Here is a 60705-nt window from a genome sequence, read left to right as displayed (position 1 = left end):
TGAGATCATCGTTTTCTCTTCTGGAATAAATAGACTTATCTGTTACCTGTATGTTTCTAGCCACAGAAATATGAGACAGTTTTTGTCAGTTTTCAGACCATTCATGAGATCATCGTTTTCGCTTCTGGAATAAATACTTATCTGTTACCTGTATGTTTCTAGCCACAGAAATATGAGACAGTTTTTGTCAGTTTTCAGACCATTCATGAGATCATCGTTTTCTCTTCTGGAATAAATACTTATCTGTTGCCTGTATGTTTCTAGCCACAGAAATATTTGACAGTTTTTGTTAGTTTTCAGATCGTTCATGAGATCATTTTCTCTTTTGGAAGGAATAATTTGTTACCCGTTACTTGTATGTTTCTAGCCACAGAAATAAGAGCCAGTTTTGAGATCAATGATCAGATCATTTTCTCTTTTGGAAGAAAGAGACTTCAGCAGAAATCGGCTTGTTAGTTGTTACATGTATGTTTGTAACCACAAAAAATGTTGCTCTGAGCTTCGATGTTTACACATTGTTATTGTTTTAGTAAAGTACATTTTGACAGCATACCTTAGTTTGTTGGGTGATGTTTATTTTCATACAAATATGATTTTGGTGCCGATGTGGCTAACATTCAGTCTAAATCTTATTTAGAACAAAGTGTTTCCTATAGATTTTTATCGAATCTCAAGTTAAAATTTATTTATATAACGCAGGGGTGTCCAAAGTGGGTCCTGGAGGGCCGCAGTCCTGCATGTTTTCCATGTCTCCCTGCTTCAACACAGCTGATTGCAGTGAGGCTCGTTATCTGGCTTTCTGCTGGACTTGGCCATGAATCACCATGAGATTCAGGTGTGTTGAAGCAGGGAGACATGGAAAACATGCAGGACTGCGGCCCTCCAGGACCCACTTTGGACACCCCTGATATAGCGCTTTTCACAGATCATCTGTTACAATGTGCTTCGCAGTGTAAAAATCACAAAGAGATCAAAGACAGTACTTAAAAACAAGGAGATTAGAAATCATATAGACAGTATGTGTCATGGTTGGTGTGCCGTTAGCAGGGCCGTTTCTAGCTTCATGGGGGCCCTAGGCAAGATGTTGGTTGGGGGCCCCTATTTTGTCAGACTGTAATGAAGAAATTTCTAACCCTTTAGATGGTCTCCTAAGCCTAGGCTACAGTTAAAATCAAAAAATCAAATGTCTTAAGAGTTGAGCCACTCAGGCAAGTTAAACCAATAAAACTATAATACAAGGAAAACCATCCTCTATGTGTCAATAAATAAAACAGATTGAGAATTTATTTTTAAAAAAGTTTACTTTAAATAAGAAAACATAACAAATCAACATGTATTTTAAAGTGCAACAATCAAAACAAACAACCGCTTAAAATAATACTTAACACTACAGTGTCACACTCAGCACAACAGCTAATAACACACTATTCACAGTAACAGTCACAGTGTATTGCGTTCAAAATGTCTACTTCCTAGCTTTCTGCCATCTTCTTTTCTGGGGAACGTAAAAACAGAACTGATCTGAAATGGCCCTCTGCCTACTATATCACTTCTGAATGAATCAGAGAAAACTGATGGCCACTGGCAGGTCAGCTGGATCAAAAACAGACAGCTGACCATGTAAATGTGCAGCTGATGCTTCCTGGGCAGAAAGAGGTTCTGAGGTAAGTGATGGTTCTGGAGCTTTCTGGACAGAAGGAGGTTTGGAGGCACTTGATGGCCCTGAGGCTTCCTGGTCAGGATGTTCAGACGATCTCTCAGGCTCGATGTCTGGAGCTCCAAAATATTTTAGAATTGCTCCTGCAAAGACAAAGCTCATTAGGTTATCAAGCAAAAAATAGATCCTGAGTACATATTCTATTTTATTATTACAGTGTTGTTGCAGTAATACAGAAAATTAAAATTAATCAGTTTTTATATTAAACATTGTGATGTACAGTGTCCCTTAAAAGTTTGTAGGGGAGAGTGGGGTAAGTCGTGCCAATTTTTACTTAAAGTGCCTTTTACACAAGGGGATAACAGGAATGCCTGCAACTAAAATATGTTCATATAGTTTAGGATGTTGTGCATCCCTGGGAGCAGTCACTTTGGATCTTAAATAAACTGTGTGAGAAATATAGCTTTGGAAAAAAAAAGTGATTTTGTGGCACAACTTACCCCAAGTGCGGGGTATATTGTGCCATTAGTCAGAATACACTGGGGTAAACTGTGCCACTGATAACTGAAGTAAAAAAGATGATTTTAAATATAAATAAAAATTTAGTGTTTTGTAATGTTTTTGTATTTTTCATATGGACCAACTGTGTATGAAATAAAGTTTATATAAAAATGATAATGCTAGATAAAAACAAGACAAATTCAATACAAAAGTACTTGTTTAATGCTTATTTAAAGTTTTAACATAATCAAAGGCCAATTTGCTTCAACAAGGCCCAGTGCCACATGAACACAAGCTAAGAACAAACTAAAAAATCAAAAATGAGCAGCTGACTGCATCTGAATATCTTCACAGATTCGACCTACTACTGGACATTCCACTTGTCAATGCTGCAGTGGAATACGAACTTGCGCTCCCTTCTGGCTCTATCACCACACTTTCATGGTGTGGGAAATTTTTTGAGCACATCACCTCGAGGGATGACTCCTTCAAAATTCTCTCTAAATGTGAAGATGGACTTTCCATCAACAGGCCTCATAACTTTGCTTCAGAAACTTTGAAAAGTTGGAGCCCTGTCTGTCTTCCTTTTGTATCTGTGTGACATGATGGATTTAGATCTGAAATTAAGAATGACACATAGTTTTAGTGATCAAATGGAAGAATAAGAAGTACAATAACAGTAAAATACAAAAAAGTAATATATAGTAAATAATCATAAGTTAGGTTAAAGCTCGTGTCCGGAGTTTTGAACGAGAGAGGTTTTTTTTAATCCAACGTCTGGAGGCTCCGCCCTCCCTCTGCTTTCATGAGCGACCAAGCCACGCCCCTTTAAATGTGCACGCTATTATCTGTCAGGTGAAAATGAGAGCCTCCGAGTCCTACAGCATCCTCCATGTTGAGCTTTTTACGGTGGATATTCAGCAGACAGTGGATATATCCGAGGTAAGCGCGGCGGCTGCTGCGGAGCTAATGCTACGTTCACACTGGACGCGTTGCAGGCGTCACGGGCGTCACTGACGCCTCAAAGCTGAAGTGAGTAAAGTGTGGAATTCGACGCATGTTCAAATTACACACGAAGCTTGCAACGCTCGCGACGCGCGGCAGCTCACTGGCGGGAGTGGGAGGAGCTTGTGTCCTGTCTTCATGTTGACAATGGCGGGATCAGTGCATAAATCACTTTAGCTCTAAACTCTTCAAATGTATAACTTTGTCGGGTTTTTTTTTTAAATTAGCCGACAAAGTGGTCGTTTAGAGCCCGATTGTGTCGTTTGTTTTTCCGAATGCCAACTGTTTATGATTTTGTTCGGATGAAATGTGAGCCAGCCGCAGTGAGCGGCTCCAGCAGGAGGAGTCAGAGCAGGAGAGAAGCAGAGCACACACGAACCCTGGACCCGCCACGGGGCCCCCCGCCCGGCACGGCGCGCAGCGCTGTTCCCCCGACCCAACAGCCCAGCCTCCAGGCCCGGTCGGGCTTTGGCGGCGGGCGACGCGCATCACACCTTCGGCCGCCCCCGCCTCTCCGACCGGCTTCCCGGCGACCCGCAGCAGGACCGAGACGCGCGGTCTCACCCAGCGGTCCTACGGAGCGAGCCCGCCAGCGAGCCTCCGCCTCGGAGCGGGCCCGCTCCGGGCGTCGCACCGAGGCGGCCCCCCGGTGCGGCGCGTCACCCCAGCGGCGGGCCCGCCGGCGAGCCTCCGCCTCTCCCGGGCCCAGTTTGACGAGCTTCTGGCCCGCGTCAGCGCTCAGAGCGCTCGTCTGTGATTGGATGACGCTCGGCGTTGACGCTTCCAAAGTTCAATTTTCCCAACTTCAGGCGTTGACGCCTTCAACGCGTGACGCGCATGGCGCGCGTCGGCAACGCTCAGAAAGCGACGCTCGAAAAGCGCCTGATGCGCGTTGGGTGCGTTGAAGCTCGTCCACCGTAGACTTTGAATGTAAAAGCGACGCCCGTGACGCCTGCAACGCGTCCGGTGTGAACGTAGCATAACTCTCCTCTGCTGGGCGAGCGGCCGTGCTCTCTGGCTGTTTCACACTTTGATTGACAGCACGAGAATGCGGAAGCTCAAAGTCTATTGGCTGACGCTGACCGGCGCTTTTTCGGATAACATGGGAGTCTATGAGACGAAGGCGGGGCTCATAAATACATTTTTATATTTCTTTATGCTAATATTATATTGTAGTATCGAACCAGACTGACACATTTAAGCTCTGTTGAAAAATGATACATACACTGGAAACGAACGGAAACTCCGGACACGAGCTTGAAGTTGTGCCAGTGGCACAACTTAACCCAGGTCCTTTGGCACAAATTACCCCAGGCCCACCATTTTGAAAAAAAATGCATCCCCCAGCTGTTCTGAGCTAGCATCATGTTAACTGTATAGACTCATAATGTAGTTTACTAAATCAATAAAACATGTGTGAAATGTTTTCACAGTTTTCTATAATTGTTCAAACACAGCAATCAAAAAACCTTAACCATGGAAATTTTACTTTGGAGGGCAAAAAAATGTTTTTTGAACTTAAATGTGCTTACCTCTCAAGCCATGTGTCTCCCTTTTTTGCAAGATGAGCGGAATGGACGCCTCTTCAAAAATATGTGGTCACATGACCAAAAACTACTATGGTTTTCTAAATAATAGGGGCGGCACTACTTGCCCCTTGGCACAAATTACCCCGCTCTCCCCTACCCAGTTACAAAGTTACCACTTTTAAGTTTACTGCATTAGTTTAGTTCACCAATTGTACTAAATTAATAAAACTAAGACAAATGAACCACTGCCATAACAGTCTAAAATAAGAATAAAACACCATGCCTAATATTTATACAACACTGAAGACACACATTACTTGTATTTGTTTTTATTGGTTTAATATTGTTTTACTTTTTTTGTTTTAAATTATGTAGTTATTTTTATTCATATACTTGAAGTTTTTTTGGAGCGCACTTTGGTCACTGTATGTAAAGGGCTCTATTAAATAAATGCTGATTGATTGAGCGATTAAAAAACAAACCTTTGAAATAGTTCTTTAAATTAAAAACAAAAAAGTGGCACCGTTTTAATTAGAGCCCAATACAATACACACTAAACTTAGTAAATTAATTCTAACTAATCATAAAATAAAGTGTAAAATATGTGAGAGACAACTTCCCCTGAACAATGACAGAGCAGACTACTACAACAACATGTCCTCGCTCCTTATAATCTGAATAAACGGGTCTACGGGCTGGATGACTTACCTTTATCCTTTGAACTTTTTTCTTCCTCAGTCTTCTTTTTCTTCCGTTTTTCCGCGCCGCTGGGATAATTTCTTTTTGATGCCATTATGGTTTGTTTTGTTAATGACGGGTCATCGCACCTGTCGGTGGGCCGCTACATGACGTCACTTGCTGTGTGACAGAGCGGTTCAGCAAACAAATGCCACAAAAGCACCAGCCACAGCTTATCATTGCAGTTTATTTCATTTATATCCAATCCAATGTTCATGTTTAAGCATGTAAGAGGTGTAATAAACACAAGAGCTAGCTACAGATAAAAACAGGACATTTCAATTAGCCTCAGAAGAGGTTGAACATGCAGCTTTGGGGCCCCCTGGTGGCTTGGGGGCCCTAGGCATTCGCCTAGTTGGCCTATAGGAAGAAACGGCCCTGGCCGTTAGACCCAAATGCAGAGAGACAGAAGCAGGATTGACGGTTGAACAGGTTTATTCAGTGCAGGAAACCACACGTGACGAGGTCCAGGCGAGACCATGGCAAGGTCGTGGCATGAAGAGACAAGGCGAGAAAAGACAAAACAAGGCAAGACGAGACAAAAACCTCCTCTCTGCTTGGCAGAGCAGCCGAATCCCTCTGCAGCAGCAAGGGAATCTGGTAAGGGTAACGATCCAACAAGGAGCAGGTGGCAGGGGGCGGTTTGTATAGGCAGGCAGAGTGGCAGTTCCCAGGTGAATGCAATCAGCAGGACCCAGGGAGACTGCCTGCCTGACCAGGGTCCTGATAGTATGTGTTACTGCCAAGACAGCGCTGACCGGGGATCTAGAATGCCTTCTGAAACAGATGCGTTTTGAAGAGTTTCTTGAAAAACTTGAAGGACTGACCATTAGTTAAGCTATCATCCTTCAGTTGTTTTGGTTTCTATTGAATAAGTTAAATAATAAGTTAGTGCATTTCTTTAGCTGTTAAGAGCTACTCAGGAGCAGTGTTGCGACTGAATTTGAGGGTTGAATATTCTCATAACTCAAACATAGCAAAAATACATGCTACAATTACTTTTATAGACTTTTGTCCCCAAAGGAAATTGAGGCACCTAAAAGTGACTTTTATGAGTTTGTGTATCTGTGTACATTTGACGTCCTCAAAATGGACATTAAAATTATTTGTCCCCAATCTCAAGGTAAAAATTCAAGTTGGACAAAAGTTGTTTTAAACTAAAATCCCAGGTGATTTTCATCATCTGGGGATTCCCGGTGATACATCCCACTAGCTGGCATCTCTCTAAACCATTCAGAAAGTGGTGTTCCCGAAAGTAGGGTGTTTTGAAGTGCGCCCCCAAAGAGGACATAAAGCAGTATGTGTGTGTGTGTGTGTGTGTGTGTGTGTGTGTGTGTGTGTGTGTGTGTGTGTGTAGGGAGAGAAAGAGAGATAGGGGTACTAACTCATTCTGGAGTAATCAGTCAGCTGTCACATACCAATTGAGGTGCCACCTTGTGGTTAAATAAAAACAGTGATGCAGGTCACAGACTTTATTGAAGTTAAATTATTGAGGGCATCACACAAACACAAACTATATACAATTAAGAAATGCAAATGCAACATCAAAACATCGCAAATTCTGGTTTCATCCATTTTACATCAGATGGATTCTTCAGTTTTGATGGTTGGTGGCAAAAACTTAAATAAACTTATCCATCTCTAGTGACTTTGCTCTTCTTGATTCAATGCTGAGGACACCCAGGTTGCTCAGTCTGTCATCAGTCATTGTTGTGCGCAAATGGGTTTTGATGAGTTTCAGAGCAGAGAAGCTCCGCTCACATGCTGCACTGCTCACTGGGAGGGCTATGGCGATCCGTAACAGATGGAAAAGCTCCTGAAAAACGTCTTTATGAGGTTCAAGGAAGTCTGCAAGTTCAACAATACTAGACAAATTCGGCATGCCACTTTGTTGTTTCCTTTGCAAAAGCCTTCTTGTTTGGTGGAGTTCATGACCCAGATCTTCAGAATCACTTGCATAAATTTCTCCCAAGCGAAAGACTGCTGCCTCTTGACGAAAAGTTTTGCTTTTGGGGTCCAGAGCTTGTATTCCTCTCATGATGTCACAATTGTCTTTTGAGAAGCATCTGTCTAACTCTCCAAGTATGGTGTCCACAATAGGGTAGAAGATTGTTCTCCTAAAGGCATCCTTGTCTGCATCCTTGTCTCCCTCCATGCATTTGCGCTGACCCCATGTAGAGGTTATGACAAACCCACCAAGTCTGGAACTAACTGTTTGAGACCTCTTTTTCTCTGTACTTTGAATGGCTATACTGCACCCTGTGGCAGTTTCTACAATGCTTCCCCACAGATTGTCAACAAATGTCTCACTTCTGCACTCCTGAAGAGAGTCTTTGAGTGCATTGACTAAATCCACTGCCATGGCAAGGTCAAGTAAAGGAGACTGGAGCATGTCAGACAGGACTTTTGCATCCCCAAGGAGCCTTCGAAAAGTTGCAAGAAGACTGATGAAGCTTAAGTCTAGCTGAGTCAGCAAACCTCGAGCATCTACAGATCTTTCCCCACTATTTTCAGTTGTAATGTCATGCAGAACACGAAGCACAGCAGGTAATCGGTCCATTAGATTTCTGCAGGCCAGGTATCTACATGCCCATCTAGTGTCACTTAGCTTCTGTAACTCCCGTGGTGGACCTTCATACATTTCCTTTTGCACATCTTGCCATTTATGATGAACATATGATCCAGACATGTACACATACAGTTTCTGCAACAGTGCAAAAAAGCAGTCAGCCTCTGGGACTGCCTTCACAGTGTCAACAAGCACCAAGCTTAGACAATGTGCATTGCAGTGTACGTAAACTGCATGTTTGGCGTCACTCTTTATTCTGGCTGCCACTCCAGAGTGTCTTCCACTCATAACGGACGTGCCATCATAGCCTTGTCCAACAAGATTAGATCTGTACTCAAGTCCATATCTCTCCAGGCAGTGGATGATTTTGTCCTTGAGTCCCTCTGCATCTAATCGCGTGGCTTGTTGAAAGTCGAGAAAACTTTCGTGCACTGCCCCGTTATAATAGTACCGAAGTACCAGTGAGAGCTGCTCCTTTTTTTCAGGTCTTTGGTTTCATCAGCAATAACAGAGAAAACTTCACTTTCCTTCACTTCCTGAATGATCTCCTCACGAACCATGTTTGCTAAGCAATCCAAGATTTCATTTTGTATCACACTGCTTGTGTACTTTGCATTCTGCTTTCCTTTCATTTTTTTCTCTACCACTGGGTCATGCTTTGCAATCATTTGTAATATTTCTAAGAAGTTCCCTCTGTTTGCTGCCTCCTCTGTTTCACGGTGACCTCGTTGTGCAATGTTTTGTGTTGCAGTCAAAAGGAGTACTTCAGCCACTGTTCCATTATATTTTCGATTCTCTTGTACTTTCCGGTTATATGCTTCATTAAGGACATCACGTATGGAAGTATCTGTTAGGGCTGCCTTCTTGTGCTCACCCCATGCAAACATGGCATTGACATGACCCTCTGACTTTTCATGTCCTTTAAATCCACCATCTTTAAACATTGCCTTTTTCCAATGAGAGAATCCCAGAGATGATGTAAATGCAGATGCCTGGGTGTTTGGCAAAGAAAAATGTCTGCATGCAAAACAGTATGAAGAGTTTTGACTTTGTGAGTACTCAAGCCATGGGTATAGTTTGTACCACTCGCTTTTGAAGGACCTCTTCCTGTCGCCTTGCATGGTTTGCAGGAAAACGCTGAGATGAGGCTGTGTAGGACCTGCTGCTCTGGACTGTGAAATGTCTGTAAAATATAAAGAATCATGATGAGGACTTACTTCAGTTTTTACTAGGTTTTATTCAAAATGGCAAGTTGCAAAGTCAATATGTGATCCGTATTCCAATGTTACTGAAATAGAAGGAAGTCATAATGGTCTGTGAACTGAAAGATAAAATGTCACAACATACCGTGAGGTCCAGGTGGAGCAGCGTGTACAACATTAGGAGGTTCTCTGTCATCATTGTCACCTCTTGACTTGCTAGTACCTGAAGCAGTAAAACCAGTAACCATTACACACATAGACTGAATGTGGAAAACTTAGTGTCACATATTTCCCTTGATTTAGTATTGAGATTTTTTATGTTTAGGTCTGGGGTTTTCTACAACTAATATACACAATTAGACAATCTTTTTTTTTTTTTTTTTTTTTTTTTACAGTAAATTCACTCAAGTATGCGAGAGTACACAACAACTTAAAGTAACATGTTCATCAATGACCTCTGAACCTGACATACCATGCTGAGTAGCTGGAGTTCCACACAACGCTGGTTCACAGTCACTCTCCTCCTCCTGTAAGTGTGGCAGGTCAACTGTGGGAATACAAGGATAGTTTAAAGTGACAGACAGACAGACAGACACACACACACACACACACACACACACACACACACACACACACACACACACGCATAATACAAATCTTATGACCTATGACCTACCATGCTGGTCTGGGGGAGTGGACTGCTCATCCTCACTGTCACTGGGTTTTTGGCTTGTGTGGGCCTTTTCACTGCTGCTAGTAGATGCTGTGGCTGACTCTGACTCTTTCCTTCTTTTAAGGAAGAAGCTCTGAATATCTTTGCTTCTCTTCATATTCTTTTAATATCCCTGGAGGAAATGAAATTCAATCAGTCATTCATGCAACCAATCAATCATTTCATCAACCGGTCATTCAATTCACTTCTAAGTATAGCTATAACTACAATACCAAAGTGTCAACAGTCTTTAAAATTATATTTTTTATTCATAACAGCACAATAAACACACATTGGATCTCTAACATTTGTGGCATTTGAATGCAAGTTGATCTGCCTATTGTAAAAAATATGTGAGCTGTGAAAATGAGGCAAGTCCTTAATCCCTAAGAGAAAAAAAAATCTCTTAACAGCATTTAAAACACAGCAAATACAGTGCTGGCATGGAAAAAAGTGCTGAGACAACCCTTTAAGCCCGAGCGCCCCCAAATTGGGGGCCTGGCAGCAAACATTTCAGAGATTGTCTAATAATGTGCATTATTTCTGACAGAATGTCATGATGTTTACCATCAAATTAATCAGCAGAACCTGAGCGAACCGAATATATCAGCCATTATTACACACCCCAAACACAGCTCAAACACCAACTTAATGAATTATGAACCATATTCGTGACCGTGTCAACCCACTCGCCGAATTATCCATTCTGGCGCTATGAAACATGATACAATTCACACAAACAGCCTCTCAGATGAGAGCTGAGACTCTGCTAGTTACAACCATGCCACTCAAAGCCGTCTAAAACCACAGAATCCGCCTGAAAATGCCACTAAAACAGCCAACAGCAAGATCGCGTTTTCAAACTGCGGTATAAAAATCACCACTTACCTTCACTTCTGGCCATTTAAACTCCAAGTTGTGTGTTTATCATCCAGCGGGATCGCTGAGCACAGCCACCTAGCCCCCTCTGACGTCAATCGGGGCGTAAAAATGAGCCCTAGTTCGCCTCAAGGAGCTCTGTGATTGGTCAGCGCCATACATGTTATTCTTCGCCATGACGGTGTTTTGCTTGTTCTGATTGGCTAACAGAGCTGTCAATCTCATGTCAGTGACCCCCGCTGCATTCTATTGGCTCAGACGGATCTAACGACGGGGTGTCTGTATTCATGAAGCCGCTACGGAGGGAGCGCCTGTATAACAGAAGGTGCGTTCACGATGGCAAAGCCAGAGGTAGGCGGAGCTAGACGAAGCAGACGGCGCAGCCGTGGGGCGGAGTTAAGGCCTCAGTATACTCCCCCGTCGCCGCTACGTCGTTCCTACGACGTAGACGTCGTAGACGTCGTAGCCCTACGACGGGCTACGTCGGGGCTTGACGTGCGCCTCCCGAAAATTGTGACTTCGCGTCGTTTCGACGCGTGGTGACGTGAACGTCAAGGGCTGTGATTGGTCCGCTTTCGCGTTGTTTATAGAATAAAGTAGAACTCACCCGGAAAACTTTTCTGGACCGAACAGTGCTTCGGGAGAAATTTAGATCCAAATTTGAGCGGCGCACATCGCTATACTGTTAGCAGTGTTAGCACTGTTAGCAGACGGGGCTATGTGTATAGCCGCTCCTCAAACGGCTTTAATCGTCCAAAAGCTCATTAGTTTCACCAATATTTCATCACAGTCCGCTCATGCCTCTCCTCCACGACAGCCCGGTGTCGCCAGATATGTCATATATGCAGATATATGTTCGGTAAATGCACGCGTGTCTAGATACGTATGTCTAGAAATCTATGTCCATAGATCTATGTCTAGGTAAAGCCGGAGCTACGGAAGCCGCATTGTTGTTGTGACTGCTAGCGGCTTGGCAGAGGAGGGTGTTCCCTTGACGCAGGAGCAAGATATGTTCAGTAGCGGCATAGGGTTGCCGGCGTAGGAACGCCGTGGCGGCGACGGAGGAGTATACTGAGGCCTTTATCAATCAGCCTCCAACTCGGACAAAGCTATGTTCTCCATGTTCGTGGCAAAGGCAAAGGTGACGAAAAAGTAACGGAGCAACACAAAGACAGAATCCACAGATCAGAGGCCTGTTCTACTGTGGGGCCAACAACATATGATCGTTAATCACATTGGTAAAAAGCACAAATAGTAATAAAACAAATGATAAAATAACCAGCCCTCACCTTTAGTAAAGCTGGAGTCTCCACTTTTTTTTTTTTTTTTTTTTTTAATTTTGAATAGCGCAACACTTCATATTGATTTGACCAAGCCAGTGGAGTTTGCTGTTGTTTTTTAAGCACAAAATAGACTGAAAACTTTATTTATTAATTTTTTGGACTGAGGGGGCGAGGCAGTCTGCCCCCCTTGATGCCTGGTGGCACTTGCAGCAGCAGGCAGGCTTCACATGACAGAAGCCAAAACGTAATTTAAAATGATTTTGTTTTTCTAAAATTGTATTTATTTCAGTTAACTGAATATGAATTAACACAATGTGACACACAAAAGAAATTATGAATTCTTTTGTTTTTAATAAGAAAAACAAAATTACCCCTCTGACAGCCAGAGGGGGCAAGGAGGCACAGGCGGGGGGGGGGGGGGGGGGGGGGGGCATTGCCACCCCGGACGCCGGGCCTGTAAACACCCCCCACGGTGGAAGTCATGAGAAACACCAACATGGAGAACATAGGGTTGTCCGACTTGGAGGCAGACTTATAACTCCGCCCCACGGCTGACGCCGTCTACTTCGTCTTGCTCCGTCTACCTCTGGCTTTGCCATCGTGAACGCACCTAATATTTTAACAACAAACAAGGACCCGCATCACACTTGGGGCTCTAACTTCGCAGACTGCGCCGAATCCGCCCGCTGTCAGCGGAGCGCAAAGTGCGCCGTCGGCGGATAAAGTCAGTGGGGCGTGTCCAGAAAATTGTCCTAATTTCGTGAACCAGGCGCAGTCACGCCTCCATCCCGCCCACTGGCGCAGGTGGCATAAGAGGGAGGAGAGAAAGTGGGTTTAACCCAGCTGAGAGTAATTTGACCAATCAAATGAACACCTCTCCTTTTTTTCAAATGCACTGCAGCCAAGGACACTGCTTTATTAACATGATGAAATGCATTTTATTTCCTGGCCTCAATACTAAACCATAGTGAAGCAACAATGTATATGAAGGTATTTTAAAATAAATAATCTCTTGAAGAGCTTGGGGAGCCAGACAAATGAAATAACAATGCAGACACATTTACAGGCTAATACTTCTTTCAGAGCGCCGATCGGCTCCGCCGAGGTCTTTACATACAGTGCGCGCTTTTACGCACGGCACTATTTATTCACAAAGAAAGACAAGGCAAACTGACAGGTGCATGGCTGCAGCAAAAGCAGATGCAAGATCAATAAAACACTCTAAGAGCCTGCCCAAGACTGTCCAAACCGTGTTTTGGTCCGATGGTGTGAAATAACTTCTGACATCGTGTGGGTTTCCTCCTCAAAATCACAGGTAGAAATCATGATTCACCTGCATGCATATACAGCCGTGCGGGATCCACATAGTTTCCGCGCCTGCAATATGTTCATTTTATTTTTTTAATCAGCTCAATCAACTGAATGAAGCCGCTGTCATTGCGTGGAGTGTGTTGGTCAGCTAGTGACAAACGGACTGATTCTCCATATGAAGGATTTTCTTTAAGCCGGTTCAAAATGACCTGAGAGATCTTCCAGCACAAAATAGAGACTGTTCATGCACGAATGAGGCGACGCAAAGCGGAGAGTCCCTCATTTTCGACTCATTCATGATGACAGAGTTGGTGTCACAGCTCTGTAGAGACAGCGTATCCTGCTCTGGGCCCGGCCCAATTGTACATTGACCCACATGAAACCATTTTTGCGTGTGGTTTGTTTTACTTTTGTCTTTTCTTTCTTTCTTTCTCTTTTTTTTTTGTGTTTTTTTTTTTTTTTTTTTGTTGTTGGTTCTTTGCCTGTGGAAGATCGACAGCGGTCGAAACCTAGCACGAAAATAAGATAAATAAACAAAATATTAAGTCAAGAGGATCAGCAAACCTTTTAATGCCTCATGTCTGCTTTATCAATGCCTCAAATCAGGTTTCAAAATTTATTTAACTTTTTACAGTGCGCATTTGCGCAGCGTTACCTCTCACTGATACTCCGCGCACTTATGTCCCTGATAAACACGCACACACACACCAACACACATAAAAAAGTTGTATTATTAACCGTCAATAATAATCAAAAGCATATTAAAATTAGTAAAATAAGTCTCCCCGGCTGCGCACCAGGACGGACACCTTCCCACACGGTACCGTCCTGACTCTGCTCATTTGATTCTGGGACTACAGGCTTGACAGGACAAAGGTTTTTATTTAGAAAATATGTTTGTTCTAAAATTAATTTTTGGAAACGAAAAATACATGGTTTGCTGTGCTTTGATGGAGAATATAATATTTTACCTGAATCTGTAATTGGCACCTCTGGAGATGCTGCAGTGCTCCTGCTGTCAACTACAGTGTTCACTGTTGTTTTTAATTTTAATACATTAGTTGTTTTTTTTTACACCATTTTATGTTATAATTATTTAGTTGTAAACTGACAGTAATTCTCTATACCTGGAGGTGACGCGTGAGCGCTTCCATGCGCCACTGCAGGTTCTGCGCTGGACTGTACAGCAGCCGGAGGTCGATCGGGTATTTTTGGGGCAGCAGGATTAAATTTGTTTCACTGTTTGGCGTCTCCGCCATCCAATTCCCCCTCACTGACCTCCTGCATCATTGCTAAAGCTTCTTCCACCTTATATCTGTTATTTATGCTTGTTTTTATTGTCTTTCTTTTTGTCTCTTTATTTTTGGCCGTCTGTCTGATTGTCTGCTGTCAGAGCTAGCTCCCTGTTCAGATGCGCGCATGAACCAAAACAAATCAATAGCAGAAGAAAAAAAAAGCCCCGTGAAGTGCGTCTTTTTTTATCAGCAGTCTGTGAGACCACTGTTGGCCTTTGGAGGTATAAATGCTTTGTAATATTATTTGTGTCATTGTTAGGACCTTATTTGCTTCAGAAAAACATACAAGACACATATTTAGGAAAAGTCAAAGAATTAGAGGACAGGGAAATTATTTTTCACAGATTTATTTGAATTCCAAAAACCCAAACGGTCTGTCAGAGCATTTTGGCTGTTCTAGTGCTAAAGAAGATAATAAAAACAATTATGTGCTTCATGAGTGATTCTGTGTATCTTTCATGACACTGACAAGCTGTCAGTGTCATCAGATCCTCCGCTCCCCAGCCTGCTCACACCTTCTGCACTAAACTCTCACTGCGCCCAGCTGATTCTGTCGACCCCTCCCCCTGGTGCGCCGCCACGCCCATCTCGGCGCAATGAGCGGACCGGCCAGAAACCCTCTTCTGCGCCTGTCGAAAATAGGAATGCGCTGCCTCCGCCGGTGATCATTGCCAAGTTGCGCCGTCAAATTAGAGCCTTTGGTCTCAGCCCAGTGCTGGCAGGTATGTTGAAGAGTCTTTATCATGAAGGGAGTGGAACCTGACTGACCAGTCAGACTGAAACCACTTTAGTGCTGATTGAGAAATATAGAGAGGAACCCACTGAATGATTCACTTCACCTCCTTCATTCTCTACATTTACACACATTTTTATTGAATGAATGATTGTTTGAACTAGAACATTCCAGCAGACATTTTACTTTGTGCCTGCCAGTTGCTGCTGACACCAATCATGGTGAGTTCTCTCTCTACATTTCCTCCCCCCCTCCCTTCAGAGCAGCAGTGGGTGGAGCCACATGGTGACTCAGCAGGTGGAGACTCTCCACTGGAGAGCAGATAAATGAGTGTGACTTCTCCAGAAGTGAAGCAGAGGGAAAGAGAGGCTGGACGTCTGCTCAGGATTTCTACTGCTGTGAGTAGAAACTAATGCTAACACTCCAATCAAACAGCTGAGGGAGCTTGATGAGGACAGGACACACTGAGGGACATTACAAGAAACACAGCAGCTACTTTACTGACTTACTGCTTCCTTTGTGTCCACAGTAGCTAGCATTAGCTAACAGCTGAGTTTTCACATCTCTGTGGATTCAAACAGGAAGTCCACTGATGGGATTATTAGTTGATTAATCTGTAGCATTTAGATGTAAAAGACTCTCCTTTTCTCTTATTGTCTCCATATAAAACCCATCTGGAACATGACTGACATTTAAAAGAAAGAAAACGTGGCTCATGAAGTTTATATCAGATGTTCTATTCTGACAAAACTATATCTTTGGCTGAATTCATTACATTTATTGATGTATAATATATTCAACCACTTATTAGTTTTATTGAAACTTTTCTGAGAGATGTGTTACTTTATAATTTTTTTCTTTGTTGCTGATTTTACTATTTTAGCTACTTTTTGTGAAGTTTATTCCATCTTAACTATTTTAACTTTAGTTAAAGTAGTTGCTGCCATTTTTATTTTTTTAGATATCTTAATTTTTTTTGCAGCTCTTTTGGGAAAATTTGGGAAAATGTGACTCTTTTGGCTTTATGTCATTTCACTGTAATTTTCAGCTGTACGTCATACTGAAAATCCTTTAATTTTCTCAAAAGTGGGCCTTATAATCCAGTATTCCTGATGTCTGGAGCTCATGGCCACCGTAGTCAGGAGCCTGGCGGTGTGGTGTGTACCACAGCCACCAGATGGCGCTAGTGCAAGAGACGCAAGCTGCTGAAAAGCCCCAAAGAAGAAGAAGGAGCCCAGAATGACACCTGTTAATGTCGTCTAGCGTGAGTGGCTGGGAGGGAGCAGGGGGCGGGACCAGGAAGTGTGTGTGTCAGAGGAGGGGGGGGAGCAGTCTGTCAGCTGTGTCTTCTTCAGGTTGGATTGTTGATTTGCTGTAATGTTGCCATGGTTACAGCCTCAGTCAGTTCTGAAGCTTCATAAAGCAGCATTAAAGGGGCTGTATCATGCAAAATTCACTTTTTGTATGTTTCAACCTTGCTATAAAGTTATTTACTCATCAAAAACACCCACAAAGCGGGTTTTTCCTTCGTGCCTGTGTGTTTGAGCTTTTCTTGCTTTCCTCCTGCTCAGAGAGGCAGCCCCTCCCCACCCGTGAAAACTGTCTGTTCCAGTGACGTCACTAGCAGCAGAGCTCCCCTGACCCCGCCCCTCTCCCTGACCCCGCCTCTCTTCCCCTGACCCCGCCCCTCCTCCCCTGACACCGCCCCTCTCCCCTGACCCTGCAGGCCCTCGGTCGTGAAACGGACGTTGCCGCTTTTTGTTTTCCAATTTTTTTGGGTGAATTCCGGTGGCTAAACCGGAAGTGACGACATCACTGCGCGTAGCGGAGATTACGCAGATAAACTTTAACCATCGTCTGAAAGCAACAATCAAGCAAGAGCAAGAGTCTGAAGAGTCTGAAGGGTCTGGAGGGTCTGAAGGGTCTGCGCTTGGTGAGTTTCTCACAGGAAAAGACGTTTTCACGTGTCTTTGTGTGTAGAGAAGAGAGACAGATATGATACTATATGTCAAACCGAAAGATTTATGGCCCCCCAATAAACCCCTCCCCTTGCCATTTGTCCACCATGTGTCCAGCGTATGTCCACTGCGCATTTGTCCCCCCCCCCCCCACTTCCTTCCGTCTGAGGTCTTTTGAAGTTTTTACGACAGGTTAGGTGTTGACACATCTGAAGGGATGAGTAGGAGCCAGACAGACGGTTAGAGGGGGGTGAATTTATATTGTACTTAGAGATGGCGGAGAAACATGTCATAAAGATGCAGCTGGAATCTCTCATCAGCGAAACTCCTGTCACGATTTTTAATGAATTTTCAATGTTGGGCACTACGCCGAAAAAGAGCGTTATATACCTTTACCAGACTCAGATGCCCCCGGAAGGATCGTTACATGAGGAATGGTCTCTATCCTCATACGGCGTTGGAGGTAGCTGGGGATTTTTCTTCAAATATGACATTGGCGAACTCTGTCTTTATCAGTTGGACGGCAATGAGAAATTTGGGCCTTTTTCATCTCAGACAGCTGTCTCATCGAATGATTGGGGTGTTCTGATGATGCTGCTTGACAGGTATCACAGCTGGTGCACGAGGGATAAAGATTCAGGAGACTGTGCCCGCTTAACACAGTCTCCTGATTCACAAATTGATCAGCGAAAGATGAGATTCTGTGCTGTATGGCAGACTAAAACAGTGGCATGCGGTCGGTGGTTTTTCCGTGCGAGCATGCAATCGACAAACGACGAATGGCCGACAGATAGTTTTGTTTTGGAAACCTTTAACAGTGAGTGCGGAGTATACAGAAAGATTCTTGACTTACCATTTGATGCAATGGTAGAGAAGATGAAAGAAAATGGTGGAAAAATAACCACTCTGTTTCACAACTCACGTGATTGGAGAGACGTGGTTAGCGTGAGAAGAACACTTGCGTTTTAAACCATGCCTTCTGCCTCGTACATGTCGTCGAGGACTATTTATTGAGAGGTGGGAGAAGTTGTGGCGTCAGTACATCTGTTATTTTTTTCTTCCTCGACATATAAAAAGGAGCTCTCTCTCGACTTCAGCCATGCAGAAGTACAGCAATAGGAGATTTTCTGCCGGGTTCAAGCGTCCTCATCCGGGGTACCCTGATCTGCTGAGTGAGGACTCTCTGCCTTTATTTTCTGAAACCCTCAGCCAGGAAGAAGAACAAGAAGACTTTCAAGCGTTTTCTCCATCGTTGTTATCATGCTCTCAGGACTCGAATATCTCTGCGTACGGACCATCCTCTGTCCTGAACGAGGATGAGCTGACGTGCGACTGTCCTCATGCCCTCAGCCACGAGGAAGCTGTTTCATCATCATCATCATCATCTTCGTTGTCTCCCTGTTCTCACCCGACAACCGGCTTCAACAACGAGGAGCTGGCCTGCAATTGTGATTTTGAAACTCTTCATCAGCGCAGTCTGGTGCAGGCGGGCAAGGCCGCTCCTGTGCAAGCGGAGGAGGGGGAGGAGGAGGCTGCCCCGGTCTTGGTCAAACCCGGGGGAGGTGCAGGGCCTCCATCGCCAAGTGCTGGAGAATCTGGAGAGGATGATGTCGACGGCTGGATCTCAGCTGGTCTGATCGGTACAGTGAAACTGGGTTTGCTTCACCTGCTGAACCTGGTGATAGGCAGATACCAGAAGGAGACCTGTTACGGGTGCAGAACCAATCACCCCAGTCAGAAGCATCATCCGTGTCTTGATGTTGAGACAGATGGCTATTTTTCGGAGCATTACGATCGGTTGATGGCCAGACTTTTCACACCCAAGCTGATCCCATCCATACAAAAGCTGTTGATTCTCAGGAAAATCCGTTCCGACGAGGAGAGAATCAGAGCGATCGTGGAAACCCTGATCTTTGAGCTCAAATCTGTTCGGAGAGTGGCAGAGCTGATCTGCGACTTTTACGACTCAACTCTCTGCTGTGAGTGACTGCTGGAAGAGTGAGTGAAAAACAAGAAGAAGAAGAAAAAAGAAGGAGGAGGAAAGATGGGGAATTTGTTAAGTCAAACTATAGAGCTAGATGATGTTATTTCTCAGTTGAAGAGACTTCTAACCAATGTTATCTGTAAGAGAGTCCTGGGTTGTGCATACAGTATGATTACCGATGCTGAAATTCAACGCATGGAAAAAATTCATGCTCAAGTCCGGTCGTGTCGGGGAGATGCAGCATGGTGGGTTATGGTGCAAAACACTATAACGAGTGCTTCCGAATCCAGTCTGTCCTCTGTACTTGAGAAAATTGTACACGAATTGTCTAAAGATTCTCTTTCTACAACTAAGTACCATATAATATCTTTGTACACGCTGTTTGTCGATGCCGTCTCACTATCCATTCAATGCGGGCTCGGTCTCAGTCCTTCAGATGAAGTGGACAGACTTCATTCTGCTTTGCAGATGAATTTGGATTGTTCTATTCTACGTAATGTGTTGGTGATGATACAACCGTATTATTACTAGTCAGTAGCGATTGATTTCACTCTTGTAGAAGTATTTCTGATTAAACTATGCCTCGAATAATAAAAATACTATTTAAAAATACTGAAGTCTTCCCCCTCCGTCTGTCTGACTGTTTGATCATTTACGACCCTACTGTAAGGGTGTGAGTGTTTGAAGCTCGCTACCGCTGCAGATTCTGGATAGAAAACAAGACCTCACCATACAGAGACGCATAGGATGTGCTTGATTTAAGGAAGTAGAAGGAAGTCACATCCGAGTGAGATGTCTGGGTGCGAGGATGGGAGCGGGGTGGGTTCTGATCTGAGGAAGTCAGGCATCCTCCATAGGTGAAGAAAAAAGAAGGGATCATAAAACGGGGGTAATCTAGTTCAAAAGGTCTACTTCAAAGCTTTTATCAGATAGCATACGAGCAGGGGACGTCTGAGAGTAGATTATGGGAACAGCATTGAAAGTTGTCTTATGAACATTTCTGATAGAAATTTAAAAAAAAAAAAAGTTTATATAGCTCAGATACAATATTTATATGCTATTCTTAGATGAAAATTGATTGTGAGCAGGTCAAAACTATGATACCTTTGCCCGAAGGACAAAAATAAGATCTTTAAGTTTTCGTCCTCTACTTTTCTTTTCCACTATTTCAACAGTCACATTCAGGAAGACGTTACAAAGTACCACAACCCCATAAAAAATCTTTTATTCCTCCTGAACAAAAGAAAAATAAGACAGAGAGTTCTACATATTTATTTCATCAGCTATTGTTCTCTCAACATCTCTTCACCCAGTGAGCATGCGTCTTATTATGTTTGTGTAATTGTATTTTATCGGTGGATCCTATCAAAGAAGAATTTCTATCACCACCATGGAATAAGTCTATCTTTCTTCTATCTTCTATTGTTTGATCCGTGATCAGTTTCTCACAAAGAGTAAAGCCGGTCTAATTTTAATTCGTACGAGTCTGATCAAATGTTAAAGGGTGAGTTTAAAAACAACAAGAGTTTAAAAAAAAAAAAAAAAAACAGCTATCAGATCAAGAAGAAGAAAAAAGAAAAAAGATTTGATGAACTCTGAAAATGCGGTGGTTTAAAGAATCTTTGGGCTTCTCTTCACACCCTACTACACTTCCCCTCAGAAAGAATATTCACTTCCTCCATGACCCAACCTCTCTCACACCTCATGCAGATCCTGTGATCTTATTGGATGGATCAAAAGCCATAAAAACCATCAAAAACAAATGCAAAATAGCTAGCTAGCTCGGATATAAGTGACAGTCACTTCAGCTTGCAACAGGCAGAGTGAGGAAGGAGAGAGAGGAAGAAGATCACTGCTTGAGAAAAAAACCAAACACCCCGTCAATAACACCGCAAGATGGCCGGTAGGACGAATGGACTGGAAAATTATTTTCTCTTTGAAAAAGTGTGAGAGCGAGAAAACAAAGTGCATTTAATATATTTTTCTAGACAAAACTAATTTCTTCGGTGAATCATCATCATCCACAGAGGCGACGACCCATTCTCGATGTAAGTACCATGGTTTTTAAATTTCATGTTATTTGACCAAACAAAAAGGATTTCTTTTTTGAAACAAGTTTTACCCCTGTTTTTAACTAAGTTTTTTTTTTTTTTTAAGTTGAAGAAGAAGAAGAGGAAGACTTTAACCTGACCCGGGATGATTTTGGTAAACTGTTAAATCAATCCTGTATTTAATTGAGAATAATCGTCTATGGGATCACGCGAGGTTTGTTTTGTTCTGTTTTTACAATTGACAGATGAGCTGGATAGGCTCGATAATCAGACTCGGAATCTGACCTCAACGGCCAGTGAAGTCCCAGGACCTTCAAACACAGGCCATCAGAATCTGACAAGAAATAGGTCAATTATCACGGATTCTCTAGAAGAGTTATCCTCTCTCCGTACCAGGGGTAATTTTTTTTTTGTTTTTAAATCTTCAGAGATCTCAAGACATTATGGAGGTCTCACTATCTCTGTTTTATTTAAATTTCCAGTTTTTCCTCCGAATCGAGAAGACACTCCGGGGACTTCTGGTTCTGCAGTAAGAGCTCGCTTTTCCCGGGGTAGGTTTACCTGATCTGATTCATATCTGGTTGTACATATGAGTATATATATATATATATATATATATATATATATATATATATATATGTATATATATATGATTATTTTTTTTAAAGTAATTATCTGATGTCTCCTAGCTCTGAGCCGTTTCGACGACATTGATCACACTCAAGTCTCGGGAGACCTCAACAACGTCTGTACTTCCGGTAAGTCTTTTTTTTTTTTTTAAAGCTTATTAAGTTTGTTTAAAATAAAAAATAAAACTTATGACGATCGTCTTCATATTAAAGATCTCCTGTTTGCACCTGGTCGAGTAGAAACCGCTATCAATACAAGCGAGGTGGTCGATCTCACTGGTAAGATGTTTTTAAAATATTGATGTTGGGATAAAATAATAATGTCATGCATGTATGTAACCTTGTCTTAAATTATTCCTGTATTTTAAGGGCCTACGCAGACCGATCCTCCTACTACAATCCAGGAGCTCAGAGGCATGTATTTTATTCTTTCTATATTCCTTGTTTATTTATTTACTCAGTCTTAAATGATCCGTTGATTAATTTTATTTATTTGTTTATTTATTTATTTTTTCAGCTCTCGTTCCAAGAACACCACCTACACCGATCGCTGATCACGACCCTGAAACTGTGTCTGAGCCTGAGGCTGATCCTGGACATGACAGCGAGACTGACGATGATCTGAGGGGTAGGTTTTACGACTGAGATGTGGAGAAAAACTTTATATTTATAACATGTATTGTATGTATTCAATTTTTTTTTTCTTTTCATTTAAAGGCCCGGCTGAGGTACCACCACCACCACATCAGGATGGTGCGGACATCCATTATGTGAATGGTAAGTACTTTATTTTGTTCTCACTAAGTGTTCTGTACATAATTGGAAAATATATATGCTATACATGACTTTTTTCTCTATCCTCATTTTTTTTTTTAGATTTTTTTGTTCGAGATACGGAGTTGGGAGAAGACCGGACTCTTCTCGGCATCGTTAGAAATGCTGCTTTCGACCCGGCGCTTCGGAAGGCCAAAGCAGTTGCTGCCGACGTTCTGAACTGGAGCTTCATGCGCGGTGGGATAGCATATCTTCAGTACGGTGATCTGCAACAGCTCATGGATGAGCGCTTAGAGCAAGCCTTGTCCTGTTAAAAAAAAAAAAAAAAAAAAAAAAAAAACACCCTGAAGCAGTAAAGCACGACATTCCAAAATAAATTATTGAAAATCCCCGAGCAGTGTGATTTCAGAAAATTAAAACCCCATGGCGCGCATTTTAGACTTAAACTTTCTGTTAGAGTGCTTGGTTAGAGATCCTGAATCATTCATAATAAACGATGTGAATTTATCACCGAGTGCATTTCAATCTGGGTCTGGTTACCATTCCGATTCGTCAGCATCATACCCCAGTGTCAGTCATGAACCTCCTCCTCCTCTTCCTCCTCCTCCTCCTCCTCCTCCTCCCCTCCTCCTCCTCCTCCCTCCTCCTCCTCCTCCTCCTCTTCCTCCTCCACCTCCTCTTCCTCTTCCTCTTCCTCCTCCTCCTCCTCCTCCTCCCAGTCTACCCCACTCAGAACCATCTTGCTCCAATTCAGATTTGCAAAATGATGCTTCAGCATCAAGAATTTTGCGTGATCGATTTAATAATGTTGAGATAAGACAGACGTTAAACCTTCCAGATACACAGAATGTACCAGATCTAGCAGAGTTTTACGAGAATGTTATGAGAGTCATCAAACATCTTGCAGAGAGAACCAGGTCGGAATCTAACCGTAATGACCTGGTTCAATTGGAAATTGTCGGTGAGAATGTGCAAGAGCACGTTTCTTTCACTGTTGACCAGCATGGTGATAACATTCTCCCCACATTTGAAAACTTACTCGATCAAATGGTTCAGTCAAATACAGATGTTGCTGCTGACGCAGGACTGGAATACGTTGTACAGGTTGTACGTGACTCGTGAGGCCGAGTTAAAAGAAAATTAGAATGCACTCTTGAACATGAGGTGTTACAGCGTAAGAGGCGTCACCTCTACATCGTCTGTAATAGGACCGATAAGCTCTGTTTCTCCATTTGTCTGGCACATTTAACAGATCCCAAATTAAATGATTCACAGGCTGAAGAAAGAGGAAGTTGGTTACAGCATCAGGCAGGCTTGACCAGTCAGACTGAAGTCTCCTTCACTGACGTCCCTAAATTTGAGGAGCTCTTATAACGGAAAATAGTCATATTCATGAGAAATCGTGAAAATAGAGCCCTCTCGAAATTTGAGACAGCTTTCAGTGACCGATCTCGCCCAATTTTCTTGTACTTAGCTGAAAACCACTTCTCGGGGATTAAAAACCTCAAAGGGTTCCTTGGTGTCCGATATGTTTGCAGTTTCTGTTTTCAAGGATACAATAACCCTCATACACACAGCTGTGGTGGTTACTGTCCTGTATGTAATGACCCTGACTGTAAACAGAGGGTGTGGAGCCCTGTGACCTGTGATCGTTGTAACAGAACCTGTCGTTCGTCAGAGTGTTTCGACAAGCATAACGAGCTGAGAGAGAGAATCCGTGGTGAGACGTATGCTAGTAACTGCGATATTTACAAGAAATGTCTTAAATGTAACTCTACATACAAGAAAAGATTGACCGGGGAGAACAGAGAGCATGTGTGTATAAAGAGACGGTGTAAAACTTGTGGTGAGAGCCTCGCAGATGAGTCAGAAACCGCTGGTAATCAGGATCGTCACCTCTGTTACATGCAGCCTTTAAACGTAGACGAGAAACACTCGGAGAAGTTGATTTTTTATGACTTTGAGACATTTGTTGATCAGACAGGTGTGCATAGACCATATCTGGTCTGTACAAAAACCTTGAGCGGTGTTGACTGCGTGGAAAAATTCATCGCTCATTTCAGAAAACCTCGCTACAAAGACTCGATCTTCATTGCGCATAATTCGAAAGGATTCGATAGCTACCTGATTGTTAACACCATGGTTAAATTAGGTATTGAACCCTCTCTTATTATGATGGGTGGTAAAATTCTGAAGCTCAGTGAGTCGGACTATAACCTAAAATTCATCGACTCTCTCTCTTTCCTCAGCATGCGTCTCTCTGATATGCCGAAAGCAATGGGGTTCGAGGATCAGTCGAAAGGCTTTTTCCCTCACAAGTTCAGCTCCGCAGGGAGTCTGAAATACACGGGACCGTACCCCCCACCTACTGATTATGGTTTTGAGCGTATGTCGTGCCCCGAACAGGTGAAATTTCAGGGGTGGTATGATTCGGTCTCTCGCGGTGTATTCGACTTTGAGAAGGAAGCTTTGTTTTACTGCAAAAACGATGTCCAGATTCTCTTTGAAGGGTGCGTTAGATTCAGAAATCAGTTTCTGAATGAGACAAAAGTTGACCCGTTCAGTCGGATAACTATATCCTCAGCCTGTATGAAAGTTTTTCTCACAAACTTTCTACGTCCTCGCACACTCGCCATTCCTCCTCCTGATGATTACCGTCGTCAGGTCAAAAGTTACTCTCACGCTTCTATCCAGTGGTTGGAATATGTGTCACACAGCCGGGGTGTTTTCATCCAGCATGCTCTAAACAGAGGCGAGACGCAAATAGGTCCTTACTTTGTTGACGGGTTTGCAACAATCGATGATGTGGAATGGGTTTTTGAGTTCCAGGGTTGTTTTTTCCACGGCTGTCCGATTTGTTTTCAGCCGCATGAAACATGCCCTCTGACTGGGAAGCCCTTTGAAGAGCTGTACACAGCTTCAGAGGAAAAATTACATCGGCTGAGATCCGTCTACGGTCTACAGACCTGTGTGATCTGGGAACACGAGTGGCTGGAGATGAAAAAATCAGATCCGCGAGTAGGCGAGTTTCTGAAGGAATTTGACCCTCCCGAACCTCTCTCCCCCAGACAGGCTCTGTACGGAGGCCGTACGAGTGCGCTGCGGCTGTGGTACACAGCGGGTGCTGGCGAATCTGTGCATTACGTGGATGTAACTTCATTATATCCGTACGTAAACAGCAGTTGCGCTTATCCTTTAGGCCATCCCACCGTAATTCATAAAGATTTTGACGACCCTCAAAACTACTTTGGGTTAATTCGAGCCGTCGTCAACCCCCCGCAGGGTCTCTCCCACCCGGTGTTACCTTACAAATCTTCCAGAGGTAAACTGCTGTTCACTCTCTGTCGCACCTGTGCTGAGATAAATAACCAAATGACCTTATGCAATCATGATGAAAACGCCTGTGCATTGACGGGGGTGTGGGTCACTCCCGAATTCAACAAAGCTCTGGAGCTCGGGTACAAAGTTGCAAAAATCATCGAAGTTTGGCACTTTAGCAAGCGTAGCGACTCTGTTTTTGTAGGATACGTGCACACTTTTCTGAAGGGGAAACAGGAAGCGTCAGGCTACCCGGCAGATGCGGTGGATCAGGAAAGCAGGGACAGATACATACAGCAGTACAAACTGGAACAAGGCATTCAGCTCGATGCGGACAGAATCCGGTTTAACCCGGCACTTCGCTCTGTCTGCAAACTGGCTCTGACCTGCTTCTGGGGAAAGATGGCAGAGAGGCCTAATCTAAAACAGACCTCGATCGTGTCTGATCCTGCACAGTTCTTCAGTTATCTGTTTTCAGGAAAGTATCAGATCAAGTACTTTTCTTTTCTGAACAACGACGCTGCTTTGGTTCAGTGGAATTACAACGAGAGGTGTGTTGTTCCACCCGGGAGAACCTATAATGTATTTGTCGCTGCTTTCACCACAGCTTACGGACGCTTGAAGCTTTACAGTTATCTGGAGAGATTGCAGGAGAAGGTGCTCTATACAGACACTGACAGCATAGTTTACCTCCTGAAGGATGGTGACACGCCTCTTGAGTTGGGTAATTATCTGGGGGATTTAACGGATGAACTCTCGGGTGACACCATTTCTGAATTTGTGGCGGCAGGTCCCAAGACTTATGCGTATCAGACAAAAAATGCTAAAAAGGTGGTGATGAGAGTGAAAGGGATTACTCAGACTCGAGACTTTTCTGACAAAGTCAGCTTTGACAGCGCGAGGGAGCTGGTGGAGGGCTATCTCAGAATCCAAAGGAGTGATTCGATTGACATTCCTCAGCAAAACATCATCAGAGACAAAAGGGGGTTTCTGCTGAAAAATTCTTCATTCACAAAAAAGCTTCGCATCGTTTACGACAAACGGAAGCTCTCCCATGATGGCACTTCGGTACCGTTCGGTTATTAGTAAATAACCTGATCTCGTTGCTGTTGTTGATGATTTTTTTTTTTTTTTTTTTTTTTTTTAATGAAATGTCAGACTTTACCGCGATGGAGGAAATTGATTTTGATCCTAGATTTTGTGCGCCTTTTTCATGTTTAATCGCAGGCCCGAGCGGCTCTGGGAAGTCATTTTTTGTAAAAAGTGTTTTGCAGGATTGTGAAAATGTAATGGACCGAAAACCGGATAATATTGTTTGGATTTATACTTCGTTTCAACCTTTGTATGCCGAGCTGCAGAAGACCAATAAAAACATAACGTTTGTGAAAGGATTGCCTGAATCATTCGAAGATGAGACCCTGTTTCCTCCTGATAAGCAACATCTGGTGGTACTAGATGATGTGGTTTTCCAGGCTTCAGATCATCCTGATGCGGATTTTTACTCAGTACAGACACCACAAACAGATGTCCGTATTCATGCTGACACAAAATGTGTTTCATCAGGGTAAATACTCACGTACAATCAGTCTTAATTCAAACTATTTTGTCTTATTCAAGAACCCGCGTGACAAGCTTCGGATGAAAACATTAGCTCATCAGATCTTTCCATCACAAAAAGCGTTTTTCCTGGCGAGTTTTGACGATGCTACAAAGGACCCTCAGGGGTATTTAATCGTCGACATGACACACAGCTGTCCAGAACAGTACAGACTTAGGACGGGTGTACTGCCTAACCAGTGGCCTGCGGTTTATATTCCAAAAAACAAATAAGACGACATGTCAGCACGATTAAAAAGGAACGCTCTCTTTCTGAAAGCTCTGTATTATGCCACGCCTAAGAAGCGGAAGGATATTTTAAAGGACTGTCCGGCGGATCTCCTTCAGTCTTTGGCCGAAATCGCTCTCGATCTGTTAAAAGGGAACATTCCTCTCTCTAGCTGTCAATTTAAAAAACTCCAGAGACATAAAAACTTGCTCAGACAACTGGCTGATAGAAAGATCAGTCTAAAGCGGAAACGTAGTGTTTTGCAAACAGGTGGTTTTCTTCTACCTCTACTAACAACAGCCATTCCTCTCCTGGGAAACTTGATAGGAGGCTTGATCAATAAACACAATTGAAAATGCAGAAAATGTATCTCGTGTCACCTCATCAACTAAACCGCCTGATTCACACAGCTTCAACCGCGTCTGATGCAAATGCATCTCCCGGCAGCAGCAGCAGCATGCGGCAGAATGCGGAACAAGACTTGGATTTCAAAATGAGGCAAATATTACAAGAAAGAGGACTTGGCGCCTCTGAAAAAATGAAAAAGTACAATACTCTGTTGCAGCGTTACCTTAACCTGGTCAGACAGGGAGAAAATGAACTCCATTCTCTGACTCTAACGCTGCTTCCTGAGGAGGGATCTGACAGACAAGCTAAGGAGCTGAAAAGATCAGAAGAGGAGGAGGAGGAGAAGCGAGAGGGAATGCAGGAGATATTAACAAACCTACCTACCCGTGATCGCAAAAATGCAGAATATGTTTTAAATAAGTTATCGGAGACCGACAGCGGCTGGAGTTCCAGAGGAGAGTTTATCTATAGAGGTAAACCGTTAAAGGGTTCTCATGTGATTGATCTGGTGAAAAACTTAACAGCTGCGTATAAGAAACCCCCAAAGTCACAGCCAAGAGGGTGGAAGCTGTTTCTTGAGACATTATCTGAGCTGAATGTCCCTGAGAGCGCGGTGTCTAACCCTTTCGCTCGTGAGCACTTTAGAGTTCTCAAAAACCAGACGCATACAGACTATGATGACATGCTATCTTCACAATCCTCACCGAGTACCGAGATGAGAAAGAAGAAGAAGAAGAAAAAGTCTATGAAGAGAAATATTCCGTGGATCGACTTCACACCGTGATTTAAATAACACCACTACCAGAGTTTTTTTTTTTCTTTTTGTCTTTTAGAATTTTATTGACGTGAATAAAGTAAAAATGAATGAGATACAGAGTCTGATTATTTTTTTTCACAAAAGCAAAACAATACATTTCATATTTTATAACAATCTCTAAACATTTGTAACGTACATGCGAGTTGATGTGGAGAAGACGGAGAAGCAGTGATGCATCATTGAAATTTCATAACAAACTTTCTCACCAAAACATCATTATGTATCACACTGTTTGTGTAGCGAGCTAGCACTTGTTTGTAAGACAAACCACTAGCTCTATGACACAGGTAAAAGACACAGTGATGCCCGCAGACGGTAGACAGCTCGTGTTGGAGTTGACGGTTGTGATAAATGATGTTTCTCGTCCCACCATAATTTTCCAGAAAACGAAGGATGCTTTTCGGATAATAATGGTTGTCAGGACTTAATCCGAAGAAGTCGAAATAGGTGGAAACCCCTCCTTCTTCCAGCGTGATTGCTAACCAGTGTTCACCGGGTAGATAGTGAGGGTGGGTGTTTACGATATAATACGCTGGTAGCTTTGACGGGTGATGGTTCTGTAATTCATCCGAAGCCCAGACACCGCAGAACGTGTCACCCAACAGATGGTTCATGAGTATTTCCAGTTCAGCCGTGTTCATCCTTTTATTCAGTAATAATCCACCAGCACCTGTCGTTTCGAATTGATCTCGAGGATAGTATCGTACGCTGCGTAAACCACCAGAGTCGCTGTATGCGGTAAGGGGACCCTGAATCTCATCTCCAGTCTTAAAGTCCCACTTGAAATGGGGTTCAGAGCTTCCACGTCCTCGTCAGGGTTTAGATTAAAAACAAATAAGCTATAGCCGTTTTCAAAATCGTCCCTGTCGATGCATAGAGGTAAATCTTTCAGGTGTCTCCCGGTGGCGGTGTACAGATTGTAAACTCTCTGACCGAAATGCTTTGGTCAAATCGTGGCTGGAAAGTGATCTGTCTCCCGTCCTGACAGAGAGCTAGATATTCCACATCGCAATGTTGAAAATCGAATGGGCACATGTCCCTCCGCCCAGTAAATGCGTTATGGTTGACCAACCCTAGAACCACGTATTTAGGCATCGTGCCTAGGAAAAGATTCTCCTGATTGCATACTCTCGAGTTTTGTGGAATCGAGTAAGTTTTCACATTGATTCTGGATATCGGGTAGAGCGCGTTACCTTTCATCAGGGCCGCTGCATGTCCCAGACGCACTGCTGGGGAGACTGTGACCTTTTTCACAAACAGAGAGGTGCCTAGTATTTTTAATTTGAAATCAGAATTGTTCGGAGCCATTAAACAGAACGCATCACTGCCTCTGGTCAGCTTGATCTGTATGTCTACGCTGTTTAATAACAGCCGTTCGCAAAAGAAAATGTCGGCGTGTAGAGGGCCCATCACGTGAAACTCGCTAGAAGCTGTACTAAATTTCGCCCTCTCGACCAGACCTCTGTTGGGACCGTCAGCTCCGATGTTGATAGAATTCATAGCCCTAGAAGTATCTTTGTAAAAGAGACCTGCTGTGAACTGGCTTTTCAGAGATGCGTCTGAAAAGTTCAGCAGGGTTTCGATGATGGCTCTGTACGGATGAGTAGCGCTGGATTGAGAAATGAGTCTGTCACCCAGGGTCACATCCACCTGTGAGAAGATGGTGTTGACGGGGTAGTTAATCACCCCGACACCCACACCCCGAGCCAGATTTGTCCCGTCCCCGTTAACAATCTGCAATCGTAGATGAAGGAGGGTGTTGGCGAGATCCAAATCCCCATCGCCAGGGATAAAAAATTCAACGGGACCACCATCTGTCAGCGCAGATATTGGCATAACCTCCAGATACTGACTCTGCTCGATAGAAAACTGTAGCCGGAGCACCGAATAAGTCCAGCTCTGACATGGTGCATTCTTGTGATTTTGTATGCAAAAGAGCCATGGTTAGGAGAATATGTCGTTGGACCTCCTTCTCTTTGGAGCTCTTCTCTGCACTGATTTCTTGCTCCCTTTTGTCTTCCGCTTTTTATGCGTTGCTAAACGACGCCCCGGCAGTCGTTTTCCAGGTCTGCGTGCCAGAAGCATGAGTCCCGATCCTGCCTGATCCTCTGCCTCCGGTTCCTGGTTCTGAGTCACGCGTCTCACGACGTGTCCGACAACATCAGAAGCAATGTTTTTCGCCGCCGATTTTAAATGAGGCCTCGCAATGGCGAATCCTCTCTTGAACAGAGGTGTACAAAACGAAATAATTTTGAAAACATAGACCCTATCCCTCTACCGTACATCATAGGGGCTCCATTAAATCCTGGTAAATCTCCTCCCACCTGATTTTCATAATAATTCACAAACCTGTAAATGTCAGGTTTAGAGTATAACCGTGTCATTTTTTTTTTTTTTTTTCCCTTGATACAGTTTTATAATAAAAAAAAATCAGAGCAACACCTCACAACGAACAGTTACCCTCGTAGGATGTCTGGTACTGAGCGATATCTTTGCGGGTTGAAGAGTTATATAGACTGGTTTTCAGGTTGTGGGTCTGAAGTGAAGCGTAACAATAGATTTACCAAAGCTGAAGTTTGCTGGTTTGTTCTGATCCGTTTTTATCTGGACCTCGATATTTTCAATATGCTGCTTGGCCACTGGTAAATAATAGGCGAGGTTGAAGAGCTGTGTGACAAACTCTCCGAATGTACCCTGGATCTCAACGCTTCTCAAAAGCGGAGCGTAAACGTCCCCTACCAACTGCGGGCGAACCACATCGCTGTAACAGTAAAGATGATAAAAACCAGCCCTTAAATCTACGGGATAGGGAGCTGTCTTCTCCTCAAAATTGAACCATTCTCCGGCTTTGAGTCCGATCATGTACGCCAAAGGTGGGTAGAAACATACATGGATTTTACCACTTGCCAGGAAATCAAATTTCTTTAGGTTGTGATTAAATACGGGAACAATATCGACATAGACTTTTTTAAATTGGGCTTCCAGCTCCAACTTTAATGGGTGTACGCTGTTGAAATGTCCTCCCTGAAAATAATGACGAGAAACTTTGCTCTCTGTCCCAGGTTCTCGAGGCTTCCGCCTCCAGTCAAAGTAAGCCTTCTCATGAGGTACGTTATACCATGTGTGTGGATAGGAAATCTCTGTTAAAGCGACCTCCCATTCTCCTATTAAGTCAATGTGTTGTGCTAAATCTACACGGAAACTGTCACTCTTATTATCTTTGAAAACTTCCAAGCTTGCGTTGGAGGGTAGAGTGATGTAAAACCCCTTATCCCTCGAACCGTACATGATGGAATGATGGTCTGTGTAAGCGGTTGAGGTTTTTATATATCTTTTAAATCTGCGGCCTTCACCCAGCTGTTGAATTTTTCAGGCCAGTTTTTCCACCGCACCAAGACCTGCTTTTCCCCTCTCTCGGTACGTTTATTCCGAATTTCTTCTACGTGATATGTCCTGTCTCCAGCCATATCCACTTTCTGAAGCTCCTGCTCATAGAATGAACCTTCAATCACTTCGCCGTCATAATCTTCGAGTTTATATACCGTCGGAGTACGTGGAATGCATTCTGACACCGTAAAAACTTCGTCCGTGAAACTCTGTTCGTATTTTTTATCGAAGACCCCTCGCAACTTGGATATTCTGACAACATCGCCCACCTTAAATCCTACCTTTAATTTTTGTTTGCTCTTGTCTGGTGGTGTCGGCGTACCGTACAAATTGTGAAACAAACGGCGGGTATTTTCCTTAGTCACATCAACCGGACGCATTTTTATACTGCTGTGGTAAGTGTTATTATAGCTTTTTACTAAGTCTGGTAGGACTTCCACGTACCGTCTAGTGTTCTTAGCAGTGAAATATCTCCACATTCTGGTCTTTAACGTTCGGTTAAATCTTTCAACCACGGAGGCTTTTAGATCACTGGCTGTGGCAAAATGTATGATGTTGTGTTTCCTCATCAGAATCTTGAAACTTTTATTGAAAAATTCTCTTCCTGCATCAGTCTGTAGTTTTTCAGGCGTCTTGCTCTCGCGAAAGACGGATTCAAAGGCAGACACCACCTCAGCCGCAGTCTTCATTCTCAAAGCTCGCACGTACGCTAATTTCGAAAACACATCGATGACTGTGAGTAAATAACTATACCCATCATTTTCATCCGCTAATGCGCGCATATCGCAAAGGTCTGCCTGAAATTGTTTGAGAGGTCTTGTGACAAAAACTCTGTTCCTTGGAAAATGTACCCTAGCCGGTTTATGCAGAGTATAGGTGTCTTGAGATGATAAAAAGTCTTTCACATCTTCCACCCTAACTTTCTTTCCAGTCTCATCTTGAACCGCTTTATGAAGCCGCTCTACCCCACCGAAACTACCAGGATGACTCGGCTTGTAATATAACCTCTTCATGACACGTTTCTCCGCCATCTCTAAGTACAATATAAATTCACCCCCCTCTAACCGTCTGTCTGGCTCCTACTCATCCCTTCAGATGTGTCAACACCTAACCCGTCGTAAAAACTTCAAAAGACCTCAGACGGAAGGAAGTGGGGGGGGGGGGGGACAAATGCGCAGTGGACATACGCTGGACAAATGGTGGACAAATGGCAAGAGGAGGGGTTTATTGGGGGGCCATAAATCTTTCGGTTTGACATATAGTATCATATCTGTCTCTCTTAGAGAAGCTAGAGCTAAAGGGCTAAAGCTAACCCTTAGAGAAGCTAACGCATGAAGTGTTTGTTTTGAAGCGCTGATTGGTTGAAGTAGCTGTCAGTCAAAGTCCACAGGGGGAGAGACGGGATTTTCAGTGAAACGGAGCGTTTTCTCTTCCGGGTTTCAGAATTAGCCCCAGAAAATCTTTTATTTCATAAAAAATGACTTTTCCTTAGCGCCAAAAATAAACTATTACCATGTTAATGGCTATACTAGGGTTTGGACTGGCTATAAAATCATGATACAGCCCCTTTAAACACTGTTATGTAAGAGAGAATATTCTTTGACCTGTCCCGCTGTAAGATCAGTCAGTAAACTTCAGTTTCATAGAAAAGAGCGTTGTGGATTTAGCTTCAAGCTCATCACACTCACTACATGCTAATTAAACTATATACAAACCTACAGCAACTGTCAGGATCCAGGTTGAATACTTTCACATATTTAATGGGAAACCTTCAAAAATACTGTCTGTATTAAAAACTAATCATGATGGAGACAAAGTTCATGTTACTTTATGTTGATGATTCCTTCATTTCTGGAGCCAGGTTCACCTTTAGACCAAACACTGCTGTTCCAGCTCCCAATCTCACTAAAAGACTGTTTTTCAAGTGTTTCAGAAACAGTTTCAAGTGAAATACGGAGTTTTGTGAAAACATCAGACAATCAGGAAAAACAATGTTTTTAAATTCCATCCATCCATCTTGTGAGCCACTGTTTCCTGTTGAGGGTGGAGGGTGTTGGAGCCAGTCCCAGATAAAGGTATGGGGAAGTTGTTCATCCTCCTGACTATTAAAAGTGGTTTGTTCCATCGGGGTGGGGCTGCTGTGAGTGGAAGGCAGCAACCCTACCATAGATCCTCCCTCTTGGTGTCAGCCCAGTGCTGGCAGGTATGTTGAAGAGTCTTTATCATGAAGGGAGTGGAACCTGACTGAGCAGTCTGACTGAAACCACTTTAGTGCTGATTGAGAAATATAGAGAGGAACCCACTGAATGATTCACTTCACCTCCTTCATTCTCTACATTTACACACATTTTCACTGATTGGATGATGACATGATTGAACTAGAACACTCCAGAGGACATTTTACTTTGTGCCTGCCGGCTGCTGCTGACAGTAATCAGTGTGTGTGGGAGTGTGTGAGTTGTCTTTCTACATTTCCTTCCCCCCTCCCTTCAGAGCAGCAGTGGGTGGAGCCACACGGTGACTCAGCAGGTGGAGAGCAGACAAACTGATGTGAATTCTTCAGATTTCTATCTCTGTTTTGAGTGTTTACATTTTAGCTGAAGCAGCCAAAAAACTACCGATGTCCAAAGTGAGAACACAGACTAGAACTTTACTCATAAAATTAAATAGAATTACATTTTCAATAAAGCACTTTGAACTCAAATTCTTGTACAAACAGCCCTGAACTACACAGTATATATAATTTACAAATGAAGTTTACTATTATTATCTCTGTATCAACAGGGTAATGAACTGTGTGGAGGAGTGCTGTGAGGAGTATTTTGTCTTTTTGGTTTTTAGTTTAGCTTGTTAGATGAAAATATTCTATCTTTCAGCATTTCACTGTATTTAACCGATTTCTGTTCATTTTTTTTCTATTTGAAATTTCATGGCAATGTAAAGGTTAGTTTTTGATGATACTTGTTATTTTATTGAAATAATGTCACTAAAATGTTCACAGGTTCAACTGACTGTTACTTTCCCTTTTCTTCACGTCTTTTACAAAGCTTGTGAATCACGGTTTGTGCCTTGAAGCTGCCAACAGTTTTGCTAATCCTAATCTGATAAGTGACCAGAGAATATAAGACAAAATGATAATGGTGTTGAAAGTAAGTGAAAAACAACAATGACTTTGAAAATGTGCTGAGCCAATAATCCCTCTTCTACCCTCTGGGTCATCTGTGGGTCCATCCAGCATCCAGGTCTGCTTCATGAAGGCTCGTCTTCTCCTGTGGAGCTCGCTCTCCTTTCCCCATCTCTCTTTTAGGACTTCCTGCATCAGTCGGAAGTTTAATGTCTTCATGAATTTATTGTAACGACCCTGGAGGTCGCCATGACTCGTCGCATGCCGCGGGGCATCCTGGAAGGCACTGTCATGGACTTTAGGGACCGTCTTCTGTGATTATGTGTGTTTAAGTGACTTTCTTTTATTATTGGTTGCATGTGTTAGTTTAGATCTTCTGTTTGAATGTCCATTATAAGTTCATTTATGTTATTTGTGTGTCGTTTCGAATTATGTTCCAGTCAATGATCTCCTCATGCCTTCATGTAATGAGACCAATATCGGCAATATTGGCATCTGTCATCCACTAACATGCAGCTGTTAGCTTCTCCCATCCACTAACACATAGCTGTTAGCATCTGTCATCCACTAACATGGAGTTGTTCGCATGTCCCATCCACTAACATGTAACTGTTAGCATCAGCCATCCACTAACACGGAGCTGTTAGCTTCTCCAATCTGCTTTTAAGAGTCACTGAATGAAGGCACTGAGTGTCAGAGTTTGATTGACAGCTGCTGTCAGCTGTGTAACTGCACTGTATGCCCATATATGGTCATTTCAGTTAGAGTGGAGAGAGGAGAAAATAAAAGCCTCTGTTTGGGAAACAACTGCTCCTTGTTCCATTCCTGTTTGGCAAAATTGAAAAAAAAAATCACGTTTGATAGGAAATTTAGTTGTCTTTCAGTTGGTGAGGCTTTCAGAGCAGTCAGACTTTTAGTTTGGACTGTAGAGGCCTCAGTTTGTGAGAAGAACAAGATTTCCCCCCATCCGGCTCCATTATAACTGAGAGCAAAAAGAAAATGCAGAGCGCACACCTTTTCATTCCTGTGAAAATGTACATATATCATGATATTTTCCCCACTTATGTTATATCATCTTGTTCGGGAGGACCTGCTGAGGCTTCACGTGTGCTCAGTTTGTTGATAGGAGTCATGTTTTAGCCACACTCGACGCTTGTTTGAGGTGCTGAAAAAAGGCAAATTTTTTCCTTTTTTCCCCATTATATGATGAGGGCAGGAGCAAGGCAGGATTTCAGACTTCCAAATTTGAACGTTAATAAAATCCACACTGTAAGACTTTTGACAAAGTTGTTCACAACTTTTGTAGAGAAATTTGTCCTCTATCATGTCGCGTGACTCTTATGTCTGTATGACAAACGGTCTCGGAGGAAATAATTTTTTCGTGAGGACTGATATTGAGCAAAATTTTACTTTGAAAGGGAAATTGTAGACTTCCTGTTGGATTTAGGTCAGGGGTGTCAGCACGTGAAATGTAGATCTCGATAAGACAAACTCGTGAGTTTTGGTTTATTCTCTCTGTGACATTCCTGTGGGCCGTAGCAACTGTTTTAGTCCTTTTTTGGGCTATAGGTGGAGCTAGAGAGCCAATGGTGTTCATTTTTTGGATTTTATCAAATTTTTCGCCAGTCATGATGTGCGTGCCAAATTTGGTAAGTTGTCGTGCATGTTTAGGGGGTCAAATTTGGGGTCAAAAACGCGGGACGCGTAGTAATATCCAAGATAAGAAAAAGAAACGGACGAAGAACAATAGAGACCTTGCCGTCCAGGCTCGGTCCCTAATTATTTCAAAGTGTGTTGAAAGTGTCAGTGTGAAAGCGTAATGTTAGTATTGTTGGCTCCATCGATGTTGAGAGATCATGGACAAGCCAGGGCGAAGTTCTGAAGGAACTGAGATGGCGAGTCAGGACGTCCCCCTTCTCATCCTCGCTGGTAGTGTCCAACGGAAGGGACAGGCCCATACACTTAGCAACAACTTGGCTAAAGGAGTTGCTGGCAGGAGCCCCAACGTGAGAACCAACCGTCTTCGGGGCTCTACCACGGATTTTTCTGTAGGGGGAGTCTCCCTTAGTCTTTGTCACTCCCATGATGACCACAATGCAGTGGTGCTATTTTACCCATAGCTGGGGGTTGCAACATGCAGACAGGGGGAGACAGGAATCAAACCAACAACCTCTCCATTGTAGGATGACTGCTCTCCCCACAGACGCCCCAATGTTATTATCCTTGCTGTATATTTACAAAAAGTGCAATTTGTGGAAGTACATTTTCAATATACGACTGACAGCATGAATAAACTGAGAATACAAAAAAGTCCACTTTAGTTTCACCAGGGAAGCAGAAGTTGAAGCTTGACATTCCAGCTGAACGACGGCTGGAAGGTGAAGTGAAGCTGCTGGATTTCCTGAATGAAATCAAGCTGTGACGTCCTCTCCCTTCTCTCCACACTGAGTCACTGCCTCCTCCTCTTTCACAGATCTCACAGCTGAGGGATCACTGACGTCTCTGAGCTGCAGGGGGCAGCAGCTCACCAGCAGAACCAGGGCAGACCAGCGTTCACAGGAGCAGGAAACCAGAGGAGGGTTGGGCTTCAAAGCTGCTGAGCAGGAAGAGAAACTCTTCAAACACTGGCTGTTGTTGAGAGGAGGAAATGGCTCAGGGAGGAGCTCAGCTGGATCCACTGAAGTTCTCTTGTTCCATCTGTCTGGATCCCCTGAAGGATCCGGTGACGGTTCCCTGTGGACACAGCTACTGCAGCAACTGTATTAAAAGACACTGGGATGAAGAGCAAAACAAGGGAATCTACAGCTGTCCTCTGTGTGGGGACAAGTCCTGGAGGAGGCCTGACCTGAAGAAAAACATTGTGTTAGCAGAGTTAGTGGAGGATCTGAAGAAGACTGGACTCCAAGCTGCTGCAGCTGATCTCTGCTCTGCTGGACCTGAAGATGTGGCCTGTGATGTTTGCTCTGGGAGGAAGCTGAAATCCGTCAAGTCCTGTCTGGTCTGTGTGGCCTCTTACTGTGAGGAACACCTCCAAGGTCACTACGAAGCAGCTCCATTGAAGAAACACCAGCTGGTGGAGCCCTCCAAGAAGCTCCAGGAGAAGATCTGCTTGCTTCACGATGAGGTGAAGAAGATTTTCTGTCGCACTGATCAGCAGTGTATCTGTTCCCTCTGCACCATGGAGCAACACAGAGGCCATGAAACAGTCCCAGCTGCAGCAGAAAGGAGCCAGAAGCAGAAGGAGCTGGAGGGGAGTCGACTAAACATCCAGCAGAGAATCCAGGAGCGAGAGAAAGACGTGAAGCTGCTTCAGCAGCAGATGGAGGCCATCAATGTCTCTGCTGATGAAGCAGTGGAGCACAGCGAGGAGAGCTTCACCCAGATGATCCGTCTCCTCCAGAAAAGAAGCCGTGAGGTTAAGCGGCAGCTCAGATCCCAGCAGCAAACTGCAGTGAGTGGACTCAAAGAGCTTGAGGAGAAGCTGCAGCAGGAGATCGCTGAGCTGAAGAGGAAAGACGTCCAGCTGGAGCAGCTGGCACACACAGAGGACCACACCCAGTTTCTCCACAGCTACACCTCAGTGTCAGCACTCAGTGAGCCCACACACTCCTCCAGCATCCAGACTGCTCCTCTCAGATACTTTGAGGATGTGGCAGCAGCTGTGTCAGAGAGCAGAGACAAACTCCAGGACATCCTGAGAGAGACTGAAGAGGAGCTGCTACTGCTCCAACCACAGCCAGAGAGCAGGGGATTCTTCTTACAATATTCACAGCAGATCACTCTGGATCCAAACTCTGTGAACAGAAAGCTGAAATTATCTGATGGAGACAGAAAAGTAACTTTTACAGAGGAAGTTCAGCCTTATTCTGATCATCCAGACAGATTCACTGTATATCTTCAGGTTCTGAGCAGAGAGAGTCTGACTGGACGTAGTTACTGGGAGGTGGAGAGGAGAGGAGACGTTATTGTAGCAGTCACATACAAGAACATCAGCAGAGCAGGGAGCGGAAGGAAATGTGGATTTGGATTTAATGACAAATCTTGGGCTTTATATTGTGACATATTTGGCGGTTTTAGTTTTTATTACAACAAAAACAGAACTCCCGTCTCAGGTCCTCAGTCCTCCAGAGTGGGAGTGTACCTGGATCACAGAGCAGGTATTCTGTCTTTCTACAGCGTCTCTGAAACAATGACTCTCCTCCACAGAGTCCAGACCTCCTTCACTCAGCTGCTACACGCTGGAGTTTTTCTTTATGGTTCTGGATCCTCAGCAGAGTTCCTGAAACCTGAGTAGAGGACTCCATCAGATCTCCTTGTGTGGTTTTCTAAAGGAGCCTCCACATTTTCTGAGCTGAGACATTGATGAGATTTCTGACAGGAAGAAGATTGAAACCAACAGATGGTCGGCCGTCTTCTCAGAGACTTTCTACATGGACAAAAGGATGTGAGACGAGTGTGGAGAGACAGAAAATAGATGAGTTAGTGGAGAAAAACATGGCGGCTGCAACCATCAGCCCCTTCACTGATTCCTCAACTGATGCTTTTCTAATAGTTGGACTCATTTTTCAAGCTTCTCAAACAGGAAGTTCTTCTTCATGGACCACAGGAAGCTGCAGCTTTTCACACTTTGGGGGATTTGAAGTGGAAATTATGAGCTTTCACATGTTTGGATTGATCAGTCTTTCTTTTTTCATGATTCTTTTCTGACATTTGTACGGAGCCCCGGACATGACATAGTAAAAAAAAAAAAAATTTAATTCTGGCCACGAATTACTAATTCGTTCCCTCGAATTAATAAATCATGTGCACGAATTACTAATTCGTTCCCTCGAAATAATTAAATCGTGCGCACGAATTACTAATTCGTTCCCACGAATTAGTTATATCATTCATATACTGGACAGTTCAGTAAAGTTGGCAGCATATTGACAGATATGGACTTTCAGTCTCAATAACTCTTTAACAAAATGTCAGTAACATACAATGAGCGCCTGCATCCCATCGTTGTGAGGTGGAGGATATGCTACAAGTTCATTTTTATTAAAAATATCTGTCTATCAAGCAGCAGAAACAATATTGATTTCAATCAGCACCCGGTAGTGCTGCGGGCTTCAGGGACCGTCTACAATTTACAAGACGCAGCAACAGTGAAGACAAATAGCTAAAAAAAAAACAAAAACAAAAAAAAAACAACTACTAAAACAACAACAACAAAAAAAACGTAATACCACCACTGGGATTTACTACAGTGTCACCATAATCGCTACAACCTTCATTTGTCTCCTATCAAATTTATTCGATAAGGTATTTGTCTTCACTGTTGCGGCGTCTCGTGGGAACGAATTAGTAATTCGTGCGCACGATTTAATTATTTCGAGGGAACGAATTAGTATTTCGTGCACACGATTTATTAATTCGTGGGAACGAATTAGTAATTCGTGGCCACAATTTAATATTTTTTTTACCATGTCATGTCCGGGGCTCCGTACATTTGATCCTTCAGAGTGAAGATTTGTGGATTTTCTTGAACAGTGAACTGATTGTTTTGGCTTTTTGGATCTTCATCTGTCACCAAGTGGCAGGAAGTTTGATTCTTTTAGCTGGAAATGACTCCAGTCGACAACAACAGTCAACAATTTACATTCAACTCTTTTAAGAACATTTTTAAAAAGTTGTTGCTTCAAATGTTGTTTGTGTAACACCAAGAGAAACCAAGTCACTCAGCATGGAACCTTTAATAAAATACATTCAATCATCATTCTAGTCACACACACACACACACACACACACACACACACACACACACACACACACACACACACACACACAGAAACAACCACACACACACAAATCAAAAACAACCTAGCCGAACAAAAGCTAAGCTAGCTGGTTCAACACAGGTAAGCTAGGTCGCTAACAAAGTTGACCTAATTGGCTAACACAAGTTAAGCTAGCTGGTTAAACAGGTAAGCTCGGTCGCTAACACAAGTTAAGCTAGTTGGTTAAACACAGGTAAGCTGGGTTGCTACCAAAATTTAAGCAAGTCGCTAACAAAGTTAAGCTAGTTGGTTAGACACAGGTAAGCTCGGTTGCTAACAAAGTTAAGCTAGTCGCTAACAAAGTTGAGCTAGTTGGTTAAACACAGGTACGCTAGGTCGCTAACAAAGTTAAGTTAGTTGCTAACAAAAGTTAAGCTAGCTGGTTAAACCATAGACAGTAAATAAATAATGGACATACCTTTCATCACGTCACCCATAGAGTTCTCAACCACCATTCTGAAGACTAAAAGCGAGTCCAGCAGGACGTCTCCACATTGAATATTTGAAATCGGATGTAAATGTGATTGGTCCAGCGCATTACGTGACCGCATCACATGGAGAGAGGAGGTGCTGTGATAGGGCTATTTATGCAAAACTTTAACTCGTAATATAAAATCAACAGATGATTTATGTGAAAATCAGAGTCTGGTGAAGCCAGCACGGTTATAGAAACTAGTAATAGAGACCAAAACATGTTCTGAAACCAGGCGCTTTATATGTTTATTTGCACTCTGAAAAACGGTATTTTTGAATGGGTTCCAATGAGACCGGGGCTCTTTTTGAAACCAGCATCATCGCCCCCTGCTGGAATTTGTCCGGAATTACAGCTTTTTTGCACTTCCGCATTGTGTTCATGATTTATGAGCGGAGGTTGGCGCCTGGGTTAAACACAGGTAAGCTAGGTGGCTAACAAAAGTCAAGCTAGCTGGTTAAACACAGGTAAGTTAGGTGGCACCAGCGGTAGCGCCCTTCCCATAGTGCTTTTGGGCAGCTGCTGAGGAGGTGTTCCAGGGATCCCCGTCCTGGACACTGGGGACAGGATGGTGTTTCTGTTCTTCCCCAGACATGGAGGTGACCTGGGCTCGGTAGGACTTCATACACAGCCTGGACTCAGAATGGGGTGTTATGAAGGTCTGCTCTCCAGAGGGTGGACCAGGTGACCTTCCGTTACAGAACGTTCTCCCACCTCGTCCACGCTCCCTGCTGCCCCATTCCCACCATCCTGCTGGTTGGTTCTTCCTCCTCCTGAAGGAGGCGCTGTCGCCATGACTCCGCCCCCTCCAGAGCTTGGTCTGCCCTCCATCTCCTCCCTGTTCCTCCCTGGATACCAGCCAATGCCACCTCCTCCTCCCTGGATCCCCTGCCCGGAACCAACACTGTCAAAAGAAAACATTTCCTGTTTAAAACAATGTTTTTCAGACTAAGAGGCTCTATGGCCAGATTAGTTGTTTTTATGACTGCTTATTAGTGACTGCACCTCCTTAAATGTAAAATACATTTTCACTTCAGAAGTTGTGAATTAATCACACAGTTCAGACAAAATCTACCTTTGTTGTTCATGATGAAATAAGATATTAGAGAAGTTTGAACCAGGGATAAAAATACAAGTTAAACTTTGAAATTCTCATTAAAAATATCATCACAATCAAATTCTAGCATCTTTAGTTGTTAATCATTATTTACAGCTGTGCACGATTTCAGACTGAATTAATTTATTTTAGGTGAGATGTTCTATTTCAGTGATGTTCAAAAGGACATGGTCAGAATATTGTTTGCAGATAAAAGTTGTGGAAACACTGATGTTCAGATAGTTTTCTGCTCAACTCCAAATCCTCCTTCAGCTGGATGATCTGCTGACTCCACCTACAGGAAGGAGTTATTGTGTTGATTCTCCAGAGTCTCATGTTGCTCCACCTTTCTGTCAGGGACAGTTCAAGGGAAGCGCCGCCGAGTTCAGGAATTCAAAACCTCTCACTGTTTATTTTCTAGCTGATCTTTCCAGGAACTCATAATTCTTTAAAAAAGAACTAAGAAGGTGGAATGTCCCTTTAATGAAGGATTAAAAGGTCTGAAATCAGCCTCAGAGATGGATCTGTTGGGTTTCTTTGTAGAAGTGTCTAGAAACACCCTGCTGTAATTGGCACTTCATCAATAAAGCTGAACTGAATTGAATTGAATTGACAATCATTCCTTTGCACAGCGTTTACTTTGCATTGATAAACAATCTCTGAAATTTTGGGGGAAATTTCGTTTTACTGTGTTAAAAGTGTTTAAAAAATACAAGATTTTAGAAAACGTAAATCTTCCACTGGGGAAATGAGCCGTTCTACATTTCTATGAAAATCCTCGCAGCTTCTGGACTCAATTGACATGAATGAGCAGCAGACTTTTTAATAAACTCTATTTGTTAGACTTCTACTGTAAATCAAACCAGTCTGTTATTCAGGCCTGTGTTTGGCTTTGAGTCGTGTGTTTTTAACAGTGTGAATCCAGATGACCTTGAGTGACCTTCCACTCTTACAGCAGAGGGTTTCATCTGCCGTGGCTCCGTCCTCTGGAGCTGGAGCAGCTTCAGCAGTGTTGATGGGAATGTTGGAGCGTTCTTCTAGAGCAGGGTCACTCTGACTCTGGATGTGGCTCCAGCAGATTCTGCTGGACGGAGGGAAAGAAGAACCCAGGAAGTTCAGAGCTTCTGCTGAGACCTTCATCCATGAGGACAGAGACGAGACAGGACCCTCCCAGAACAGCCAGGTTCTCATCAGAGTGTTGATCATGATGATAAAGAACATTTTTCTGTCTATTCTGTTCACAAACATCCAGTGAAAGCAGACCGCCCTACAGCTCATGTTCAGTCCAGGAAACTTTATTCATCACTTCAATATTATTTTCACCCTCAGAATCACTTGTTCATCTCACCTCAACCATCCTGACATCAAGCAGAACGGTCACGTGATCAGAGAGAAGCAGTGAACTGAACTCTGAACCATCATGGAGCTCTTCATTCCAGCTGCTCTGCAGACTTTTGGCCACCAGGTGGCGCCACAGAGGACGGTGTGGAGACGCTTCCATCCAGGCTGCAGAGCTTCACAAAGCTTCATTTGTCCATCAGGATGAGAAAGAGCTTCACTTCCAGCATGGCAGCAGACTGACAGACTCACACTCTCAGTCAGACTCTCCTGAGACCAGACCAGTCCAATCAGGACCAGGAGGAGGAGGAGGAGGAGGAGGAGGAGGAAGAGGAGGAGGAAGAGGAGGAGGAGGAAGAGGAGGAGGAAGAGGAGGAGGAGGAGGAGAGAGGAGGAGGAGGAGGAGGAGGAGGAAGAAGAGGAGGAGGAGGAGGAGGAAGAAGAGGAGGAGGAGGAGGAGGAGGAGGACGAGGACGAGGAAGAGGAGGGGGAGGAGGAGGAGGAGGAAGAGGAGGAGGAGGAGGAAGAGGAGGAGGAGGAGGAGGAGGAAGAGGAGGAGGAAGAGGAGGAGGAAGAGGATGAGGAGAGAGGAGGAAGAGGAGGGGGAGGAGGAGGAGGAGGAGGAAGAGGAGGAGGAGGAGGAAGAGGAGGAGGAGGAGGAGGATGAGCAGAGAGGAGGAGGAGGAGGAGGAAGAGGAGGAGGAGGAGGAAGAGGAGGAGGAGGAAGAGGAGGAGGAGGAGGAGGAGGAGGAGGAAGAGGAAGAGGAGGAGGAAGAGGAGGAGGAGGAGGAAGAGGAGGAGGAAGAGGAGGAGGAAGAGGAGGAGGAGGAGGAAGAGGAGGAGGAGGAGGAGGAAGAGGAGGAGGAGGAAGAGGAGGAAGAGGAGGAGGAGGAAGAGGATGAGGAGGAGGAGGAAGAGGAGGAGGAGGAAGAGGATGAGGAGGAGGAGGAAGAGGAGGATGATATCCTCTCACTGTTCCAGACAGAGTAACCTCTATCAGAGCTCTCCAGACTCCAGGACTGATCCTTCCCTCCAAACTCACACTCCTCTCTGCCTCCTCTCCTGCTGCCTCCTCTGTAGCTCTCTGATAATAAACCCCTCCGCTCCGCTCCACCTCCCAGGAACATCCACCTCTCACATCATTTCTACACAGCAGCTGATTCCAGCCTTCAGATCAGTCTGGATGATCAGGATGCGGCGGCTCCTCCTCCACCTGTCACCTTCCTGTTGTTGTTGGACAGTTTGAGCTTTCTGCTCCTTGAGTTTGTGTCCAGTTCAAGCTGAGAGAAATCTGATGGAGAGAAAGAGAGAAAAGTCCTCCTCTGACTCATGTGATGGATTTCTTCTGTCTGGACTTCCTGACATGTTGTTCATTCAGAGGAAGTCTCATGAGGAAACTTTCTGTCAGACTTCTCTTGTCAGTCATGTTGGAATGAAGTGAAAGACAGACAGACACTGTTTGGTCCTCATCAGTCCAGCTTCCACCTCCTGGGACCAGGTTTTAGCCTCTGCTCTGCACCATGGCCCCCCCTGCAGGAAGAGAGACCGTCAGAAGGCTTTTCTCTCCAACAGGAGTCCTGACTGCTGCTCCTCAGAAACAGGCTGGAAGAGCTCTGAGTCCACACTCTGGGACTGCTTCCCCCAGGACAGCAGGCAGCTCTGGATGGAGGGATGAAGAGGATGAAGTGATGAATGAAGCCTCCTCTGGTGTTTCAGCTCACACTGACTCATTCAAAGCTTCAGACTTGGCTCAAAGTGTGTGTGGAGACGTCTGGAGGCTGTCAGATCACTGCAGCTCCCGGCGCTGCTGCTGGACTGGAGAACTACTGGAGGAAGAGTCTGGACTGATGGAGCTGATCCTGAGTCAGACTGTCAGCAGGTTCAGAAGATGCCATGTTGTTGGTATTGATGGGGTCAGAGGTCAGAGTTCAACATGCACTGATAATCCTCAGAGCAGTGTGTGTGTGTGCTGTGTGTAGAGTCGTTAACACACTGAGAGGAACACACACTGAATTGGTCTTTGTCTTTATTTTTATGTTTGCTGGTGAAGGAATATAAAGTAACTAAGAGTAATCTGGGATGTTTCTACTACAACTCCCTGTCCAGCTGGAGACAGCCTGTGGAGGGGAGAGGACGAGTCCACATCTGTTTCCTTCCAGATCCAGATTTTAGATGAACCTCCTGGACTCTGAGGAGCTGCAGCTTGAGGTCAGGGTCAGTGAAATGAGATCTGATCCTCTGCTTTGACCCACTGGGGCCAGTCCTGTGTGGATTCATCACTTAGTTCACTAGGTGGTCAACAAACCAGGTGGACTACAACACTGGAGCAGTGAGAGAAGGTTTTCCAGCAGCAGTAATCCTGACAGACTGAGTAACTTTACTTCTTCCTCTTTTGAACTCAGCATGTCTCCACTGTCTGATCCGCTGTAAACCTGACAACGGGACTCCTCTGACTTCCTGCTGGAGCTGGTGGGAGTTCATCTGCAGGGTCTGAATTCTATGTTTGGTTGTGAATCACGGACCACGGAAAGCTTTTCTCATAGTGTTAGCATCTGCAGGCGTTTTTTTCTGTGCTCTCCAATAAGAACGAGGCTCTGCTCCACCAGATCTCCTGGCGGTTTGGCAGTAGTTTGATGACTCTGCTGCGTTGATCACCATCAGTTTAAAGTTGGTATCATAACTTCTCCTCTGTTGTTTGCTCAGTTGTCCAGCGTTCGAGCCCCTTTGTTCCAGATGATCCGCCATTTTTCATCAGATCATTTGATCTCACTTCATCGCTCCACTCGCTCTCTGCTCAGTGATACTTTGGCTCCATCTAGCGGCGCGGATGCGTATTGACCATCTACCGTAAGTCCGCGATTATAACACCACCCCACTTTTTAGGATGCAATTTCTGGAAAAAAACATCGTCTTATATTCGGGCCAATACGGTAGTTTGCCAATTTATTGTAACATTCAGCTAATATCAAATGGACTCACAAAAAGTGTTTACATGTTGAACAGCTGGGTTTTGGGTAGTTACTGTAAGTAGCTGAAGTGGTCTAGTATGGGCTAGATCAAGTCCTACAGTGATTCCTATTGATAAATGAAATTAATTTGCCAAAGCTTAAAAGCCATAATTAAATTGAGGACTATAATACCTTTAACTTTCCCCAGCAGATGGCGTGAAAATTGCAATAAAAGGGAATTAACTATGTTCTTACAGTGTCTTGCCAAACCGATGAGAGCCATTCTCATTCACCGTCTCCTCCTCAAGCCCTCTCTCCGGTGTCTCCTCTCCTTAATTTGTGCCATTTGGCCATTAAAAGATGGATTAAAGAGCACCAAAACACACAAAAGCTGACGGTTGGGTCCATTTCGCCAGTGGATGAGACTCCCGTGGCAGGTGAGTGGCGCGAACATCAAAGAACATAACATATTAAATTAATACGATTAATATAATAATTTAATAATATATTGTATTTATTCTTCAATGATTAGAAACATGACTAGGAAAGCAAAATGCAGAATAAGAGCACATTCCAAAAAATATTACGTCTTAGCGAGCTTGTGGTTACCATGGTACCGGCCGAGGGTCACGTGATCAGCACTGAGGGGAAAGGTCGGGGGCTGAGTGTCCGAATCGCCAACAGAATCAGGACTCTATGTAGTGCACTATGTAGTCCAGCACTATGTAGTGACTGAGGGGTTCGGGCATAGGGCGCACATTCGCACACAGCCTATGGCGGCCAATCAGTGAACACAGACACAGAACTTCCTGTCTGTCACCCTTCAAATTAAAACAAAAATAAAATACATCAAAACCCATTTCATGCTGATCTGGTTCAGCACAGGTGCTTCGAAAACCCCGGTGTCTGGGAGCCGAGGCCGAGGCTGAGTCCGCGGTTGGCGCAAACACATAAAGTGGTTCAAAGCTGGAGGCCTGATTCGGCACAGGAACCAGTTTGTTGGAAAAGGGGCTGCTGGACTGGAGGTGTGGGGACAGCTGTGCTCCACACTTTCATGGCCAGTATGGGAGTTGAACCCATAACCTTGGAGTTATTAGCACCATGCACTGACCAGCTGAGCTAACTGGCTGCTTCAGTTGGGTTGTGTGTTTCGTGTGTGTGTGTTGGTGTTCTTTGTGTTGATTTGTGAGACGATATGAAGCCTTGAAAAACCAACTGTGAAACACAGGAAAGACTCTTTAGTGGTTGAATCCAAACCATCATCATCACGGTGTACTTGATGACTTTGAGCCGGTGGATTACAGTCAAGTTGGCACAAATCCAAGTCGGCGCAGACCAACTCGACACCGCCCCCGGGCCGTACGAAAGCCCGCATGAAAAAAACTGCACTGTAAAAAAAAGTACCCCCTATCTACTCAGTAAAATTAAGGCAACACATTACAAGCAATATTATTAATTAAATTCAACTATGTTTGATATTGAGTAAATTTAAGAGAAATAAGGCGTGTCATAATTACCCATTTAAATTAGTGATTTCTGATTCAAAACATAAGTGAATTAACTGATAACTAAACTAAAATATTAATATTAATATGATATTAATATTATATATATATATATATATATATATATATATATATATATATATATATATATATATATATATATATATTAATTAATTGAAATAAACTGAAACTTAGAAATGATTTTGCAGTATTTATAAAAATTCATTTAATTCTACACTTCAATGATATACAGTTTAGTAATAATTATCTAAATTAATCAATGAATTTATTTAATTATTCATTCATTCATTCATTATCTGCTGCTTCTTCCCTTTTGGGGTCGCAGGTGGCTGGAGCCGATCCCAGCTGCTGTGGGTGAAGGCGGGGTCACCCTGGACAGGTCGCCAGTCTGACACATATATATACAGACATACAACCATTCACTCACACATTCATACCTGGGGGCAATTTAGGGTGACCAATTAACCTACCATGCATGTTTTTGGACCGTGGGAGGAAGCCGGAGTACTCGGAGAGAACCCACGCACACACGGGGAGAACATGCAAACTCCACACAGAAAGGCCTGAGCCCCGGCCGGTATTTGAACCCAGGACCTGCTGTGAGGCACAAGCGCTAACCACTGCACCACCGTGTGGCCCCGTTAATTACATCAATTAAATCTTATTTTTAATTAATCACAAATTCAACCATTAATGTAGAACTCTTGACTTTATATTAAATGCCGCCAAGAAAATAAAACACTCCACATTAAGCAAAACGTATGAACACACTACTTCTTTTTCCACGCAGGTATCGTCAGTCAATGTAATCTGTAGATATTGACAAATGCAGCATGTAAGAAAAAGCTGAAAAAGAGGGGTGGGGGGGGGGGGGGGGGGGGGGGGGGTCCTGAATTAAAGTGTAGGGTAACACCTTAACAATGTGTACTTCAGAGCACAAGTCTGATCCCAAAGTGTGTTAAATGCTTTGAACCTGCTTTACTTAAAGGATAGGTTCGGTTTAAACAGTTTTCACATTGTTTATAGAATGAAGTACAACAATCTCCTCACCCAGAAGGCTTTTCTGATCCAAACAGTACTTCAGGAGAAATTAGATCCAAAATTGAGCGGCGCACATCCCTATACTGTTAGCAGATGGGGCATGTGTATATCCGCTCCTGAAACGGCTTTAATCGTCCAAAAACTCATTAGTTTCACCAATATTTCATCACGGTCCGCTCAGCCTCTCCTCCACCACAGTCCAGCGTCGCCAGATATGTCATATATGCAGATATATGTTCCATTTGAATGTACTACTTGGCGTTCACGCGTATCTAGACACCTACATCTACATAGCAGGGATCAGAAACATGCGTTCGAATCGGCAGTCGAAAAAACACACACAGCAACACTGCAGCTTCTATAGCTCCTGCTTATGTCACACCACCGCCTAGACATACAGACATAGATATCTAGATGTAGGTGTCTAGATACGCGTGGACACCAAGTAATTCATTCAAATCGAACATATATCTGCATATATGACAATCTCGCGACACCGGGCTGTTGTGGAGGACAAAAAAATAAATAAATAAAAACTTAAAAGAAAAGAAAGACAAGACAACCTATACCTTCAGCTTCATCTCTCAACATTTCACTCGGTGAAAGTTATTTACACAATTTTAATGTATTAACAATAGTCTATTAAAGAAGCATAGGAAAGGTAACCGCAGAAAACTGGAACCGATCTGCAACCTACATATTATTTCGATACTTTTTACATGAGAAAATAATGTACATTTCTACAACTTAGTTAATAATTGTCATATTGCAGAGAAATATGGAAAAAGCTGGAGACTTACCATGCAAGCCTTCAAGTGTCTTGTAGGCGGGCAGCGTTCAAAAGACAACTTCCTGCTTCAACAGGAAGTGGTTCTCAATTAAAAACTGTTTAAAAACATGAAGTTGGATTCATTGATTTATCTCTGTGTTTGGAATCACATTAACAAAATGCTTGTTTTTTGTCTAACTAAAATAAGTAGATATTTCTCCTAACATTTTTGTGATTTTTTTAATCAAATGATTGCGACAAAAGCAAGAACATAATAATATTGAATATCATTTACCTATTAAATTGATTAGAATTTACATGGCCATAGATTCATTTATTACAGTGTGTGAAGACTTTTGGAGCCTGGTTCCGTCCGCTCTGTGAGGAACCGGCTGCTTCAGGAAGAAATCCAGGTTCCATGAATGGAGGGATTCATTCTGACCGCCTGATCTCTGACTTCAACCAACCGTGGTCACCATGAAAAACACACTGTCTGATAGATCAGCCTCTGAAATCAACCCAACAACTTCTGAAGCAAAGCCTTTCCTTTAAAGAACAGAGAAGGGGTTCTGTCAGGGACGTGGAACCCTGGAGAACTTCTTAGAACCCACTGATCAGCTGTATGGATTTGTTGATGAAGAAGACAAACCATACATTCAGTCCCTCCTTCTCATGTCTGCTATGAACCGGTTGTGTTACTGTAAGATAATTGCTTCAATGCTTGTGCAAAGTGCTTGTGTGAGTTAATGTTTTGTAACTGTGCAGAAAGTTTGCATAGCGCGCTGAAAGTCTCGCCATACTCAGTTCTCGGAAAATGTTGTCTAGACACCTGTTTCGCAGAAATACGTTTGGTTCATTCTGTTTGTGCAGAAGAAGCGGAACCCACCCTCAAGGTGTGAACAGAAGTGAACCAAAGTTCAAGAGGATGTGGACCCGACAACCCAGACTCTCGGGTGTCGCTGAAATGTTTTTAAATGTCTGTGGGCGGATGCGCCCACGCTTACCCATGTCTATGCTTGCTCTTCCAAATCAATAAAAAGCTGAAGACACCAGAAGGGGGTGGGAGACAGTCTGTGAGCGAACATTGTACTCTCCCCCATCTGCAGATGCAGCCAAAACCCAAATCTCCTCTCTGAGTGTTCACTGTTTGGATTGTTTAACGTTTGAAGTGTCTTTGAACCCGACAGTTACAGTTATTGACAGAGTTGGGTATGTAACGACAAGTAACGAACGTTACAAGTAGTTAAATTACTTTTGATGGGAACGAGTAGTGTAACGGCACTACTCCTCGATTGGTATTTAAACTCCAGTTACAAATGAAGCGCTACGATCGTTACTTTTACAATGACGGCAAAAGGAGCAACCAAAATATTATTATTTAAGCAGAGTTCTTTTTATTACCACCAGTAGATGGAACGGTGGCCATATGAGCAACTACTTGCTATCTCTTCCGGGTCAGGGCTGATGGAACTGTCACAGTAAAATTGGTTGCCTTATATAAATCTGTGCTCCACTAACACTGCACTCCCTCCTACTGTAAATGACCTTTTTAACTATTTTTGTATTTTGTATGTGCTTTGAAAATTTAAATGGACGTTTTCTCTTGTCAATAAAGCTCATTAGAATTGAATTGAAAGAACTGCACACAGACTGTGCTACCGCGATAAGACACCACTTCCAGGGCATTTCTGTAGTCAAGTCAAAACAGTTCACAGCATGGAGGAAGACAGAGTTGAAGCGGCTGACGCTAAGCCCCCGGTTAAAAAGAAAACAACGTTTGAGGGATGGCGATATGCACATTATTTTGATTATGTCGAGCAGAAGGAGAAGAACGTGACCGTAAAATGCAAGTTATGTCCAGGAAATAAGAGGCTGAATACTGCATGGAACACAACCGCGAATCTCTCGAAGCATCTGAAGACTCAGCACGGTAACACGAAGTTGGTTGCGAGAGATCCATCCAGCAGCAGAGAAATACCTGACGGTTCGACTCCAAGCAAACAGCCAAGGATTGCTTTTGCAGCGAAACTTACGACAAAAACGGAGGTAAAAAAGCTTGTTGCCTCCCACATAGTAGAGGAAATGTTGCCAATTTCAATGGTTGAATCGCCAACTTTCAGAAAAATATTGAGCAGAATAAACATTGCAGGGAGTGAGAAGCCAACAACAGATAGGAAGACCTTTACCACATATCTTGATGAGTGTTACAAGAACATGGAAGCTGATTTAAAACAAGATTTTGAGAGCGTTGAGTAAGTGTCAACCACTGCTGACATTTGGACAAAGAATAATAAAAGCTTCATGGGAATGACCGCCCATTGTATTAATCCAACCGACTTCTCACGTCAGAAAGCAGGTATTGCCTGCACATGGATCAAAGGACGACACACATATGATGTTGTGGCTGGCGCAATTGAACAGGTTCATTCATCTTATGGATTGTCAAACAAAGTCGTTGCAACAGTCACAGACAATGGATCAAATTTTGTCAAGGCTTCCAAGGTGTTTGAAACACCTGCTGCAGCATCTGATTCTGAGGATGAGGGGGATGGAGTTGAAATTGAAGAAACTGATGAAGAGGTGACATTCACAGATGTTGGCGAGGTGTTGTCCAACGAAACTGATCAAGCAGAGCATTTTACTCTTCCTCCTCACTTAAGATGTGCATCGCACACACTTAATCTTGTTACAACAACTGATATGGAAAAACATCTGACAACACATCAAGAGTCCAAAGCAGTCTACAGAAGTGCCTTTGCCAAGTGTTCTGCCCTTTGGAATAAGGCGAGCCGTTCCACTGTTGCTGCTGAGCTTGTTGAGAAACTGTGTGGAAAAAAGCTCATTGTCCCAAAAGTAACAAGATGGAATTGGTTCCACGATGCAATCTCTCTCATCACTGAGTTTCTCATGACAAAGTTGATCACTCTCTGCAGCCAACTTGGTGTTAAAGCCATCGTTGAAAAGGAGTATCAGTTCCTTAAGGAGTATGTCACAGTCACAGAACCACTCTGCAAAGCTTTGGACAAGTTACAAGGTGAAGATTACTGCTACTATGACTGTCTCCTACCAACACTGGAGTCTCTGATGTCCAAGACACTGGCAAAGCGGGCTGGGCTTTCCCGGATGACAGCAGGTCTGCCGGACGTCATAGTACAGGTAAGGTCTATTGCTGTGGTTGTCAAGTTGGGCCTTCTCTACAGGGGGTCCAAAATAATTTACAATTATCATATTTCTTGACATTGTTTATTATTATTGTTATAATTATTATTATTGTTGTTATTATTATTATCATTACATCAAATAGACCAAAATCTAATATTAGTGTGATTTGAACTGATGTGAGAAAAATCAGAACGGCATGAAGCTTGCACTTGAGACTCGACTTCTAGCAAAGAGGAATATATTTCCACCCAGAAGCACTATCAATGTATTTTACATTTTGCCCTAAACTTAGTACATAACCATTATTTAATGGGGGCATGCTCTCTGCTTGTTGGCATCATTCAGCTGTCAACTCCCTCCAGAGAGATGCTTTCTTTGTACTTTATAATGTAAATTATGACTTAATTTCTAAACCGGTGGTTTCTATATCGCAGGCTGTCAAGACTCGGTTTGCCCCCGTGATGGACAGCCGAGATGTCCTCCTTGCTGCTGTCACTTTGCCAAAGTTTAAGGTGCGGTGGCTCAAAGAAGAGTCAGAAGACAGGAGAGAAGCCCTGAAGGTATGTGGTGATACTATACTGTAAATGTGTCCACATCTGTCCGTTATGTCTTTGTCTTGTCATGGTCAAGTGTGTGTTTTGTTTCGTATTGCTTTTATCTTATTACATTTGCTGCTGAAACATTTTAATTTACCCTCAGGGAAAATACATTACATCTCATCTCTCCCTCTCTCTCTCCCTCTCCCTCTCTCTCTCTCTCTCTCTCATTTCATCTCATCTCAAGACACTGCTGATAGAAGAGTGTCGCGGTTTCCCTGTGGACGTCCCTCTGCAGCCAACCAATGCCAGCAGCAGTGAGGAGGATGAATTTTTTGAGTTTGTGGAAGAGGACCCACCATCCTTTAACTTGGATAAGCAAGTCATTGACTATTTGAAGTCTGGGAAGGAGATGGGGGTCCTGAACAGTTTCCCCACAATTAAGAAAATATCCCTCAAATACAACACACCAGCTGCATCAAGTGCCCCAGTGGAGAGGCTGTTCAGCCTGGGCAGCCTTGTGCTGACTCCTAAAAGGAACAGACTGTCAGACAAACGATTTGAGAGACTCCTCCTTATGAGGCATAACCACTACTTCAGTGAGATTTGAGCAGTTGTTAGCCAAATAAGCTCAACTAAACCATCTACTGTGCCTCTCCTGCATGTTGTTGGAAAAGTTTGAAAAGCCAGTCCATGAATGTTTAATTTTGAAAAAGTTTCACTCAATAAGAATAGGCCAGTGCGTTGTTTTATTAAGCTGAACTAAACCACCTACCTCTCAGCACAATGTTGAAAAGGCCAGTCTTTTTTTTATTTTTATTTTTGAAAGACTTTTCTAAATGAGGACAGGCCCGTCTGTTGTTTTATTTATAGCAGTTAATGATTGTACTGGTGACGGGCCAGACTGAGAGCAGTTCAAAACCCCCTATGAGTAGAAAAAGAACAAAGGTCGTTACGTCGCCCGGTATGGCGCAGCCGGGGCCCCACCCTGGAGCCAGGCCTGGGGTTGGGGCTCGTAAGCGAGCGCCTGGTGGCCGGGTCTTTGCCCACGGGGCCCGGCCGGGCTCAGCCCGAAGGGACGACGTGGCCCTGACCTCCGGTGGGCTCACTACCCACCGAGGGAACCGTAGGGGCCGGGTGCAGTGTGGATTGGGTGGCAGCTGACGGCAGGGTGCCCGGCGACCCGATCCTTGGACACAGAGACTAGCTCTAGGGACATGGAATGTCACCTCGTTGGCGGGGAAGGAGCCCAAGCTTGTGAGGGAGGTTGAGAGATACCGGCTAGATATAGTCGGGCTCACCTCCACACATAGCCTGGGCTCTGGAACCCAACCTCTCGAGAAGGGCTGGACTCTCCACTTCTCTGGCGTTGCCCGCGGTGAGAGGCGGCGGGCTGGTGTGGGTTTGCTTGTAGCCCCACAGCTCAGCCGCCATGTGTTGGAGTTCACCCCAGTGAACGAGAGGGTTGCATCTCTGCGCCTTCGGGTCAGGGATAGGTGCCTCACTGTTGTCTCGGCTTACGGGCCGAACAGCAGTGCAGAGTACCCGGCCTTCTTGGAGTCCCTGAGAGGGGTGCTGGACAGTGCTCCGACTGGGGACTGCATTGTTCTACTGGGGGACTTCAACGCCCACGTGGGCAGCGACAGTGAGACCTGGAAGGGGGTGATTGGATCGCACGGCCTCCCCGATCTGAACCTGAGTGGTGTTCTGTTATTGGACTTCTGTGCTAGTCACAGTTTGTCCATAACGAACACCATGTTCGAGCACAGGGGTGTCCATAAGTGCACTTGGCACCAGGACACCCTAGGTCGGAGGTCGATGATCGACTTTGTTGTCGTGTCATCTGACCTCCGGCCGCGTGTTTTGGACACTCGGGTGAAGAGAGGGGCAGAGCTGTCGACCGATCACCACCTGGTGGTGAGTTGGATTTGCTGGCGGAGGAGGAAACCGGACAGACTTGGCAGACCCAAACGTGTTGTGAGGGTCTGCTGGGAACGTCTGGCGGAACCCTCTGTCAGCATGGCTTTCAACTCCCACCTCCGGGAGAGCTTCTCTCATGTCCCGAGGGAGGCTGGGGACATTGAGTCCGAGTGGACCATGTTCTCCGAGCCGAAAGGCGAAGCTCTCGATTTACCGGTCAATCTACGTTCCCACCCTCACCTATGGTCATGAGCTTTGGGTCATGACCGAAAGGACAAGATCCCGGATACAAGCGGCCGAAATGAGCTTCCTCCGTAGGGTGGCTGGGCGCTCCCTTAGAGATAGGGTGAGGAGCTCAGTCACCAGGGAGGAGCTCGGAGTAGAGCTGCTACTCCTCCACATCGAGAGGAACCAGCTGAGGTGGCTCGGACATCTGTTTAGGATGCCTCCTGGACGCCTCCCTAGGGAGGTGTTCTGGGCATGTCCCACTGGGAGGAGACCCCGGGGAAGACCCAGGACACGCTGGAGAGACTATGTCTCTCGGCTGGCCTGGGAACGCCTTGGGATCCTCCCAGAGGAGCTGGAGGAAGTGTCTGGGGACAGGGAAGTCTGGGCATCCCTGCTGAGACTGCTGCCCCCGCGACCCGGTCCCGGATAAGCGGTAGAAAATGGATGGATGGATGGAATGATTGTACTGTTTATTTATTTCATTGTATTTGCACTGACATTCATTTCAGAGACTTTAAGAGAGGTTTAGGTCAAGCACTTTAATGTTGTCTGTTTAAAGACACATTAGTTCTAGTACCACTGTTTAGCAACTTCAGTTATTTCTTTGTATGTTTTGGTACAAGAGAGAGACTTTAAAATAAGCCAAGCACCTTGATGTCTGTTTCAAGTTGAGTGTAAAGACTCATTTTCTAATTCCAGTTGCCTCAATGTTCAGCAACAGACAAAAGTAAACAATGAGACAATAAATATTTTCCTGGAAATGATTATAATTGTGTGAGAATCATATTCTTTATGGTTTTGGTGTGTCAGGGGGATAAAGTAGTGTAACGAGTAGTGTAACTTCTTTACTATTTCCATGGAGTAATCAAGTAGTGTAAGGCACTACTTTTTTCAAAAGTAACGAGTAACAGGTAACTCTTTACTTTTTTGAGTAACGGACCTCAACTCTGGTTATTGATCAGATTATCAGAAACCCGATCAGCCACATCATTATGACCACCTGCCTGGCGAGGTTCAGGTTCCTCTGCTGCTGAGATTCTACTGACTGCACAACGTCACAGCTGGAGAACTGATGAAGAACTGTTCAAGAACTGTTTAATAACATTTAATAACATTTAATACCTGCTAAATAATGATTAAAAAAGAAACTCTTTTCAGAAGGAAATGATTCTGATTTGGACCTCAGTCCTTGAAGAAGAACCCTTTTTAGAACCCTTTCTTCTGAGAGACGAGACCTTTTTTTTGTAGAGACTTGAGACTTGTGAACATCTCTGTCTTCATCACACACACATACACACACACACACACACACAAACACACACACACACACACACACACATACACACACACACACACACACACAGACCTCTCAGCTCTGATGGACAGAGGCGTGGGGTTCCTCCTCTCCGTGTGTTCAGCTACCAGCTAACTGGTTAGCGGTTAGCTGAAAGCTGAACCTGAACATTAGCCGGGCTGTCACAAATGAGTGCTGTTGTCATGGTAACGTCCTGGGATGGTTCTAGTTGGTTGTTAGCTGTATTCCTTGATGAGATGCTCCAATATGGACAGACAGAACAGTGATCTATTTCAGTTTGAGCAGAACTCCCTCAGGCTTCCTCCTGCAGTGGAGGTGTTCCGTTCAGTTCTGCTTCACACTGCTTGTGAGCGCTATCATAAACTAAAGTCATTGTCACCAAATGTTTTAAAGCATCAACAATGTATTCTTGGTAATCATCAATAGAGAGAGATTTCATCTCCAAAGTCTCAGAAAGTCTTAAGAACCAAAAACCAAAGAAGCACATACCAATGTTACACAGTCTGCCCTGGATGGTTACACTGTTATGGCTAATAATTACATTGTCATGTCCAATAACTCACGGATAATAGTGGTGCGCTCACAGTATTTTATTGCACATCAGCAGCCAGTACACTGAACTGTGTATCCCCTGTTTATGGCAGTCACGTCCCGTTGTCATGACTACGTTGTGGCTTAAAGTCATACACCACATTCACCCCCCCCCCCACCCCCCCAACACACACACACACAATGAAGTTCAACAAGACTCGAAAAGTGCAAAATTGTGCACGCGGCCGCACATTAACATGCAGGGGAATGACTTTAAAACACACAGAGCATCCTGCAGATAACAACTGAAACTGCCTCGGCCTGAACATGAACCTGGCTAATGTAAACATTTGAAACATAGGCATCAATAGTGTGGCCTGACTGGATAAACTGGGTAGACTGCCAGTTTACCTGCATAGCCTTGTGGGTTTATTATGCCACGTGAAAGGCTATGCGCTTAACTAATGTGAGATGTGGAGCTTTTAAACATAGTCATTGATTGAGGTAAGGAGGCCTCCGGTGGGCCCGAACCAGTCACGGCTCACAGTGCAGGGGTGCAGCTGGTACACCCAGTTCTGGTGGGTCTTCTGCCGGGAAGTCCCAGTCTACATCTATGTCATCTGGAACAGCTGCAACCTCCTGGTCAGAGGCGGACGGTGGAGACACTCGGCTGAGATGGCTGGCGTGCCACCTTGAGCCATCTGCCAGACGGAAAGTGGCTGGTCCCAGCTGCTCCATGATCTGCTGTGGTGCTGACCAGAATGAGAGCAGCTTGTGGGATCGACTGGGTCTACGAATCCTGACCCAATCTGACACTGTGAGTGCAGGACGTCTCACCCGACGCACCCTATCGAAGTGCTGCTTCATGCGGTGCTGCTGCTCTGCCACTCTGTTGCTGGGTGATGCTGTTACTGCTGGAGTGTGTTGCTGAGAGGGCCACAGGTGATTCAAAGGAAGTTGGAATTCATGTCCAAGCATGAGGAGAGCTGGAGACCAGGCGGTCGTAGCGTGAGGCGTCGCTCTGTAGTGCAGCAGGGTGTTCTGCAGTGCTGCTGGGAATGGGAGATTATCAGCCAGGTGTGCTCTCAGTCCATTTTTGAGGGTCTGGTTAAACCTTTCTACGCCACCGTTGGCTTGTGGGTGGTACAGGGCAGTCCTGACATGTTTGATCCCCCTCCTCTCCATGAAGGAGGTGAAATCTGCCAAGATGAACTGGGGGCCGTTGTCGGTGGTGATGGTGTCACACCCCAGCGGGCGAAGAAGGAGGAGAGAAAGTCAGTGACCACCTGGGTGGTTACAGACCCAACAGGATGTACTTCAGGCCATTTAGAGTGAAGGTCATAGGCTACCAGGAGGAATCGTTGATGCTGGGGAATGCCATGAAGTTCCCCACAAATGTCCACCTGGATGTGGGACCATGTAGCAGCTGGCCACAGGAGAGGCCGTAGAGGTGGAGGTGGGGTCGGGCCCATCTTGCCGCTGGTGAGACAAGCTGTACAGTCTTTCACCATTGTCTCGATGTCCCTGTCAATGCCTGGCCACCAGACTAAGCCCCAGCAGCGCTGTTTGACTCTGACAACGCCCAGGTGACCCTCGTGGACCATGGTCAGGATACTCCCACTCAGGACACTGGGGATCACTGCACACAGCCCCCTCGCCACGCAGTCATCATTCCAGCAGGAGAGGTCATGTCTCACATGGTGGTAGGACGCCAGCTCTTCTTGGCAGGCCATCCATCCTGGATGAAGGTGCGGAGCTGAGAGAGGATTGGGTCCTGTGTAGACGCCATCCGGACATCCTGCAGGGACATGGCAGCCTGGAGGGTTTCGTGCAGCATGAGGACCAGCTCCGACTCAGCGTGGTTGTTGGTGGCGTCGGGCACAGGAGTAGGTGTCGCTCTGGAGAGCATGTCAGCCATGACATTGTCTCTGCCTGGTGTGTGTTACGAAGCACGGATCTGAGGCTCAAGTGCGGGAAAGCAAGCAGAGGCAGGTTGCAGGTTAGGATGACGTTTATTTACAGAGATCTTGAGAGTAGCAGTTCCACTCCAACAGGAGTAATCCAACTGAAGAGCTTCAGAGTATGCAGTGGAGCAGCAGAGGGGAGGAAGGTTCACACAAGGCATCGAGCGGAGCGGTGGGCGGTCAAGGTGAGTCTTGAAAGCAGTCTGGAGAGGCTGGCTGAGATGTGGCGAAAAGACAGTCCGGCATCGAGTGGCACCACCTGCCCGGTTAAATAGGGGAAGACCAGGTGTAGGGGATCAGGCCACTCTGCCACAGGTGAGGCTCATCAGCTGATTGCACTGGCCCAGCCGCTCCTGCCCACACGCACCAAGACACACGCCCACCTGAGGAACAGAAAGGGAGGGGGAAGGA

General features: G+C 44.3%; 2 protein-coding genes and 1 non-coding gene across 4 annotated transcripts; 2 read left to right on the top strand and 1 right to left on the bottom strand.

The window, feature by feature from the left end:
• Positions 1 to 15751: 15751 nt before the first annotated feature.
• On the top strand, positions 15752 to 40411 carry LOC115408987 (tripartite motif-containing protein 16-like). Of its 2 annotated transcripts, none has more exons than XM_030119942.1 (2): positions 15752 to 15812; positions 38103 to 40411. In XM_030119942.1, exon 2 carries the CDS (start codon positions 38277 to 38279, stop codon positions 39921 to 39923), a length of 1647 nt encoding a protein of 548 aa, XP_029975802.1. In that variant the 5' UTR covers positions 15752 to 15812; positions 38103 to 38276; the 3' UTR covers positions 39924 to 40411. The 2 variants fall into 2 exon arrangements, with proteins under 2 accessions (XP_029975802.1, XP_029975803.1); XM_030119943.1 differs by lacking the exon at positions 15752 to 15812 and adding an exon at positions 37960 to 38007.
• LOC115408984 (uncharacterized) lies at positions 22552 to 27511 on the top strand. The gene is made up of 3 exons (XM_030119931.1): positions 22552 to 22664; positions 22754 to 22813; positions 22913 to 27511. The coding sequence occupies exon 3, from the start codon at positions 24203 to 24205 to the stop codon at positions 27212 to 27214; it is 3012 nt and encodes a 1003-aa protein (XP_029975791.1). The 5' UTR covers positions 22552 to 22664; positions 22754 to 22813; positions 22913 to 24202; the 3' UTR covers positions 27215 to 27511.
• A 7946-nt stretch (positions 40412 to 48357) lies between the features above and the next one.
• trnai-aau (transfer RNA isoleucine (anticodon AAU)) lies at positions 48358 to 48431 on the bottom strand. Its single transcript has one exon. It is a non-coding gene; the product is annotated as a tRNA-Ile (tRNA).
• Positions 48432 to 60705: the final 12274 nt, after the last annotated feature.

Source organism: Salarias fasciatus, chromosome 22, assembly GCF_902148845.1.
Source record: "Salarias fasciatus chromosome 22, fSalaFa1.1, whole genome shotgun sequence".
Taxonomy (NCBI): Eukaryota; Metazoa; Chordata; class Actinopteri; order Blenniiformes; family Blenniidae; genus Salarias; species Salarias fasciatus.
Note: the sequence above shows the minus strand (reverse complement) of the source record. Positions and strands in the feature narration are given on the sequence as shown.

Excerpts from the sequence above, each read along its gene's own strand:
- LOC115408984 (XM_030119931.1), top strand. The coding sequence starts at position 24,203 with ATGAGAAATCGTGAAAATAGAGCCCTCTCGAAATTTGAGACAGCTTTC.
- LOC115408987 (XM_030119942.1), top strand. The coding sequence starts at position 38,277 with ATGGCTCAGGGAGGAGCTCAGCTGGATCCACTGAAGTTCTCTTGTTCC.